Raw genomic sequence first — 72,089 nt, 5'->3', positions numbered from 1 at the left:
CTCGATTTTGGGGTAGCTCTTTATAAATTGGATCAATTTTCAGAAATGAATCACTGGACCGTGGGACATGCCTGTTTTAAGGCTTTTTTTTTTTTTTTTTGAGACAGAGTCTCACTCTGTTGCCGTGGCTAGAGTGCCGTGGCGTCAGCCTAGCTCACAGCAACCTCAAACTCCTGGGCTCAAGAGATCCTCCTGCCTCAGCCTCCCGAGTAGCTGGGACTACAGGTGCACACCACCACGCCCAGCTAATTTTTTCTATTTTGTGGAGAGATGGGGTCTCACTCTTGGTCAGGCTGGTTTCGAACTCCTGAGCTCAAAGGATCCGCCCGCCTCGGCCTCCCAGAGTGCCAGGATTACAGGCATGAGCTACCGCGCCTGGCTGTTTTAAGGCTTTTAAATTGCCAATTGCCCTCCCAAAACAGAATGCATTTTATCCTACAGAAGGAACTTCTTAACTACCAAGCTTTTCTAGAACATGTGAAATATTATTTTTTATTAACACAATTGTATTTCTAACACATGTTGATTGGGATCTAATGGCACCCAAGATCATGGGCACTGAGTTTTTATAGGAAAAAAAGTAGTTGGCCCCAAAAATATGGACCAAAGGTCCCCAGCCTCCTGGGTTGGATCAGAGGTCAGACGTTCGGTTTTTGTCCCTGGTTTTACTGCTCAGTCTATGCATGCTGATCTGTGGTTTTCAGAATGCCACTGCAGAAAGCCATTGTGTCTTCACAAACAGAGCTGACCCCTTCCAAAGCCATAGTATGAGAGAGTATGGGGACCCTGCTGCCAGAGGGTCTGTGGGGGACGCTGCTTCCATGGGTTGTGGGCTGCTGGCTCTGAGTCTGAGCTTGGTGGGTGCCCCTCCTTCCCCCTCCCCGGTCACCCCCAGCCCGTGAAACCCCGGACAGCCAGCTGCCTCCTCTGCTGCTTCTCCTTTAGCTACAGTCCTGCACACTGACCCCCTCCAAAGAAAGCCCTAACATATAAATGAGCAAAGGACATCAAAGGACAATTCAGGGGACAAAATAAAAAACAGTTATTAACCAATTCATAACAGAATGTGCATCTTCATTAGCAATCCAGGAAAAGCACATTCATGATGCAGTATCATGGCATTTTGGTTTTGGTCCTACTCATTAAAGAAACATTTATTGTAAATAGTAATGTCCAAAGCTGATAATGGTAAAGTGAGGAGGCGTCACTTATGTGTCACTGGTGGGACTATCAATGAGTATGTGATTTTGGGAAATCGTATTTATAGTATGATATCCAGAGCGTTTAAAGTAAACCATTTCCCCTCATTAATCCAGTTCAGAAAATCTATTTAAAAATCTGATAACAGATAAATGCCACATGCAACGATAATCCTTGTTAAACAAAGAGTTAACTTCAGTGCCGGACGATGGGGGATTCAGTAAACAATGAAAGATGTAATGAAATATTATGCTGGCGTGAAGACTGGTGACTTCAGAGTCCATGGGACACCGTGGGGTAGAGGCTTACGCGGTAAGTAGGGAAAACACAAGGCTGTGAGACACTGTGATGACAACTATGTGAAACAGCAGCCTCTGTGTGAAGGACGGCAAGAAAGAGACACAAGCGTCATTCTCTCAGAGTGGTGAGACGTTGGACCTCATTCAAGAGATTCTCTCCTTGCTTTCCAGTTTGTTAAAACGTTCTTATCACAGCAGAAACTCAGGCAGTCGGTTCAGTGAGGCCTCGGGCAGTCTTGCACTCCGCTGAGCAGACCCTGCGCTGTGCAGCAGGCCCTGCGGGGCAGTCAGGCCTAGTGTTTGGGGGTCTGTGGGGGTCCTGGGGTGAGGGCCCAGGCCCTGTCTTCAGGGCTGTGTCCCTCTGCTGGGCACAGCTCCCCAGCCCACCCAGCCAGCCTCACTCTGCCTTGTTCACCCCCTGTGGGTTTGCTTGGCTAATTTCTTTTGGTTTCTATCTACGAAATGCTTATATAGCACTTACTATGTGTCAAGGACTGTTTTAAGTGCTGTACAAATGTTAATTTATTTAATTCTTGTGCTAACTACATGAAGCAGGTTATCTCCATTTTACAGATGGGAAAATGGAGGCATGAAGAAGGTAAGTATCTTGCCCAAGGTAACTAGCAAGTGGCAGAGCTGAGATTCAAATCCAAGCAGTCTGGCTCTGGAGTCCCAGGAGGAGGGTGGGGTGGGGGGACAGGCCTCATCACTGCCTTCCTCCATGTACTGCTGCCACCTGGTCCTCAGCTCTCCCCCTTGGAGGCTGTCCCGGAGTTCCCAAACAGCTAGGGTTGTCAGATTGAGCAAGCAAAAATACAAGGTGCCCATGCAATATCTGGGGCATACTTACGCTAAAAATTGTTCGTTATCTGAAATTGAAATTTAACTGAATAGCTTGTATTTTAACTGGCAATACTACATCTGGTACCAGAGGGTGGTGATGTGGTTTGGGGCTACCCTCTTTCTTCAACGTAGTCAGACACAAACAGACATGGAGCCTCCTGGGGTCTGCCATGGGCAGAGGATGGGGAGAGGGAGGCTAGGCACACTGTTAACCTCTTGTAGGGCAAAGTGGGCATTCATGCTCTCGTGGGGAAAGAGGAGGGAGACTGTGAACAGGCAGGCATTGAGGAGGATGTTCCAGGTGGAGGCAAGAGCTTAACCAGCTGCTCTGGGATGGGAACGTCAGGGGTATCCCAGGATGCTAACAAAGCACTGTGCACGCAGGGCAGGGATCATGCCACAGCTGGATATGTAGATTAGCGCAAAATGTACAGGGCTTCATTACCTGGATTGTAAGGATCCTTTGGAGAGTTTCAAGCCCAAGGGTTATGTGATTAGCTTTTGCCTCCCAGGAAGATCTCTCTGGTTGTAGGGTGAAGGAGGGATGTCAGGGAGTTGGGAGGCAAGGTCAGGGGATAAATGCTTTGTCTCCTTGTTCTTGGAATTCTTTGCCTCCTGAAGAATGTAATGCAGAGATGGAAAAGAAAAATGGATCTCAGTTCTGTGTGTTATCAAGAGGGAAGTGTTTGGGATGTTGATGTTTTTATCTTTAGCAACCCTTCTGTCCGTGGGGTCTCTGGCACAGCAGAAGGGAGGAAGTGATTGGGTTTGTGGTGAGAGGGTTGCGACTAATTTGCTTCCAAATCAGTGTTTCAGGCAGCAGTGGAGAACAGGGTCACAGGCGTTGCTCAGAGGATTTACCTGCCATGCAGACGCTAGCCTTAATTAATCTTCTACGAAAAAAATCTTTTCAAGCAACTGTCTGAGATACGTTGCAATTTTCTGTCTTAGCAACTAGTCATTGCTTCTGAACATGACCAGGTTCTTAACGGTGAGCGATTTAAGGCCATAAAAGAATTGTCATAAACAGCTCCCCGGAGCCAAGAGCGAGGCCCAGATTTTAAGTACATAATGGAATCATATCAAAAGCAAGGAGGGGCAGCAGGAGCCATAAATCCTCGAAGTGCAAAATCTGTCCATTGTGAAACTTGTGCTGAAGGGAAACCAGATGTGGACGCTGGAGAGAGAGGGCAGGAGGGAGAGCTGGCGTGGCGGAGCTCAGGAGGGACCCCCGTGCAGGGTGGGTGCTCCCTCTGCATGCGGGCGGGGACCCAGATGCACAGGGCTCGGGCCAGGGGAAGCAGGTGGGTTTGCTCCCGAGTGTGTGGCTGGGAGTCCCGGGTCAGAGGAAGAAGGCAGAGGACAAAGATTCAGATCTTTTTTCCCCCGGCTGTAACAGTGTCACTGGTAGAAGCTCACGCTGAGTTACAGTTGCCTGTTGCACTTCTTTAATTGGACTGACAGAAGGATCTTACAAGTTTTTCCTGAATTTCTGTTGTTGAAAACACAACATGTGGGGTAGCTCTTTAAAAAATGTATTTGAGATATCACAAAAAGACTAAATTTGCTTATCTCATAAAGGAAGAAAAGCTACTGACACACGTGGAAATCCATTTGGATTGAGATAAAAAGTGTGTTTGTCCATGTTGCCATCCTTGGCCTGGGAGAGGGATATATTTTATTGTGATGGGCAAAATCCTCTGCAAACATCAAGCTGAGCACTCGCTGAGCACTGCTCTCTGCCAGGGCTGAGCTCGAGGTCTGCGGTGAAGGGGGCGTGAGGCAGCGGCTGGAGAAGAACACTTCGCATGAGTTCCAGACCGACGTCTGGGGCTCCGGAGGGTGGCCACAGGCCGTCCCTTCCAGCTAGGGGGTCAGGAGAGCTTTCCGGAAGCGGGTAGTTGAAACGGACCTTGAAGGATGAGGAAGACCGCAAAGGTAGAGAAGGGGTGAGTGAAGGTGACCTGCAGGGACAGAGCGGCAGAGGAAGAGCCCGAGGGCAGAACGCGTGGGGTGGTGGGGAGTGGCCCGTTGATGCGAAGGCAGAGCATGAGCAGGGAGTGTGGGCGACAAGGGCGTCGGCGAGAGCCAAGGCTGGTGTCAGAAACCTGTCATTAATATGACTGGGACGTTGAGTTTGGTGCCTAGGTCTGTTTGAGGCCATTTCAACTCCCATTTCTTAAACAACCAACCAACCAACCAACCAACCAACCAACCAACCAAAAAAGCAAATATAAGCAAAACACCAGACAAGCTGCGTCATTCTGAAAACAGTTCAGCAGTACTGAAGAGATAAAAGGGCACCATGGAACCTTCCGTCCTTCCCAGAACCGGTCCAGGCTGTGCCCATGCCCAGGGGCCTTCGCACATCACAATCGTACCGCGTAGTCCTTGTGTCCTCCTTCGGTTCACGTTATCCCGTAAAATACCGCTGCCCCCCCCCCACCCCGCCATGTAATCCTGCGTTAAATGCTTAGGGAGGTTTAAAGGACCTTGGGATGAAATACAGACTTTCTGAAGTGTGAACAGTGGCCAGCTCAGTGAGTTTAAATCTGGGGTTCCCAAAAAGTCTCTCTAGTTGGTACCTGCAGTGATGTGGGAAGCTCTTGGGGCCTTGCTCCCACGTTCGCTCAACCGCATGTCGCTACCATGCTGTGAAAAGTGAGCTGTGCCATGGTCTGCCCGGTCCCTGGCCTGGTACTGGGCCCAGCACTATAGGGGCTCCAGGTTAATTTTCCAAAAGCCAATATGCTAAAAGCACCAAACCAGATTTTATTTACTTCTTTATTTTTGGATGGATATTTCTTTTTTTTCAGAATATTACAGAGATACACGTTTTGGTTACATAATTTGCTTTTGTACAGTTTGAATCAAAGTTAGTAAGTGTGCCCTTCACCCAGGTAGTGCGCATTGTACCCGTTAGCTGTGAATTTACCCATCCTCTCCTCCCCCTTCCCCACTACCTGCTTGATTTCCGTTCAGTTTTACTTCCATATGTGCACCTAAGTGTTGATCGATTAGTTCTCATTTAGTATTGAGTACACGTGGTGTTTGTTTTTCCATTCTTGTGCCAAAACGAAATTTTGGTAAGTAAAGTACACAAAGGCTACTGGTAACGTTTGTGGGCCTTTGGATCTTGCCAAGGCTGCGCATTTTCAGCGTATTTGATGGTCAACATAGTCTCACATGCTTTGAATTTTGGATGTCCTATGTGGTGTTGCAAAATGGAAGATTTTATAGATGCATTTTTAATCCAGTTAATTGGCTTTTCTGATACTGTAAATTTCTAGATTTGCTTTTGTAAGAGACAGAGAAGGGGGCCACATGTCTGGGAGTGCCTGGAGAGTGGGGATTTAGGATGTTCTTACCCAGGGCTCCCCTGTACCTGCCCCACATCCGTGGCGAGATAAAGCACTTTTAAGGATAAGGCTGTCCTCGTGCACACAGGGGTTTCTACCGTGGAAAGCCTGTGTGAATGGACTTTGGAGTGCGGGGCCTGGCCTGTCTCTTCCCAGTCAGTATGCACAGGGCGCCTCTAAGCAGGCCCTGCCTGGGCCGCGGCTGGAGAGGTGTGAGGAGCTGGAGGGGGCCTTCCTACACCATCTCTGCCCATGGGCCCTGGGCCCCACCCAGCCTGCAGGGCCTGGGAGTGCTGCATGGCCCCTGAATGCTTTTGCTCTGTGTCTGAGCCTGTAAAACTGCCTGGAGCCCCCAAGAACGCACCACATTCCCCTTGCAAAATCACCCTTTATTTGTAGATTTTTTTTTAAATGGAGGCACCTGGTTCCCTTAAGCTCAGGGCTTCTCTGAGGGCTGGGGGCTGAGCTAGTGGAGGAGAACAGAGACCTGCTGAGGGACTGTAAAGCTTGAACGTTTCCAGGGCTGCTGCCGGCCCATCCCCACACCCACCCCGACACCTGCACCGGGGCTGCTCTGCTCCCCGTCCTGTGAAGGGGGTGGGAGGCTTTGGAGGAAAGACAATATCCTGGCTTCGCAGGACCTCAGATCCGGACTTGCCATGGCTCTCAGGCGGAGCAGCCTGCAGAGGACATTGACTGCAGGCCTATCGTGTGCCTGGTGCTTTACAGACACTAGTCTGAGTTCTCAGCCCAGCCCAATGTTAAGCACATGCCCCTTGGCAGAGGGAATAGGTGACATTTCTAAAGTCACCCAGCATGCAGGCATAGCTGGACTGTGAACCACATGTCACCTCCTGACCCCAGGCCCATGTGGCTGCAGCATTATACGCCTGCTAGTGCGGTCTGAGGCGCAGGCAGGAGCCTCGGGTGTCCGGGTGACTAGGGCTGCCTTCTCTCTAAAGCTTTCCCCACCCATAGGCCGCTTGTGACCCCCCTCCCAGACTGCACTCCTCTGGTGGAAGGTGTGCCCCAGCCCCGTGATGGTGCAAATGCAAAGCATCGGAGAGTCACACAGTGCCCCTGTAGACATTTATGCCACCCTACGGGACAGGCGTTCTGACCTCCTTTTGGGGGATGAAGAAACTGAGGCCCAGACTAGAGAAGGGACTTGCTCAGGTCACAGGAGTGGGGACAGTTTGTTTTCAGATGTTTGCCTGATGCCCAGCACAGTGTCTGGCATGTCACTTAGATGTTTGTGGGATGGTCCTTCTGTGGCACGGACAAAGTGACTAAGGTGACTGAAGTGACTAAGAACCTGGAGGCAGGAGCACAGGCCCACACCGCCTGATGCAGCTGCCTGCTGCAGCCCACCTCTGATTTCAGTGGCAGCTATTGGGCAGTTCCGATCCACCTCTCCCTGCCCCGACCCACCTTGAGTGCTCCATGCATCCTCCTGCTTTCTCAACCCAGGGCTTTCTCCAACCTTAGGAGCTCCCATCACCTTTACTCAAACACAGCCTGGAGTTGTGGAAGGGGTTGGGGGGCAGTCCCAAGCCAGTGGGGGGAGCTGGGGCTGAATGCTCAAGCCCTGCCTTTCTAGGGGATAGTTCTGGGAGGCACCGGCACACTTTCAGAGACCCTGGCAAAATGGGGTCCCCATGGCCTAAACCCATGACCTTGATGACCACCTCACAGTGGCCTTTTCTCCTTCCAGTCTCTCTCTCCCCTCTCCCTCACTTCTGCTTCCTGGGATTCCTCCCAAATAAACTACTCAGGCTCTGGGAGGGCAGGACCTGGGAGCCCCTAGGACCAGAGACTTAGAGCATAAAGGGCCCTTGAGAACTACCCAGCCCTGCCTATGTTAGAGTGGGAAACTGAGGCTGAGCTAGGGGACTGTCTGCAGGACATCAGGCCCTTTCCAAAGAGCCCCTGGAGGAGGCAGGTGAAGTCCTCCATCTTCAGGCAGTGTCATTCTGGTGACCCCTTGCTCCCTCACCCAGCTCCACCCCCATGCAGCCCCTGTCACCTGCTCCATTTGGAGACATGATTTATGGGCAGGAATGTGGTGTCGCATAAGTCCACTGGGCATCACCATTCCCATCTCATGCCCCTGGCTTGCGCAATGTGGTGACTCTGCTCAACTTCATGGGCCCCTGGAGGTTAGAGCTGCTAAGGGGCCCTTGCTGGATGGGAAGGCTACCAGTGGACAGGCACAGCTCACCGGGAACATAGAGCCACCAAGGCATGTACACTACTCACCAGGGACACAGATTTACCAATGGATGGGCACCATTGGCCAGGGACAGGGGCTCACCCATCGAGGGAGCTCCCTCTTGGCAGGTTAGATAAGCTGTCATGCCTGTCACCTTGAGCACTTTAGAGTTTTGCTGGGCAGACGTAACATTCACTGTTGTGTGGTGGCAGCAGAGGAGGGGTGGGGAGCAGGTGCTTTGGGTTGAGATGGGCCTGGGAATACATCCTGCTCTGTCTCTTCTTAGGAGTGTGACCTCTCTGAGCCTCATTGGTAAATTAGACATGATAATAATTATATCTATCTCATAGTAATATTGCTAAGATTACATGAAAAAATACTTCGAAGCCCATGACATGGTGACTGGCACACAGTACACACTCCATACATGTTACCTTTCATTATCATCATTCATTTGTTCATGGATTCATTCAACACAGGTTGCGTCTACTCACACAGGCATCAGTATAAGGCCCCTAGCAGGTATAATCAACAAACACAATTACCGAAGGGTCACTTACCTGACTGTTCCTTTTGGGCACCAGTCCCCCAAGAGTGAACATCATCAGGTGCTGGACACTGTTTTTAGGGCACCCCCACCTGCCACTCAGCCAGCCCCTTTCCCTCACCAGACCTGCCTCACTTAGGAGATCCAACGTGCTTGTTGGAGACTAGGGCTGAAACCACAAGCCTGCAAAACCCTCGAATTATTATTTATAGCCAACAATTACCCAATTTAACCTATTTTTGTGTGTGGAGACATTTCACATAGAAGTTTTAAAAAGGTTCTATGAACATTCCGTGTATTTGATTTCCATGATTGGAGCCCTGGGGTATTTTTCGAGAATATTTTATGTAAAAGAGACAAGTGATGACTGTTTATACTCAGCTGGTAACCATAGAGATGAAATTCCACCAGATCAAAGTATGAAGGTAATTAACTCCCTGCAAATTATAGTTGTTGAACTTATGCACAAAGACACATGACTTCACTCAGGGGCTAAGCAGCCAAGGAAAAGTCTCTGGGGGGAGGAAAAGGATTAGCAAAGGTTTAACAGCAAAACCATGGCCCCTAGCAAGAGGGCGGGCCTTCGGGGGGCCGTGGGCTGGGCCCAAGGGTTTAGGCTCTGCAGCCCTGAAAGTTAGATGTATCTTGCTGTCTCCACTTCCACTATCTGACCCACTGGGCCAGAGCTCATGGATGTGGGCACTGAAATACCCGGACATGCTCAGTTGTCCACGGAGTTGCCAAGGAGTGAGTGGTTGTCAGCCCCTTCTTGCCTGTAATCTCTGTCTACCACGCCCCTCCATTTTTTGGCGGCGTGAGCCATGAGCCGGGGAGTTTTCACACCCTGTGTAAGCTGCTCGGCAGAGCAGAGCTTCCTGCCCCACCTCTAACTGGATGGACTCCTGAGTGCCCCCCATCACTGCACTGTCATTTTGGAAGCCTCCAAATGCCCACAGGATGGCCTTTGAGGGCTGGTCCCCTTAGTGCAGTGTAGTGTGGAGGTTGGGGTGCACTTGGCCGTGGGCTGGAACCTGGCTCTGCCACTTTCTAGCTGTGTGACCTTGGGCGAGGTACTTAGCATCTCGCTGACCCAGTCCCCCTTTGAAAAAGGAGCTAAGAGAAGGTCTGTTGTGAGGAGAGAAAGCGTGTAAGAGCCCGGGCGCAGTGCCTAGCACAGGGGATGGGACGGTTATCAACCCCACGTGGAGGCAAGGTGACTTGCCCAAGGTCACACTTAACCTTGTAAGGTCGAGTATTGAATGAGTTGATGTATTTAAAACACACAGAATAGTGCCAGACACATATCTGTGCCTAGGTCCATATCTTAGTCTGGATTCAGTGCAGGAACAGAAGCCAAGTTACAGACGTGAGCAAGAAGGGGTTGGATATGGGGAAGGAGGTGCTGCAAGGTGGCTGGAAGGGCTGAAGGACTAGGTCCCTGATGGACCTCTGAGAGGATTCTCAGGGCAATTCAGAACTGACCCTCCAGGGTGGAGGTACCTGCTTCCGTGTTGCCTCTGACACCGGAATGGAGAGCTCAGGACGTATTCCTGTAGCTGGAATCCAGTTGGCAGGAAGCTGGAGTCCACACAGCACTGCCGTTGCAATTCCGCCCAGAGGCTGCAGAACGAACACTGGGACCAGCTGCAGAGGACCCTGCTTGCCCTAGGACAACCGAAGGAGGTGGGAGGATGGCCTCCACCGCTCCCCAGACCCGGTGTGAGTGCACCCAGCTGGTGGCACCTAGTTCACATCCTGAACCTTAGCTGCAAGAGAGTCAGAAGGTCTGGGAACTATGTTTAGCTTTTCAGCCTCCCCAGCTAGGAGAGCAGAATGGAAGGGGAGAGAACCAGCCCACAGGATCCAAAGTGCTACCCTTAGGATGACTTCAAGGGCTCAAAATACTCTACACAGTTATTATCATCGTTACTATTTTCCTGGCTGTCCTAGGCAGCCTGGCTTCAGGAGGACTCACTAATTCGACGAGCCCCTATAAGGCAATGTTAAGGATTTCTTTTCTAGTTGGGGGCCTCCCTTGCCCAGGGGTTCTCCCTGATGCACCATGTCATTTAATGGTGTCACCATTTCTCCCTCCACCATATTGCCTGTGCCAGGAACCCGGATCACTCTGACTTGTTCTCCCTCACTACCGACGTGCTCATCCAACCACCCACCAAGCTTGTATGGCTCTTGCAAGGGCACACCACCCCTCCTGCAGCCACTGCGACGGCCTCCTCAAGTCGTCATCACAGCCTCGGAGCTGGACAGGATGGCTGCCTCCTCCCTGGTCTACCAGTCTCTAAGCTTGTGCTCACCTGGATGGTCACACTTCTCATTTTGGGAACCACAGTCTGATTCAATGGCTGCGTACATCCCTCCCCAGGCTGTCTGACTGAGTTGGCACCCCTAGAACACATGGCTATGGGGGTGTCCCCCTCCTATCAGATTCTGATGGGGAGTCCTTAGGGGTTTGCTGAAATCAGAACACCCGTTGCTCCCCTTTCTCTTTTTCCCTGTCACACACAGGCAGGGGGCTAGCACGTTCTACTGGAGTCTGCAGGTGCTGCAGCCCTTTATCAATCATTAGGGCCCAGACAGCTGGAGGCAGGGGTGGGCTGCTGGGAAACTGAGGCTGGGAGTTATGGGACCCAGCCAGCACCCTCACCACTCTGGCTGCATGTTCCCCCACGCAATAAGTTGCTTATTCTTCCTCCTTCCTTCCTTCTTTCCTTCCTTGCTTTGTTCATTTCATCCAGAAGACGTTTCTTGGTGCCACCTTTGGCCTGACCCTGTGCAAGGAGCTGGCATTCAGGGGCAGCAGCCTCAATCCTAGCCCCCAGCACTCCCAGGCTTGCCCAGGGCTGGGCTGCCTTTCCAGGAATGTTGTAGAACTTCAGAAACTTGGGGGAAGTCAGTTTGTGGCAATGACCTTGGGAAGAGGAGTCTATTTCTATCTGTCCCTGCCATAACATACTTAAGGAAAAAAAAATCGATTTGTATTTCTACATACTCCTCTCTCCCTTAGCCAACCCCCTTGGGGCTCAGTATATCACTCATCACTTGTGCTGTTCTTAAGTTGTCAAGGATACCTCTGCTGGCCTCATTACAGCTTCGCATGCTGGGAACTGTGTCTTTGGGTGTGGTTTGTGATTGATTAAAAGTAGGTGAAAGTAATAAGCTAGATGAGGCTCTGATGTGAGTTGGTGACAGCCGAGAAAGCCCTAATGGGACAGCCTGGGGAAGATCCGGGTGATAGTCCTCCTGCTCCATGTGCACAGCCCCCATCCCCGCACTCTCTGCTGCTCCCCACCCAAGCCCCACGGCTGCAGGTTTGTGCACTTGAGGACCCACAGGTCAGGGACAGTGGTGCTGGAGTCCTTTGAGGGCTGTACCCTGGGACCCAGCTGGACTCTTCAAGATGGAATGGCGGGGCTGGGAGGGGCCACCTCTTCCCTTCTCCTGCACACAGTTGTGCCCCGCTGTCTCCTGAACTAACCTTTCTCAGGCTCCTACCCTTTTGTAGTGCTCCCTTCTATACTCCTTCTTTCTCCTGCCTGGGAAGCTTTTCCCTGCAGAGTCTGCATCTGTTTTTCACTATAGTATCCCCAGCACTAAGCACAGTGCCTGGCACATAGTAGGCACTCAAGTGTTTGTTGACTGACTGTCTGATTGACTGAAGAGATGAATGAACAAAGTAACCCTTCCCTGGCTTTACAGACTTGGTCTCATAGGTGGGAAGTAAAAAAATCAACCATGGAAGAAGACACCGGAGAGTAAGGGCTGACCAGGGTGGGGAGGGTGTACCTAGGGAAGTTGGGACCACTGGGGCCACCCCATCCATGGGGAAGGTGAGTCATTCAGTGGCTCTTGACACCAAAGTGCTCATTTGTGATGGTAACCTCTGCCTGCCTGCTGTCCCCGCAGGACTCCGATGGGAGCCCTGTAAGAACACTTTGCATAGCGTTTTGTGCACATGTGAGAGGCTGTCACTGCCAGGGGCTGGCTCGTCCCACAGGCACCTCCTGCGGCTATCCTGAGGAACCTGGCTTTTCCTCAACTTTCCATCTTCCTGGACATCGCTGGGAACCTTCCTGGGAAATGTTCTTACACCCTTGAGGTGCTCACGTGTGCTTAGAGAATTTGTCTTTACCTGTCTTCACTCCTAGCGGACGGTGTGGCTCTTCCCTCTCCCCGTCTTGACCGAAACCCACATTAGAAGAAACTTCCCTTCCTCCCTAAGTTTCTTCATAGCTCACTCTGTCGGGTCCCACCCTGTGGCTGCCCTGGGCTTCTCCTGCCTGACTCCTGCCCCCAGCTCTGCCCACTCCACCCTGCCCACCCCCGCAGCTGCCAAAGTGAAGGCCTGGCTGGGCCCGAGGAAATGGCAGTCTTGAGTTCCTGGGGATGCCACGGGTGCAAGCTTTGCTGTCGGAAGCCCCAAGTTTGCATCCAGAGGTGTGCTCACTTGCTTAGTGGCCCTGGGCAGTCGCTTAGTGTCTCTGGGCCTTGGTTTCTTCTTTTTATGAAGCATGATCAATGCCTACTCCACCGGTTACTGTGAGGAGTAACCTCAATGTCCGTCACTCGCACAGTGCCTGCTGCCTAGTAGGGGCTCAAAGACAACTAACGCTCCTCTCTCCAGCACAGGGCAGGCATCGATCCATACACTTCCTAACTCTTCATTTGTTTGTAAATAGTGTATACAAAGCCAGTACCGCAGCTAATCAAGTGAGCTGCTAACAGGGCAAGAATCAGCTCTAGGGGTAGGTGGACTTTTGCAGACCTGCGGATGGAACCAGCTTCCAGGTGTTTTTTTTCCCCCAGCCTAGTCACCATAAAGGGGTTTATGACCAATGGTTTGGTCCTCTCTACTCCCTAGAGTGTTTGAGTTAGGAGGTTTGGGATTCTATTTAGTTACTAAGTAGAGTAATATGTTATTAAGTATGAAATGTCCGATTTCCTTTAGTACTAAGTTTGACAGTTGCTATCTATGACATTTCACTTTGGCACTTCTTGTTTTATGTTTATCATGAAGGTATATCCTTTCAAACACATGTTTTGGCTTGTGATTATCTTTCAAATTTTAAGAGCAATTTTTGTGAATCCATGGATAAGTCAAAAATTCGTGTCATTTTCGAATACGAGTTCTGTCGTGGAACCAATGCATCACAGACAGCTCAAAATTATCAATAAAGTGTTTGGGAAGTATGTGGCTAATGAACACACAGTACGTCGATGGTTTGAGAGGTTCCATTCTGGTGATTTTAATCTTGAAAATGAGCCACGTGGGCGACCCGAGACCAAGGTGGATAATGAGCTGGAAACGAATCCATCTCAACCTATGTGTGAAGTAGCAGCAAGGTTTGACGTTACTAGTCCTTGACCATTTGAAACAAATCAGCAAGGTAAAGAAGCTGGATAGATGGTTCCACGTGAATTAAGAGCGTTGGCAGAGAAATTGTCTTGAAGTTTGCCTTTCTTTGTTGTCACGACTTAAAGGTGAGAACCATTTCTACACTGTATTGTTACGCGTGGTGAAAAATGGATTCTTTTTGACAACTGCAAGCATTTGGCACGTGGCTGGATAAAGAAGTGCTGAAACACAGTCCAAGACCGAATATTCATCAAAAAAACCTAATGGTGTCTGTTTGGTGGTCCAGCGCTGGTATTATTCACTACAGCTTCATGAAACCTGGTCAGTCAATTATAGCAGATGTCTACTGCAATCAGTTGGATGAATTGATGAGGATGCTTGTGATTAAGCAGCCACGATTGGTCAATAGAGACAGGCCAATCCTCTTGCAAAACTACACTCAACCACATGTCACACAAACAACGCTGCTCAAACCACAGAAGCTGGACTTGGAAACTCTCTGTCATCCACTGTATTCACGAGACCTTGCACCAACTAACTACTACTTCTTCCAGGCTTTGGGCCACTTCTTGCAATGAAAAATATTCAATTCTCAACAAGCTGTGGAAAACACTTTTTGCGATTTCATTGCTACTTACTCTGTAGGCTTTTTTGCTGCTAGCATAAACTAGCTATCATTGAGATGGCAAAACTGGTGTCAATAGTTTAGGTGTACACTTTCATTAATTGTACTGCTTCTTTGAGATATATATAATAAACAACACTTTTGATTCACAATGGGACATTTCATATTTAATGACCTCCCCCGCCGCACCCCATTTTTTTTTTCTTGTTGCAAAGTATTTCTCGTTCTCAGATGGGCTTTTAATCCATCAGACCCTTGCATGCAGTTTTATGAGCAAAGAGCCATTCCACCCAGATGGATATATGTCTGACTGTTTTTTGGTTATACAAGCTTAAATCCCACTGCCTACCCTGCCTTGGCCAGGAGGCTGTTGCTATAGGGGGTGAAGCAGCAGCACAGTGGACACCTATGGGAACCTGTGCACACGTGGGTTCCCTTGGTCAGGTCTCCATTCACCAAGTCAAATAGGCTCAGAGGAAAAGCAGGAAAAATCACCCCCAGTTCCCCAGCCTAGGCCCACATCCTGGCTTGGGACTAATTTTCCAGAAGTTCCCCTTTTTGTCTGTCTTGGTCATAGATTTAGCTGGTTTCCTCTGTCCCTGCCAAGACACCTGAGGCCATGCTGGAGTCCTCTTAGGAATTCCAGACACCAGCTCCCGAACCTTCCACCTGCACCCTCCAGCCCCACAGCTGCTGTGGGATTGTTTTCTGAAGATGCTTTTAGGAGGTTGAAGGTAAATGACTTGAGGCAGATGATTAGCCTAATTAAGCTTAATGCCGCCTGCAATTACCAGGCTGGCTTTGAGGAGCGTCCCATTCCTCCCTGTCAGCCCAGGGCTGAGTGGAAATCCTGATGAGGCAGGACAGGCCTCCTGGCAGGCCCAGCCCTGCCCTGGTCACATCCCCCAGATCCCCTCCTTGTGTCTCTAGGGGCACACCAGCTCAGAGCCCCAGGGAGCCTGATCACCGGAGGTGCAGGCTTGGAGGTGACAGCCGGCTTCCTGCACGCCTAACTCAGGGGGGCAGAAACAGGGTGTTGGAGCCTTGGGTGGGACACAGCTCCCTGGACTTGCTTGCTGGAAGGAGAAGGCTGTTCCTTTAGAAATAAGATGTTCATGGTTCTCAGGAGCACTGGAAGAGGCCTCATAGCCCCTACAGCACTCTGTGACCATGGCAGGCACACTTTGTCACCTTCACTGTGAAGTGGGAGAGGGGACTTGGGGCACCAGGTCTCTGATATCCGTCTGGACTCTGATTATTCTAGGGTGTGTATGTCACAGACTCAGGCCTTGGCGTTCCCCTGCTCCCTCCTAGGCTCCGCCCTGATGGAGAGCAGGGACGTGCCTGCAGGAGAAAGCAAACCAGGTGGAACTGAGCAGAGACATCAACGATCCCAGCCTGTCTGACTCCAGAATCTGTCCTTTCCCTCCCAGTGGGCGAGGCACGCATGGATATCCCACTGCACGGACAAGTCAGTTATACACAAAACCACACAAAAAGCAGCCTGTACTTTACCCAGCCCTAGGCCAGCTTGGGCCAGGTGCTTGATAAGCATCTCTATGTCTCCTTAATCCTCGCAGACATCCTGACAGGCAGGTGTAAGTGCCCCGTCTTATTAAGGAGAAATGAGGCTCAGATAAATCAAGCCTTGCCTGAGCGGGTCAGTGGAGAAGCAGCCAGTCCCAGAGCACAGGGGCAGAGGCCCGGGCTCGAGTAGCCTGCAGCGGCGCCTGGCCCTTCCGATGGGTGTTCCTTTGGCAGTTTTCCCTCCGGCTCTCTCTGAATAGCCTGCCTTGGTGGCGCACACCCCAACTTTGAAGCCAGCAGTTGAGGCAACTGATAATTTGGGCAGAAGATTTTCCTACACTTGATAAAAGAGTAACTCAGAGAGCTGAAGGGAACTTGAAGGGACCCTGAGGGTTTTCATGCAGCGCTGCCCAGTCGCACGCAGGAGACCAAACTGGAATATGATGGAGTCGTCATAAGTCAAGTGTCCAGAGTCCTCGCCGGCAGGCCAGGGTGCTAGGCCAGAGCATGGGCTTGAAGTCAGACCGCGGGTTGTGAACTCCGTCTGTGCCGGGGGCCTGCTGTGTAGTCCCTGGGGGTCCCCAACTGCGAGTGGGATAGTAACACCCCCCTCTCAGGCCTGCTGTGGGGCATTAGTGCCTGTGAAGCACTTAGAGCGGTTTCTGGTTCAGAGTAAGTGCTCTGTGGGTGTTCACGGAATAGTAATATTGAACACAATTCAAAAATGCTTTTAAGTAATTTTAGGTGAGAATGGTGAGATGCAAAATTATATATGCTATGCTTCTAATTTCATTTATATGTATTCATTTATATAAATGTTAATGATTATCTCTGTTATGGAAATTTGGAAGGTTTTTCTTTCTGTATAATGTTCTATATTTTCTTTATTTTCTACAATGAGCATGAATTTGTTTATAATTTCAAAAACATCATATTTAAAAATACAAAACAAAGACTCCTCCTCCATGCCAGGCTGCAGCCCCTATTCCCATTACCAGATCAGTTCTATACAATGAATACTGTGCTCCTCTGAAAAGTTGGGAGTTCTTGTTTGAAAACATCCAAAGGCATTTTATCTTCGGAGTGTGTGGGAGGGCTTGGGCCATGCTTGTCTGACTACCTTGTCCACGGTCAGCATGCCCAGGGAGAACCACTGGGTACAGTCTGCCTTTTCCAGGGTCTCATCTCTCCATGCTTCCGATATCCATATAAACAGTGGATACTCTGATTTAGCTTGCCTTGGGTACTTGCCTTCCAGAAAAATGAGCACTTAACATCTTCCTTACTGCCTGACTTTCCTGCTGGGGGTTTGACCATTCTAAAATACATATCTTTGGAAGTAATAGTGAACTTGGAAATAAATTGTCCTAAGTTAGGTGCCGTTGTAAAGTCTCTGACTGGGTGAGATACTTCCGCACAGTCTTGGATCCTGGGAAAAATGCTGGTTTTACCACAGCACCAAAGACGAGCAGAGAAATATCTATGTTGTCACGGAAAATGCAAGTTTTGGGGAGATAGGCTTCTGGCTTGGGAGGGTGTCGTCGAAGAGAAGTTTGCTGATTGAGGCCAGCATTTTGCATGTTACCTATATTATTTTCAGATTTAAAATTCAGTTCAAGAAATGCATATTGAGTACCCAAAATGGACAAGGTTCTCTCCTAAGCCACTGCAGAGGACTGTGAGAATAATTTTAGCCCTAGGGTAAAGAAAAAAAAAAAGAAAAAAATCTGTTAATAAGTTAGCTTAAACATAGATTTTAGAACATTATTAAGTTATTACATGATGTTTTATTAGTTCATATTTGGATTGAGTCTTAGTTTTTTGTTTTTTTTTTGAGACAGAGTCTCACTCTCTTGCCTGGGGCGAGTGCCATGGAGTCAGCCTGGCTCACAGCAACCTCAAACTCCTGGGCTCAAGCAATCCTACTGTCTCAGCCTCCCAAGTAGCTGGGACTACAGGCATGCGCCACCATGCCCGGCTAATTTTTTCTATATATTTTTAGTTGTCCAATTAATTTCTTTCTATTTTTGGTAGAGACGGGGTCTTGTTCTTGCTCAGGCTGGTCTTGAACTCCTGAGCTCAAACGATCCGCCCGCCTCGGCCTCCCAGAGTGCTAGGATTACAGGCGTGAGCCACTGCGCCCGGCCAAATCTCAGTTTTTATAATAAAACATCTCCCACTTTTAAAATTTCACACTTCGATAATCTTAGGTTCATTTGTTTGAAATTATAGTGATTAATACCCTCGTTCTGACTTCATCCTGATTCACTGAATAACATAGTTTATTAGTTTCAAGGCCCCTTTATGAATCTTCAGTTCACTTTGCCAGTGGAATTGAAGCATATTGTATATGCGTTTTCTTTCCCAAACTGCTTTTGCTATATGTATACTGTATGAGAGCAGTAGTCAACGTAAGTAATTAAGAAACGTTAGGTCATATTACAAGGGTTATAGCAATTAGAATAATTGCTCCATAGTCACAGTTCTGCCACTCACAGAGGCAATGACCCTCAGGTAATCATTTTCCATCTATACATTTTCGCTTTCTTTATTTAAAAAGATATATCAACATTATAAACTACAAAGTAAAATAATAAAAAATTATGTAATGTAAATATATATACACTAAATGAAATAAAAAATGTTTGGCAAAAGAATTTAATAGATTCTAAAAGAAATGTTTATGTTTCTTTTGCAAAAAAAAATGGTAATAGAGGAAGCCGGATGGCTGGATGTTGTTAAGAGAAAGGCTAGATGAAAGGCACAACAAAATAGAAGTATCAATAGACAGTTTCCTTTGAACGCCTTAGCTACTAAGGTGTGGCAAAGAAACCCTAAGCCTTTGAAGTAAACCCCGGTCTAATGGGAAACATAGTTGACATTTTCGGAAGATAGACCTAATTTTGGCATGTCAGAAAAGTTTGGAATGTACTGTTGAGATCTAGCATGAACTCACTGTCACGACAGCTAAGGGTATAATTCCCAGTATGTTACGAAAAATCATTACATTTCTAACTGCTTTCATAGATAGAAAAGCCACATATCTGCACTTGGGCATTTTGGTAGATTATTTTTCAAAATACTCTCCTTTCCCTTCTATGGAAAGGTTATTTTGTCAATACTGGTTGGGTGGGCCATGCATCTTTCTGTAGGCAATGGGATGTTAGTAGATGTGAGATGAGCAGAGGCTTAAAATGTGTGTGTGGAATTGGGCTTGTCTTCTGCAACTCTCCTATATCCATGAGAAAGTAACTATTCCTCAGGTAGTCACTACCCCTCCAACCTGGGTCCTCAAACACATACATTCTGAGCAGACCTGAATGAAACTTAGAGCTCTATTTGCAACTGGAAGCAATCACCCAACCAAGCCCAGCCTGTATCAGCAGATGCCCCAGCAGACACATGACTGTGTGACTTAGAATAAATTATTTTTCCTTCAAAAAAAGAAAATCTGGCCTTTCAGCAAGCGTAAACTGGCTCAAAAATCTTGAGACTGGATTTGCATTGACATGCAACTAAGTCAGGCCTGGGCCTGCGTCTGGACAGAGACCCAGCTATTTGCACTGGCTCCCACTCTAGCTGCCTCACATTTTTCTTCCACATAACATGGCTGCGTTGTCAGAGAGGTGGTCTGGGTTGTAGGTCTATCTTAACAAGGCAGGGGAATATGTTAATTGGGTTAAACTCATTGGAACCCTGGAAATGATAATAGTTTACTAGTATCTCATTTTATTTTTCAAGTTTTTATTTTAAATATTTGAGAAGCATTTATCTGCAAACAAATCATATCAGATTTTTAATCCTCTAAGCAAACAAATGACTCCACTGTGCATCTGCAGAGCACTTCAGGGTCACAAAGTGACCATCTGTGCTCCATGGCAGGCTCTTACCAGCCTCACTGCAGCCCTGCGAGGCAGCAGCGTTGCCCGTTTGTTCAACAGGTAGGAAACCAAGACTTGGAGAAGGGAAGTGTCTTGGCTGAGGGTCCCTGTTTAATGAGCGGCAGATGCTGAACTAGCATCCAGCTCTTTTGTCTCCAGAACACTCAGGCTCCACTGTCTTTCCTGGTATACAGCGCATGCTCCCTTCCCGGGCCAGTGAAATTTACTGGGGTGTGTGCTCAACAAAATACCAGCAAGGGAGTTACTTGGAAAAATAGCATCACTACTTGAGATGCCTTTGTTTTGTGGCCTCTGAACAAACCTCCCCAACCATAAAGGAGAGGTTTTCCAGGCCCAGAGAAGCTGCCTTGAACATGAATTCGGTTTGCTTTTATAGTTCAGAGGAAGAATAATACAGATAAAATTACCACCATGGCTTCTGAGAGAGTGAATTAATAGAATTCCTTGCTGGTGAAGCCCATAATTCTCTTCTGTTCCTCCTGTTCTCCCCTCTTCTTCATGTGTCCTGCCTTGACCACTCCTGGGCTCATCTGGCCTTCAGCAACAATCACCCAGAGCACTCGGCCGGGCCCCCAGAACCTCTCGGTGTCCAGAGTCGGCCAGTCTTGTCCTTCTCATGCCCCACAGCTGCCTTCGGAAGGCACTGCTGCTCACAAGCTCCGGTTCCTGAACTCACCGTTTTCACTGGATTGGGTTAGAATGTTCTCTAGTCCCTTTCCTTCTCCCATGTTCTTTCACTGTTGCCCTTGAATTACTAACGGAGAAAACAGTGGACATCCGAGGTCAAACTTAACCGTGACCTACTTATCAAGTTCTAAATACTCCTGTAAATATGGCTGATCTCCAGTCACAGGGGACGACTCATTTCCCTGCGTGCGTGCACGCGTCCGCGCGGGCACCTAGTCCTGTGTGCACTCAGCCACCCACGGACTTTGAGCACCTGCTGTGCCAGATGCCGTGTTCAGAGGTGGGGTCTAATGGTGATGAAGACAGCCCTGATTCTTACCTCTAGGAGGAGAGATGCCCAAACCATATGCTAGAACGAGACATGCTTCAAACAGAAAAGCATAGGGTACACAATTCTGTTGGCGATTGCCTTTCGAAGAGGAATGTACATGCATCTCTGAGTGTATATGTTTTCCTGCTTCTATGTGAAATAAGTTAAACCCACTGGAAATTGTATTAGGGAAAGAGAAGGAAATACCCTTAGCTCAGGATTTCTTACCAAACACTGATTTCTTAGTTCCTAGTGGAAGCTCATCTTGTGACTTCAAAAGGGACCCATTTTTACTTTGATAGTTATATATTAATAAATCAGCACTGGCCAATAGTGGAAGAAGGAGGTAGAATTGGTTTATTTCTGGACTGAAGTCAGGAGATTAGAATTCTAGTTCCACTTCTGGCACTAACTCCTGTGGGATCTTGGCAAGTCTCCTTACCTTACTGTGCCTCTGTGCCTTCATTTTTAAAGTGGAGATTATACTTGTTTTCACAGTTCACAAGAATATTGTGTGGATGTGAACATGCATGGGAATTCTTTTAAATAAATGCAAGGAAATGGAAGATTTGCGCTTGAGAGAGTCTTTTGGCAAGTGGTCCAAGCTTGGAGATGTGTTCAGGGACGTCAGGACCAGCAGACTTGCTGCCTTAGGGAGGGCGACATATGCCCGGTTTGCCCTGAAACCCTGGCATAGGTATTAAGACTGCCCCTTTTATTCTTAAGACGTCTTGGTTCGGAAGATATCTCATATGGTCTTCTGCTGACAGAGAACATGAACCAGGTGGAGCACTGACCTCCGCCTGAGTGGTGAGGAGTTCTGCCATTATGTTGTAGGTTCATCCACTGCTGATGGGCAGAGTGGGACCAGCATCCGCCATGAAGATCAGGGCTGCGTCCACACAGCTCAGGTCAGAGGTGAGCTTCACCACTGATCCATTATGTGGCCTTGGGCAAGTTATGCTTCTTCCCTAAACCTGTTTTTCCATCTGTAAATTGAAGTTAATTCTTCCCCCATGATCACATGTCACCTCATCACTCAGGAGGTTAACAGGCTTTATAAAGTCGCACCGCTACTTTTGCTCGCTGAATAGACACTGAGCACCTGTCGTGTGGCAGAAGGTGGAAGGTGCCAGGAGTACAAGAGAGACTGAGACAGTCGCAGCCTTGGCCCTCATGGAGTGGCTGTTTCATGGGAGGAGATTAATGGTGAACCAGTAAATGAACGGGCAAATAAAATAGTTGGGTACCTCGTTAAACAGTAGGAAGAAAACCTACAAAGTTCTGAGTTAGAGAAGAACACACCTGGGTCAGGGAAGGGGGTACTTTTTAGATCGGGTGATCACCGAGGGTGACCTGAGCACGAGGAGGCAGCCGTGCAAACTGCACAACAGCCAGGCTCCGGCAGGAGGACACATGCAGCGAGTCCCACTGCCATCTCTGGCCTGTGATCCACAAATCTTCCTTGTAGGGATCCTGGGAGGTAGCCTGAGCCCACTGGGTTAAGGGTTATCTCCAAGATAGGGGGTTAGGTGGAAAAACAAGGTGCGTAACTACTGTCTATATAAAAAGGGGGTGTGTCTATATAAAAAGGGGGTGTGTCTATATTCACGTGTGCTTGCACCTTTGCAAATATCTCCAGGAGAATACATCAGACATTTATCATTATACTTGAGAAGGGAATCTTAGGGCTTGGGTAAAAGGGAGACTCACTTTTAACTGCATATCTATTTTTACTGTTTGATTTTTTTTTATGACGTGCATATATTACTTTAGAATAAAAATTGAATTATTTTAAAAAAGTATCCTTATTTAGAGTAAGTATCTGTAGGCCATTTGGTAACAAAAGTAAGACAGGTATGAGAGGGGGTGGGGGTATGTGGAATCTTCCAGGTGCCAGGAAAACAAGCCAGGTCTGGAATCCAGGATGGGCCCGGGGCCAGCTCCAGCATGGAGAGCCCAGGGAAGGGCTGCAGTGAGCCAGGTGTCCACTCACACGCACACAGGCATGTTTCCCTGCCTTTCGTCTCACTGCATGTGACAGGGGTGCCCATTGTCCCTCTCTGACATTTCTGCCTAAACTGACTGAGTGTGTTTCTTTGGGCCTGAAAATCACAGCCCCAGCCTTCACACATGTGCTGCCTTTTAGTATAATTATTTATGTGCATGTCCAATTCTCTTATAGGATTACACCCCCCAGAGTTCCTAGCATAGAGCCTTATGCCTCATGCAGTATCAGGACTTAGTAAGTATGGAATAGATATACCAAATTCTCTTTCCCTGATAGACTGTTTATCACTCCCCTTCCATGCCCTTTCCAGGGTAGTAAAGACAATGATAACAATAACTTTCATCATACATTAGGATGAAAACTTCTGATAAGTTTATAGGAAGCCTATTGAATGACTGCAGAATGAGGTGTTGAAGTTTATTTACATTTCTCTTTTACTGTCTGGTTTACTCCTTTTCTCTAGTGGAAGTTCTTAAAGCACGATTATGTTTTCTTTCCTGCCTAATGCTTCAGCTACTTGGAATCCTGTCCTCTGCAGAACAGAGCTGACAACCACTGAATACAAGGAGAAATGTAATGAACAGTCCAAATGGTCCGAAGTTTATTATGTGATGACACTTTCACTCTTACTCATATAGAACTCGCTTTCTCAGAGCTTATTCTAATTTTACACATAACTGTACCAGGTAGAATTTTCTAATTTATATGTCTAGAAAAATTTAGAAGGATAGAGGAATAGGTAAAGACAGATACTTTGACACCTGCAAGAAATGACAGCCTAACAACACAGAAAAAAATACACAAGAAGCAGAGACCTGAAAGAAAAATAGTGTTGGGGGATGAATTAAGATGAGGGCAGGAAAGTTCCATGTGTCTTAAAAAGTTACAGTAATGGATGTACAATCAATGATTCTGAATCTTCAGTGTAACTTATATTCTAAATCTTCTGTTTAAAGAAGACAGAAGCCAAACAATACATTTTAGAAAGTTTTTTTTTAAATCAGAAATAGTTAAAATTTAAAAATGCTGTGGTGCAAAGAATATTTCCTTAACATGATAAAGAACATTTGTCTAAAATAACAGCCAACATTGTAGAAAATAGGGAAACAATAGAGACATTTCCATTAAAACCAGCAATATGATAAAAATCCCCTTGCAAACTCTACTACTTAATATCACTCCATGAAATACGGCACGGAGCCAGAAAGAAAAGACATAGATATTGAAAAGAAGAAACAAAATTACAAATATTTTGAAAGTGTATAATTGCCTTCTAAGAAAACTTAAGAACATGTGTAGAAACAGTATTAATAAGAGAATTCAGTAAGGTGTCCAGACAACATAAATGCTTTATATGCTATATCTTTCCTATGTATCAATAATAGCCAGTTGGAAAAGTATTTAATGCAAAAGATCTCATTTTAATTGCCTAGCATATAAACTACCTGGGAATAAACTGAATAAGAAATAGGTTGGATACTTACTATAAAAACTATGAAACATTTACTGAAAGGTGTCAAAGATGATTTGAGTCAAGGGGAAAGCACACCATGTTGATGAATTGGAGGACTGTATTTTGAAGGTATATGAGACAGTGCTGCTTGCAGGTTAAGAGGAAGAGTGCTATAGTTAAATTACCTACATCCAAGCGACAGCTGTACTACTTACTGGATATGTAATCTTGATCGAGTTAACTAAATATCTCTCAGCCTTCATTTTCCCATCTATAAAATGGAGATAATAATAGCGTCTGCCTTAAAAGGCTGTTTTGTGTTAATATGTGTGAAGTGCTTAGAGCAGTGCCTGCCACATAGGAATGGCTCATTAGACATTAGCTGTCATTTTGACACTAATTTCTCTAAATTATGTTTTCAGTTTATGAGAATATCAAGCAGAATTCTAAAAGGATTTTTGGGAGAAACTTTACAAGGTTTATCTGGTAATTAACAAGTTGGCAAGAATGGTCAAGAAAATGTTGGAAAATGAGAGTCGTGGGAATATTTCTAGATCCAGATATTTACGTACAGTCGAGGTCTTAGTAATCTTGAAATGATGGTTCTGACACAGAAATTGAAAGACAAAAGCAATGGATTAGAATAAAGCTTACAAATATACCCAAGTAGATATAGGAATATATTTAATAGTTTATTATTCAGAATTTCACAGTAATTGTTAAGGAAGGATTATTCAATAAATAAATATACTGGGAAATTCATCTAGGAATTAGGTTCTTATTCTCTGTCAGTGTTTCTCAGAGTATGTTCACAGGCACCAGAATTCCTTGGAGCAATTCTTAAACTGTTGCACCCCAGGGAGCAGGGGAGGGACCTAATTCCCACTGAAGTGTGGGAACTGCTGTCACATACCATGCATCAGAATACATTCCAGATGAATCAAACGGATAAATGTTAAAATTGCCATCTACAAGCCAGAAGACACCGTAAGGAAACTTCTATGTTACCTTCCATATTTTCAATATAAAGTTATTTTATAGTTCAATAAGAAAAGTGTGAATGCACAATAGAAAAAAGGGCAAAGGATGTGAACGACTAAACCATAAAAGAAGAAAGGAAAAGCCCCTTCAGCGTGTGGAAAAACGCCAAACTCCACTAGCATTCGAAAAATGCACATTAAAACAATATATCATTTTTTGTATTTGAAGAGAGAAAGTACTTAAAAAATTATAAGACCCAGAGGTGCTGAGGACGCAGTGCAGTGGGCACCTTGATATGCAGGTGATGGGCGGGTGTTTTGAAGCAGCTGAAATGCTTTGCATAGAGAGCCTGAAAAACACCCACACAGAGGCGCCAATCCAGTCATCGTCTATGCATTTATCCTGCGGAAGAATCAGAGATTCACGTGCAGACTTACATAGGCAGGTATTTGTTGTAGCATTATTTCAATAGAAAAAATTGGACACAGCTGAAATGTCCAACATTATGGTAACAGTTCACTAAATCATGGCCCATCCATTTGATGAGTATTCTGTGGTCATTAGAAATCATGTTTTTGAAGAATCCTGTCATTAAATGACATGAGAAAAATGCTTGCAATGCATTAAGTGGAAACACCAGGATAGAAACTATGCATAGCATGATTCCTTTTTTTTTTCCTTAAAAATAATCAGAGACACAGGAAAAAGATGGAAAGGAGGAAAGAAAATATACCAACGTGTGAATGGTACTTATGTCTGGATGGTTAGCTTGAAAAATTTTTATGTTCTTTATACTTTTTAGATTTTCTAGTTTTATGCAATGCCCATGTGTTATATTTGTAATCAGAAAAATGTTAGTTAAAAGATAAAAAAATAGATGAGACTGGCCAAGGGATTTTGAAAGGAGTTTTACTAAAAAATGGTACAAGACTGTGGTTGTGGATTTGATAGAAAGCTCGATGAAGCGGAATAGATCCAGCAGGCTGGCTGGGAGGAGGAGTGGGCGCCGTGAGGATGGACGGGCACAGTGCGTGGGCTCGCAGGGCACCAGAGCTCAGAGAGGCCAGACCCCTTCCCAGGCACTGCTCCCGCAGACTCCCTGGATCAGGCACGGATGGAACCTGCCTCCCAAGGCACCCACTGCGTGGTATCAAAGCCGCCTCTCAACATTACACTCCAGCAAAGGGCTGTGATGCGTGGACAGCTCTTCCCGGTTCTGTTGCTTTGAGAGGAAACGACTTGTATGAACGTAGAGTTTGCTCCTGGGAAGCGCTGAGGTTGTGGACGCAGTCCCCTGGCTAGGCTTCCTCTCCTCTTAACCTCCCATCTGAGCACCGTGCCTGTCCCAGGAGCCTGGCTGCTGCCGGGCTCGGAATGGCTACTGGGGATTCCGTAGACAGGTGTCTCCCTGTTGGCATGGCGCTCAAGGCCTGGGACAATGCCGTCTCTCTTGGCTGTCCCAAATGGCCAACAGTGTCCACCTGAGGCCACCACCATGTGTGGGAAGGCTGGTTTCAGACAGGTTTGGAAACGCAGCAGGAGGCCCCCGGGTGTTGGAGGTGGGTAGGCTGGGTGTCGACACCTCCCGCTGTTCAGACACAAAGGAGCCCTGTGACAGGGGGCTGTCTCTTCACTTCAGGAGTCTGAACTTTAAGCCCCTTTCTGCACACAAGTTCCCCTGGTAGTAAGTACCCTGAGGGGCCGTGTGAGGCTTAAATCAGCAAATGTATGCACGTGTGTACCCCAGCCTTCCACAGGGGGTGCCCAGTAAGTCGCAGTTGTCATGTCATGGCCTTTCTGCTCTCCCTCAGCCTTGGGGAAGGTTAGCTGTCACTCGGCTGCAGGTGCCGTACAAAGCGTGCCTGGCAGGTGTGCCGCACAGTTTCCGGGATGCAGGCTGTCATGTTACTACTGCTGTTGCTGTGGCCTCTGCGCCCAGACACCCCACGCGGAGATGACAAGTCTCCCCAGCCCCACCTTCCCAGAGCTGCAGCTCTTGCATGTCTGCGAGGAAGGGCTCCCCTCTCGTGTCTGCAGGTGTGGCGCTGAGGACGGAGAGCAAGTGGCTGGGAGCCAGGCGGGTGTGGTTATCCCCCGAAATGAGCACGGATCCTGGCTTTGCCTTTCTGTCTCCCACTCCCAGCCACCTCCTTAGCTGACCCTGAGGTGTCCCTGGGCAGGCCCTGGGCAGGGTGGCTGAGTCATCCTGCGAGCCCAGGAGGCAAGCATGCTGGTCCCTGATGGAGCGGAGCAGAGTGGTGACATTTCAGTCCCAGCATCTAGTGGCAGACAGAGCAAACCGGGCCACCCCCAAGTGGGACACACAGGACCTGAGGGGGAGACAAACAGTCTAGGTTATATACAGACTTCTAGAAATGTTAATCGTTTTGTGATTGGTTTGGTAGGTTAAGGAAAATAAAATGCACTGAATGAATAGAACCCAGTTTAGGTGAAAGAGAGGTATTTTAATGTTAATATGAAGAAAATATAAATAACCACACAGGTGGTAAATAGATGATGGCAGAAACTGCGATACTGGTATGGGAATGACCACTTGGGAGGTGCAGTTCCAGGGGAACTGAAATTCTGTGCCAGCCTCCTCTAAGTGAACATGCCTCCCTAATTCGTCCATTTCTGTGGGTTTTCCTAAATAAGCAGTGGTGAGGTAGGGAATCCTGTAAATTAGTCCAAACCCAGAGGAAGCTTTATCAAAAGTTTCCAGCTTGGGGCTTGTTTGAAGCGTGTTTGGGTATGTAGATACCTGGAAAAGACAGCGTGTGTTTTTGGCTGGTGTGGCTGGCTTGGCATTTTCTTGGCCAGATCAATGATGGAGGAGATTTCTGCCCCTTTTTGTCTGTGGTGACAAAACCTTGCTCATACGATTAAGTGAGGTGGCTTCTCTTTATGTGAACCGAGGTGTGGAGTTTAAGTGTCCTTGGCCCTGGGCTGGTGACACATCGTCATCCCTGTCCTCGTGGGGCTCTCTGTCCCCTGGGGAAGATGAGCCATGTGCTCAAAGGTCTTCACTGTCCTTTATTAAAGACAAGGTCTGCAGTAGCCGTGGGGTCAGAGGAAGGAGACATTGCCCCAATTTGGGCAAGGGCAGGGCCCTGGGAGGGGAGGGCCTCACAGAAGTGATGGTTGATCTGGTCCCTGAAGGTAAGCGCCGTCTGGGTGGGGAAGAGCCCCACAGGAGCAGGAGAGGCAAGGGCGAAGGCACAGACGCTACACACACAAGAGAGCCCCAGCCTGTGCCAGGAAGATCGAGGGCCCCTGAGAGCCCCGCAGATGAAGGCTGTGTGACGGGGACAGCAGAGATGAGGCTGGCAGGGCTGTTGGATTGGCCTGAGGGGGTCGTGATTCCCACTGAGCAGTGAGCTTGTTTCTAGGGCTCTGCCTGGTCAGGCCCTTCTCGTCCACCCCTACATGGCTGCTCTCCCACAGACTCCAAGGACATGGCGAGGCCCTCCAGGCAGAAGAGGAGGCTCTGGGAGGGCTGGGACATGGAGCGGCAGAGCCCTGACATGGGCCACCCACCTCTACAGTCTCCATTGGGAGTTTTGCTCTTGGGCTTGGGCTCCTGACAGCAGACTCGATGGGATGTGATGGTTTAGGGTGCTTTGAAGGCCTTTCGTGGGTACCCCCACGTAGAACAGAGGGAGGAAGGTTATTGATAAAGGAGGCAGGAATGTGGGAGGCAAAACCTCCTAGACTCTCTCCCCTACCAGTGCTGGCTGCGACAACTACCAGGAAGGGGACTTCAGGGTCTCACGGGGTCAGCCTTCACATCCTGGTGAGAGCAGGTGTGGACACATTCTGGAATGCATCCGGTTCAGCAGATCACTCCCCAGGTGTATCCCCAGGCCCCAGGATTGACTTTCTCTTTATGAGCTGAGCTGCCACCACTGGCTTTCGAGTTTCTAACTGCCCCATCTCCTGTGGGTTTGAACACCCCTTGGGCTCCCCAAAGCTCTATGGCAGGCCCTAAAACCAAGCTGAATCTTGGTGGAGAAATCCTCAAGCCAGTGGGGGGGTGGCGGAAAGGGCTTCCAGGGCCAGGGTATGTGCAGCCAGTCCTACCTGCCCTCGCCAGCCCTTTCCGTTTCTCTGATGAACGTCTAGACAAGGTGGGTGGTGATGAGTTTATTTAACGTGTCAAATTCCTGGGGCAGATGCTTGAGCATAAACAAAGCTTTTATGTACCCAGCCGTTTCTCTGCAGAGTGGGATTTCTTCTATGTCATCCTATAAACATTCATGGGCATGAGAGCTCTACTTAAATGTCAGGGTTCGTTCTTCCCAGCATTACTGGTCACTGGCTTCCAGATTTTGAAGTGTGTTTCTGCTGAATAGTAGCTTTTTAATGTTAGAACATTGGGCCCTCAAGCTAAAGCCTTGGCTTATCAAGGGGAAAAAAAGAATCAGTTTTAAGGAGAACTTTGGGAAAATGTCCAGAGAATAACTGCTTGTGTCTTGTGTGTGCATGTTTCTGCAGAGCAGGCTTCCTAATGCCTCCCGCTGTGGACCAAACCACTCTGGTGCTTCTCATCAGAATGAGTTAGAGGGTAGTGCCTGGATCTATGCATCCTAACAATCCCTGACACACCAGGTCGACCATATGTCCCTGAGAGAGTTGACTGAGTGGGCCCACTGGAATGTGGGGGTGGGGTGAGAGAGCCGGCAGCTCTGAGCTCCCCTGGGCCTGTTGCCTGCACTGCCCTCCATCCCGGACTGGCCGGGCCAGGCCTGCCCTGCCAGGGCTCCCCAATTGATCAGGAACTGATAGCCTGGGTCTGGCCACCTGGCCTGGCCGGCTGTCCTCTTGGAACACACTCACAGAGGTAGCCCCTGATTTGTGGCACAGGGGGTGGGAAGAGCACACAGAGAAAGGAGCCCATCTGTGAAAAAAGGAGAGCCCAAGACCACACAGAGGGAGAGAGGTGCTCACGGTGGGAGAAACGAAAGAGGAGTGTTGGTCCTGGGCCTGCTGCTCAGGTCTGTTTCATCCCTGCTCCGCCCGCCATGGGGAGGCCACCCTCCAAATGCCTTTCTCAGGTCCCCTTGCCCAGGCATCTGGCTGCGTTTGGCCAGCGGGAGGCACTAGCTGGAGACAGGAGGGTGGGAGGAAGGAGGGAGCCAGGCTGTTTCTCCTCCTCTCCATTTTGGGCAGTACCCGGGGCAGTGCCTGCCTCTCCCCCATGGTTCCGGTCTCCACACCGGCCTTGCTCTCTGTGGGCCCGGGTCCCGACTGGTGGCTTTGGCTCCTGGGCCCTGGTGGTGCTACCTCCTTCCTTTGACCTTCCAGCCCAGGAATGGCAGCAGATTCCCGGAGTGCTCATCTCTAGGTGGCCTCCTCTGCCCTGTCTGGCCTTTCTGTTCTTCCAGCCTCCCTGGAACTTGGTCCTCGTATTATAATCCTTCTGTTAAAGCACACGATGTTTTTCCGACCAGATCCTCACTGGTGCAAGGACGCTCCTCCCTCCTTCTCATACGCCTCCTTTCTTTCTCCTCCCATCTCCATTAGCTGCGGAGAGGGCGTGCGCCCACAGAGCCGGCGTGATCCGGGCAGAGTGGTGGCCCACACCACACCACTGCTGTACTTCACACCCGCAGTGTATGTGGGTGCTCACGCCACAGGGAGAGGGTGGTTAAATGCCCTCCCATTGTCACTCCTGTCATGATAGGGCCTGAACAGTTACTCCTGTACCCACCTCCCTCCTTTAACATGTGTTGAGCACTTCTTCTCAGCAAGGAGACCGTGCCGGTGTTGGGAGTGTGGGCTGGGACCTGAGATGAGGGAGACGGGCTCTGCCTCCCCAACCCCGCCGCACACTGAGACGGCTGGGGCATGCACACGAGTGGGGGTGACGTGGCACCACTGAGGAGAGAGGCTCAGAGAAGTGTGGAAAGGGAGGCCTCCTTCGGCACAGGGGATCAGGGAGGGCTTTCTAGAGGAGGTGGCATTTGGGTGGGTTTTGAGGATCTGGGGGTTTATTGTAGGGATGTTACTCATGACAGACTTTCAGAGGTTAGAGGTGGAGCCTAAGGCTTCCTATTCTCTGAATAACTGCTAATCCCCCAGATTCCCATTGTGCCTTAGTATAGACTCCCAAACCCTTTCCATGGAGGCACTACAGCTACAGAAGGGGCCGCCATCCACACCCCGAGGAGCCTGGGGACAATCCCTGTGAGGGTTTAGGCAAGTGCAGAATGAAGGTCCCTTTTTGGGGCTGGATTGTCCTCTGACGAACCCCAGTTGGGATTTAGGTTGCTTTCCATATCTCTGCTTGGGAAGAGGGACAAAGGAAAGTTGTTGGAGTGGAGGAGAATGGAAGAGCAATAAGACCAGGTCGGGCCCCAGGGGCCTTCTGGGGAGATCATCCCAGTGGGTCTGGACTAGTCCAAGGCACCCTGAGGATATGGGACCAAAGGGAGGGCAAGTTGGGCAGATTGACATCAGTCAGGGGACTACGGCAGTCCCCTCCTTGGCGCTGGGAGGTTGCCTGAGGACACCTATCTCAGAGGGTGGACACCCCTGCATGTACCCAGGAACACAAGAGAAAGGAAGCCGGCGAATGTGGGACAAACAAAAGGGACTCACTCTCCCTCCCTCGTTCCCACCCGCCTGCCTCCCTCCTATTCTGGAGGGATGTCAGAGGCGTCATTACCAAGATGGAGGGCGGGATTTGAAATATATCATGGATTTAATAATGGAGATTTGTAGGATTTCATCTTGCATGCCTCGGCCCCCTGAGGCCACGCCACGACCAGATGAGCATATGTGTGAAGACAAGGATATATGTCCGCGGCGCTGGGGCCAGGAAGCTGCAGCTGGTGCTAGGTTAATTTTCCAAAATTAGGCTGTGGTCTCTTCTCATAAAGTCCCCAACAACTAGAACAGCCATTAAACTGTGACTTTTTAAGGGGGAGAAATTGCATTCTATCTCCAGTTCTGCCTCGGGCTGCTGTGGACCATTTCACAGAAATTGGGGGCTGGAACAGGCCTGGAGGGGCATCTGTGCCAGAGGCTTCACCATTAGAGCTTTTTTCTTTTCTTTTTTTCAGCCCAGCTTAAAGAAACAAAGAAGGAAAGAAACCTCCTGGACTTTGGATGTACAGCCAAACACCTGGGCTGGAATCTGCAGAAAACAGGCATGGAATGCCAAGAATGTCCCACCTGTGGACAAGCCGCTGACTCAAAGGTCAGTGTGGGCTCTGAGGACAGGACTCCACAGTGCCCGCTTCACCCGCTGCTTCTGAGGGGGACCGGGGACACGGGCTGGGAGCGCTTGTCAGCCTGGTGTTGGGGGAAGATTTTGGGCTTTGGAGCCCCACAGGCCTGGTTTCTAATATAGAGAGATACTGGGGGGTGAGAATATAAGAGAGGGAAGGAAGGAGCCAATGAAAGTGTGTTATCTGGCGGGCTCACTCCGTGGGCATCTGAGGATGCCCCAGACCTGGGAACTCTGGGGGACAGTGTAGAATGTGCTAAGATCCGTCGTGGGTGGAGGGCTGCTCCCAGTGGCAGGGTGTTAACTCCTAGTGCTTCTGGCCTGTGCATGGGCTGAGCAGGCCCCGGTGGCTGGAGAAAACCGTAGGGCGAAGACTTTCAGGAGCTTGCTGAAAGCAGCTGGAAGCCATGGGCTGGACACGAGAATGGTGGGTTGAGGGGGAATGGGCAAGGCGCCAGTGGTGACTGCCACAGGTGCCATGACCCCAGAGAGCCATGATCTGCTCAAACCACCCACACGAACCTGCTGGGAACCCACTGGTGATCCTCTCCACCTCCACCAGGAGGGTTCTTCTTACCTGTGACTTGGGAAGGGGACCCCGCTTATGCCAAGGAATGAATGACTCAGGTAGAATGTGGCAGGTGGCTGAGCGTTCTGGGGAGTCAGGCCATTGCCATCTTTCTGCAGAGCGATGTTTCCCTGATGGGAGCCTGTCTGGACTGGAGGGTGCTCCGGTGCCCAGCCAACTCCCTCGGACAGACGCAGGCATGGCCGGGAGGTCTCCGTGAAGGCTTTCTCCTGCTGCCCTGTCTAATAACAAAACTCCTCCTCAGCTCAGAGTTGAGCATCCAGCCCCCTGAAGGAGGCTTGGAGAAAACCACCGTAGCTATGCTCATCCTCATGGGGATGAAGAAACCAAGACTCCAGCAAAAACTGGCCACAGCCTTGACTTGAGCAGGGGTGAGGGCCTTAGGATGGAGCCAACATGTGGAATTTTAGAAATTAATTTCTCTCCCTTCTGGGGCTGGGTTGGAAGGTAAGAGGGGAGGGGAGGGGAGGATGGCCAGGATGAGCGCCACTCCAATGCCTGTGTCCCGATACCTAGCGCCAAGTCCCTGTGAGCTGGGCCTGGCCTGGAGCAGCAGCACCACCTCTGCACTGTTGCACCATTTGGCCACGAAAGACAGGCCAGGACAGAAGACATGGGATGTGCCAGGGCTCTGAGCCCTTCCCTTCCCACCTAGTCCCTGAACTTCCAGCAGGAAGCCTCTGGTTAGAGGCCTGTGCATTTTGCATTTGGAGAGAGAGTTTGTGGCTCGCTTTGTGATGGTCACAGCCTGCTATGCTGAGTGTGGTGGTCTCCGGGTAGCATTTTGGGCATAGTTTGGTTAGGAGAATAGAGAATGGAAGATGAGGGAGGGAAACAGACTGCAAGTGGGGCTTCCTCATGAAAGTACCGATGGGCTCTGCCTTCCTCGTGGCGGGCTTCCGTGGACTGACGAGCTTCCTGAGAAGTGGGTGCAGAGGGCCCAGTTTATTTTCTGACTTTCTTGTCCGAGATACGGAGGTGGAGCTGTGGCTTGTGCTTTTGGGAGGTTTGTAGCCTTTGATCTCCACACAGTTCCCATCTGTCTGACAGCTCAAGAATCGCTCTGTGCAGCTGGCACTGTAATGGTTCTCATTTTAGAAAGATTTCAGGCCTCCTTAATGCTCCAGGAGGCCAAATTCAAAGCTAAAAGCTCCAGGGTGACCCAGCAAATGCCTAATTTTCCAGAACTAATCTGTCTTGCTCAACTTGTCCCCTTTCCTCTTCCCAGATCAGCATAACTGTCAAAGTCATTCTTGTGTTATGTGAAATGACAACTGTAATCGCAGATGAATGGAATAGGGCTACTCCGGAGAGGATACTCTGTTTTGGGGATGATTCACTTAAAACGTTCAAAGAGGTTGCTTTGCAGTTTATCCCCATGTGGAAGACAGCCATGTGATTTAAAATTTCTCAATCCCATCATTAGTGTGAATTTCAGTGGGCGTAACCTGCTGTGGGGTATTTTTGCTCTTTATCTACAACACCCTTTGGTGGAGGAACTCCTTTCAAGTCAAGCCCAGGGGAGGGAGGTCTTTGAGACGATGTCAGCCCTCCCTCTGCTATGAGTTAGATGCCTAGAGACAAGCACCTATCGTTGTGACTCTACACATCCCTTCTACCTGTGTGACTCTTGGCCTCTCAAGAGTTTGATTAAAGAAGTGTGCAAGGCTAACCTCAGGGTGACAACTCAGGCACCTTGCGCATCTTTTTCTGCATCCTCTGGAGGCCTGATCCACGTGACATCATAAGTTAGCAGGGTGGCCGGCTGCAGAAGGCCTTGTCTGCCATGCTGCAATGTGTAGGCTTTGTCCTGAGGGCCATATGGAGCCACCGAAGGTTTCATGGGGGAGTGGCAAGGAAGCGTGGGGTCTTAGAAGGCTGACTCAGGCTTCCGTGTGGAGGATGGATTCCAGAAGGGAGCCTGGAGCAGGTGTGTTTACCCAGGTGGGAGGAGAAGTGGTAGTCTGGACTGGAGAAGGGGTAGACAGAACCCAGACGAGAGGCACATTCAAGAAATATCTAGGAGGCAAACTTTAGAGAGCTCAGGGATTGATTAGGAAATGCAGGAGAAGGAAAAGCCTTGCTTCCGGCTGGAAAACAGAATGGGTGGACAAAGTCAAGATGGACCCGGCCTCTCATTCTTGGAAACACGCCACTGAACACAAGGGTCCCCAAACCGCCGGGAGGAAACCCTTGTGCAAAACAGAGCAGCAGAACAGTGGGAAGAAAATTCAAACCAACGTTTTGAACTCCTTTTTATCATCATTTCCCAGATAATGTCATTATACTAATTTGAAAGAGAGCGATCCAATTCATTTTCTCTTTGTGGGTGCCAGCCCCATGAATACTTGATGGTTTCAGATTACAAAGCCTCAGCAGTGGCTCTCACCAGTCAGTGGGGGGCGGGGGGGAGGCGGAGGTGACGTATTGATAGACTGCGCACCTCCCGCACCTCCGGCCTCAATAGTGTTTATTTTGAGTTCTTTCTGAAGCTCTGGCAGGGTGAGGAAAATGAGCGTTCTTCCTGCTTCCAGGGCTGGGTGTCAGAGTTCAAGAAATGATCCGTTGTGACAAATGGCAGTGGCTTCAGGTTACATGGGAGGATGCAGCCCTCAGACAGGCAATTATCTCTGTGGTTTAATGGTGATTGCGGGTGGGGGGGGGTTGCTGATCTGAGCAACAGAAGAAGACAGACTGTGGATGGAGATTATTTTTACCGGTTTCTTGTAAGAAGGTGGGCTGCACGGTTTAATCACAGACACACCTCCCACGAGAAAGATGCCCGGGCTGGAAGGACGTTGTACTTGAGGCATAGGAAATTCATCACAGAATTGCTGTGGACCGGGTGGTGTTCCTCCCTCTCCCCCGATTCATGTGTTGAAGCCCTAAGCCCAGTGTGGCTCTATTTGGAGGTAGGGCTTTCAGGAGGTAAGGAAGGTAAATGAGATCGAAAAGGTGAGGTCCTAACTGAATAGGATTGGTGGCCTTGTAACAAGAGAAACTCCCTCCCTGCCTTGTGTGCACACACCAGGAAAGGCCATGTGGCAGGAAGGCAGCCACCAGCAAACCGGGAAGAGAGCCCTCCCCAGAACCGTGCTGTCTTCCTCATCTTGGACTTCCAGCCTCCATGATTGTGAAAAAATGAACTTCTATTGTTTAAGCGACACAGTGGCTTAAATATTTTGTCTACAATATTTTGTCATGGCAGCCCAAGAAGACTAAGATAGACATGTAGATGTGAGGATGATCTAAAAACAACATTTCATTTGGTACCGAGTTTGGAATTGGAATAAAAACTAATTCTTCTGAATTTAGATTTTTAATCTAGTGGAAAAAGAGAGAGAGAGAGAGAGAGATTTTCCTCTTTTTGCTACAATGAAGAGGCAAATATCTTGTTTGCTCAGTTTTAGAATCTGCATAAATATTATGTGAGTGCTAAAAAAAATTTAAAACTTAATTTAAATCCTAAATTGGCAAATGGCTAACATATTCCCCGCGTGACTTCTGAATTCTCTGGGTAGCAGGGAGAGTACACACGTTCCTCCCAGAGATGGATCTGTTTTCTGTGGCTGTTAGAACTGGGGAAGGCCAAGGCCAAGTAATTCCTGCTCCTTCTGCTGTTCTGTGGAGGTATCTTGCCCATGGCTCTATCTTTCACAGGCCAACTTGCTCTCCGAGAACAAGGTGAGAAGGCAGGGCCAGCTCCAGCCTCACCTGGGTGCCGTGTGCGCCTGGCCTGTGGGCTGGCCTCAGAGGCACCTGCTGTCTGCAAGAGAACTCCAGTTACTGACCCAGCCCTCCGGCCTCTGCAGGTGCACAAGCACGTGGAATCCAGGTTTGCCCCGCAGCTGCAGCAGGCTTGGGCAAAGCTCTCATGCCACAGATCAGCAAACCATCCCAAGAAGTCTGCCTGCTCAGGGCTCTGAGTGGGATTGCCTGCCAGGTGCTGGAGCTGCGTGTGTTGAGCCGGGGTCTGGTCGTAATGGTGGCACTGGTGCTGGGGACCCAGACCTCAAGCTAATAAGTCCATAAATGAATTTAAATGGGCGGGGTAACAACCCTGGGACCATGGTGGTGATGCCAACAATGACCATGATCCCAGGCATGGGCCTTTCTTTCCAGGTGGGACAAGAGATACTTTAATGTCTTGGCCCAAGAGGGGCCTTAAAGGTTGTCTTACCAAGCAAAGTTTTAGTGAAGGATCTCGTGTACCAATTTCCTTCCTACTGGCCATTTAACCTTTAATGAGTGCTGTGCTGGTAAATGTTGAACAAGTGGCTCTCTGCAGAAAGTAAAAAAGTCTTGATTTGTAGTTTGTCAGTTTCCATGCTATAAATAGTCCCACCATGTCTGGCTTCAAGTTATCAACATGACATCCATGAACACAGAGCTGGGAAGAGACAGTCACAGCTGCTCTCAGAGAACATGTGAGCCAGATCCTCATACCACTGCCTTTATGGGACACCTCTATGGACATACTCACTACCGCTTGGTGTGGCCCGTTCTCCTCACCTTTCCTTCTGTCTTGGGCCTGTCAGATTCAGCCCCTTTGAGGACCAAACCAAGCCAATTCCTAAGCCAACGTTGGAAAATTATATCAAACCGGAATCTGTCATGCTTTTCCTATTAACAAGTACTTCTCTCCCCGCCCCCCAATTCCCATTTCTGGTTCCTATTTCTACAGATATTTAAGGAATAGGTAGAACTTTAGGATTAGAGGTGAGTGATTCTAGTAAAAACAATTTCCTTATTTAATGGTCTTGGATAATAGTCTTCTACTGACCTCCAGACTGCCTATATCTGGGTGACTTCATACCTGGCTCGCTATGTTTCTAATTAACCTCTTCAGCAATCACAGTGAAGCATCTACTTTGTGCACGCGCTGTGGGGAAACAGTGAGTGAGACACAGTCTTAGCTGAAGGGGCTTGCTGTCCAGTAAAGGGGGGAGACGAGTCATCCAAGACTCTCAAGGGCTTCGTTCTATGAGAGAGGGCAGAGGATATGCTCTGGGGTCTTTAGTTGTGGAAAGGTCACTTTTGACTTGACAGCCAAGGAAGATGACATGAAATTTTAAGTCTTAGTGGCAGATCTGTAAGTTGCTGCAATGCTTTTGGTTTGCTGTGTCTGGGTCTGTGCTATGGAAAGGGACCAGTTAGCATCCCTGACTTCTTAGAGCAGAGAGCGCCCTCCCCATGAAGCTCTGGGCAGCTTCTGTTACACTCATGTCTGCAGGAATCTGCCCATGTTTCGGCGACAGGCAGCAGATTGAACAGCACCCTTGTTAATCTTGATCAATAGCTCAGCACGTGGAATGGAACAAGCCCATAGTTCTTGTATGAGAAACATGCTCTGGAGCAACTGCACGCACAGTAGCCAAAGTCTTCAGATGTTGGACTCTGGTGCCAATTTTCAACTTCCATTTCCCCTGAGGTTGAGCAATACCATATTCACACGCCAGGAAACATGTGGGCTGCTGCTGGCCACGCCAGGCCGTGTTCTGCATCTCTGCTCAAGTGTGGTCTGCTTCCCACGGGACTCAGGCAGAATTTTCCAACTTAGTACTGCCTAAGTACCGAGGGATAGGGAGGAAGTCTGAGCATCTATCAGGAATAGAATGGAAATATAAAAGATGACCTTTAAAAGCCAGCTCCTGTTAACTAATGCAATGATTGGCATTTGTTTAATAGCCATTTGGATTTGGAGTTGGTACAGGGTGAATTAAACTCACCCTATCTCTGACCTTCAGAGTTTTACAATGTATCATCAATGTGGTCAATACAAATAACCAACGAGTAAAAATTCTATCATGTGCTGGTTCTGAAATTTCACACAATTAGACCATATCCTCCTGCTGGAGTTGAACCAGGAGGGGACGCCGTGTCGCGCGGTAGACGCCGCGGGATGCCCAGATTAGATTAACTAATTCATTCTCTCCCCCCCCCATTCCGTCCTCCCTCCGCCTCTTCTCCTGGCACTTCTTGGAAAGGAATGTTCGACCAACACTTACCAAGCACACAGGGACACAAAGAAGAGCAAGATGTCACCAACTTCTAGGAAGCTGAAGCCGGTCTGGGAAAATTGGATGAAAAATTGTTGAGGGGCTTCATTTATTCACAGCCCCTACCTTGCTAGTTTTTTATGCTAAAGATCAAGGTGAGCAGTATAGCAATGTTATGTAACACAGGAAAAGTCTTCTTTGGCAAATGTGATTTTCATCAGGAGAGACGTGCGAGAGTGCTAAAACTATTCTAGCAGGCAACAAAGCAAAGCAAAGCAAGTCCCTTTCATGAGCAGCACAGACCTTGCCTGGTTGCAAAGTGGGTTAGAGGGCTTGACCCCCGTTCTTCATTTGGGGGCATCCTCAGCCTCCTGCTTCTGTTCAGGAAGCCAGCTGGAGGCTGTCCACTGACCAGGCAGGCCGCATAGACAGGAGAGCCCTGGCTGTTTGAACTGTATTTGTTGTAACTAAATGCCTTGATTCTTGGTGCCAGAAAAGCCCAAATCTAGATCAAGAATGAGTATGTTTTTCATCACTTACTCTCCTTCACCAATTTTCAGATGTATTTTCCCCCTTATTTTCCACATTTTAAAATCTATGAAATTAATGGCATTTCGCAGTTTCCATCAGCCAGGGAGCAGCGGTGACACAGTTGTCATTATCTATGCATGTGACTTGGTCTTAGCTTTCATGTGTTCACTGCAATCGAGTTACAAAGTTGTTTGTATTTTGGTGCTACACAGGTTAAGTCTAATTGACATTTATAATGTTTTTAAAAAAGATTACACTATGCTTTGGTATTGAAACAACAGCAAAAAGGAGCAGAGGTTTGCAAAACTGGTACTAGTGAAACAAGTATTTGCCACTGGAGAAATGACCAAAACTCCATCTTTTCTTGCAAAACTATAACCAAGTACTTTATGAAAATGCTGCTTAAACTTTAATGTGCAAAGAAATCACCTGGGAATCTTATTAAAAATATTTGGTGGGAGGAAGGGGCATCTGAGTTTTTTCATCTGTAACCAGCACCCAGGTGATGTCAGTCCTGCAGGTCCAGCCCACACGATGAGGAACAAGGCTTTACAAGACCTGAGAAAGGACGTTAGCTCCAAGTAGATAAAGCTGTGCTCATTTTGTCACTGAGTTGTGTGCAACAAATTGTGTATCAGTTGCTAAGTCATGCTACTAAAGGCAAGAGAAATACCAAATCCCCAGGGACAGGATGAAAGAAATTTTAGAGCAGTGATGATGTGACTGAGTTTATGTGTCTCACATGGTTATTGATAAGGTATCATGTCACAGTTTAATTGAGGTTCCAAAAATAATAATGTCTTACAATCAAATGGCCATGGAGTTAACAAAATGCCATGATCTGCACACATCATTATGTTTATATAAATCATGTAACACCTTGTTTCAACTCTATATAAGCACCCTGTGGACCTTTCGTCTGCATCTTGTCAAGAAAGCCAAAGACGAGGTATCATGTTCTCAAAAAAACAAAACACAACCTTAAACTTAAATGACTCCAATTTCATTCAAATTTCTGCTCTCATCCTCTTCTCAATCTACACACTTCTTTTAACAAAAAGGATTAGATAACATAAATGTTAAACTGGATTGGCAGAGAGTCCAAGATCTTAAGTAGCATCAGTTTCATAGCCAAGCTGTCTGGTCAAACAACTAGAATAGGGAAAATGTGGGGCCCCAAAAATGGTGTCCAGATACCAACAGGTATGAAAAGCCCATTCAATATGTTCCTTCAGGCAAAAGTTACTTGTCAATGCCAGGGCTGTTAACTACCAACTTTGTTTTTATAATGGTCCTAAGGTCCAGAAGAAAGTTACTTTTGGGCATTAAGGGCTACAACACAGCCAGGGAGTTGCCAGACAATAAAAACTTCCAGTCTCACAGCTCTTATGTGTTGTTCAGAAAGCTTTATGATCCACAAGCCCCACCACCAGCCTTTTTAAAAAAAATAAAACATAGCAAATAAAAATGGAGAAATGAGGCAGAAACCAGAGTTTGGAGATGCTGTGGGGTAAAGTATTAGAGAAGAGAAAACTCTTCAGAAATTTAAATGGGGTCCTAGTAGATCCTTGGCTGAGGGCTGGGGTGTTTATGTGTAGGTCGAGACTCTACAAAGCCTGGCAGAGAGTGGCTGCTCAGGGTATGAGAGCTGAATGAAAATATAAGAGGTCTGGAAGAGCTGAAAGACGGATTATAGTCAAGCCAGAATGGAGAGAACTCAAACATTCAGTTAATATCCTGGAAAGATCATGTCTTAGGAATAAGGACCATGCTCTAGAGTAAGTTCCATACCCTGAGACTAAGGAAAAAACAAAACTGGAGTAGCTCTAACAAAGAATAAAATCAAACTCAACAGGATCCAGAGGACCCACCAATGATTTAACTATCTTCTAGAAGAAACAGCAATACCCTTTAGAGGATGACAATATATTCAAACTCCCATAAGGTGGGAACAGTGTCAGGAACACAAAATTACTAGACATACTAAGAAGCAGGAAAATGTGACTGCTAGTCACAATACATACATACATACATAGATACATACAAACCACCAGACAACTCAGATATTGTAATTAATAGACAGGGATTTAAAAACTTCTATTGCAAATATGTCCAATAACTTAAAGGAAAAGATGGGCTTAATGACTAAGCAGATAAAAACTATAAAAATAAATAAAATGAAAATTTAAAATGGAAAAGCAAAATATTTAAAATGAAAAATTCCTTGGATGGGATTAACAAAAGATTGGAAACTACAGAAGAAAGGGTCAATGAATTAGAAGAGAGATCAATGGGAATGTTTCAGTCTGAAGAACAGAGAAAAGAAAGAGTGTGAAAATTGAACAGAGACTAATCTACCCATGGGACAAAAGCAAGCAGTCTAACGTGAGTAATTGGAGGGCTTGAAGGATAAGAGACAGAGAGAGAGAGAAGGGGGCAGAAAAATACTTTAAGAAATAGTGGTTTAAAAGTTCCCAAATTTTTTGGAAAATATCAACCCCAGACCCAAGAAGATCAGCAAATACCAAGCGGGCTTCATTTTAAAATCTCCGTACCAAGGCACATCATAATCAAGCTGCTCGAAACAAATGAGAAAGAAGACAAAACCCCAAAACTTCAGCTTGATACTAAAACATGACAAAAATATTATAAAAGAGGAAAAGACCACTATCCCTCTGAACATAGATAAACAGAAAAAGAATCCTTAACAAAATGCAAGGAAATTGAATTTAGAAATATATAAAAAGTATTAAACATTATGGCCCATTGGGATTTATCTCAGGAATATAAGCTTGGTTTGCCATTTAAGAATTAATCATAGTAACTTACTATATTAGAACAACAAAAAAGAAACCATATGATCATTTCAACAAATGCAGGAAAATCATTTGACAAAAATTCAACACCCATTCATGATCAAAATTCTCAGGAAACTAGGAATAGAAGAGAACTTTCTCCACCTAATAAAGGGCATCTATGAAAAACCTACAGCTAACATTATACGTAATCATTAAAGACTGAATATTTTCCACTAACCTCAGGAACAAGAAAAGGATGTCCATTCTCACCATTTCTATTTAACAATGCATTGGAGGTCATAGCCAGTGAGATAAAGCAAGAAAAAGAAATTAATGACTTATAAATCATAGAAAAATAGAACTATCTTTATTCACAGGCAACATGATTTTGTATGTAGAAAACCCTGAAGAATCTATAGAAAAAAATACTAGAATTAATAGATGAATCTAGCAACATCACAGGTCAACACACAAAATTAATCAGAAACTTGGTTTGGGACATGTTAAGTTTCAGATGTGAAGTTGGCAGTTGGATTTAAAATCTAGGGTTTGTGGAAGAGACCTTTCATGGAGATATAAATGTAGAAATAAATTTTAGAAGATATTTAAAACCTTTGGATCAATGAAATCCCTGAAGGAATAATGAGAGAGAGAGAGAGAAAGAAAGAAAAGAGGTCCAATGTCTGAGGGTACTTTGCTACAAAAACTCTTCTAAGTTTGCTCTTCCTCTGAGTCCTGAGTGTGAGAGAAGGGACTTGAGGGCCTTATGGTGTGGTGGCAATTCAGTAGAAATCAATATTTCCTCCAGGGGACTCTCATTTGAACAACGACAATAGGCTCCCAGGGGGTGTTGGAACTCCTTTGCCTACACAGTAGGTTCTCATTCTAGTCAGCGGCAGTGATGACCTCCTTGGGTAGCCAAAGGGTGCTCAGAGGCTCGTGCCCAGAGAGAATTGGTCCGTACTGGTTTGGGAGACGGGTCAGTATGAATCTTCTTTCCATTGCTTGCCCAACAGGAAACATTTTTGTAATAAACTCCAGAGCTATTTCTTTCTTTGGCTTTTTTTGCTTTGGTGTCTCATCTAGTCCATGTGCAGTATTTGGCTCTGGGACTCTATAGAGACAGGAATGCGCCAATACATCACTATCATCACTGTGCTGCTAGCCCCAGCGCTCTTGTGCGGATGTCTTGTTCCACCCCCCAGACCTGGGAAGATGAAAACTCTGGGCATTTTGTATGGCCTCAGGCTATTGACGACTACTAGAAAATATGGAGCCAGATGGGTTTACATTTTTTTCTGAAGAGAAAACATAGCTTGTCTCTGCTAAGATCTTATCTATTTAATGAGCAGAGGCAGTATAATTAAGGCCTTTCTGCAATGCTGTGGACGTGCCAAACCTACTGGAAAGTTTGCTTAGTTTTCATAAATCAAATTGCTTTGGACCTTCACACGCTGGAGGGCCAGTTCTGACATCTATTAATGGAGGCTGTCACGGTGGTGTTTGGTTTTCTCTTCTCATGGAGAACTGCCTTTGTTTAGAGGGAAGCTTCTTGGATGGCACTGTTGACCATGGCCAGGTGGCCACTCTCAAGGCAAAGGCAGAACGTAGGGTGAAGGAGTGTTGCTCTCGAGCGGGTGGTGTGAGAGGTAGCAGAGCTCCGAGAGTGAGCCCTTTGGCATGGAGCAAGTTCTGACCTAGGAGAACCCAGGACAGCTGTGCTGGGCAGGCCCTGCTGGTGGGCAGGGTCTGAACCACTTAGGTGACTTTCCTAGCTCTGTTGGCTGTAGGAAGTCTTCCCAAAGAGCCTGGTAGAATTATATATATTTGCAATTTGCATTCTAAATAAGCTGTTTGGAATAAATATGTTGGCTACATTGTTTTCTTGGCTCTTATTCATTGGTTAATAACGTGTTATTTTTTGGAAATAGCTCTTTCTCTGTTGGCTTGGAAGAGGAATCCAAGGGAAACGTTGTGTTGGATTCTGTGCTAATCTTTCAAAACAACACATGTACAAGAATAGTTTGGTCAGACCTGGCTACGCTCGCGTTGAAACCCGCAGTGAGCGGATCCAGACAACAGGGAGCCGGAGGATGGATGAAAACTCTGTTGGCAGGTCCTGATTCAAGTGTGGCTTCTGATGGGCACTTGCTCAAGAGCAGAGAGGAAAAGCAGGGCGTGGGGGGCAGATGGTATCCACGGAGCTGAGCACCTCACTCAGGGCCTCTGCAAAGGAATCGAGAGACCACCTCACACTCAGGCTCTGAGGGAGGGGACCCAGGCCAGCAGAAGCCAGAGCAGAGGGTACAGCTGTCCTGAACCTGGCACGCAGGCAGGGACGCAGACAGAGAGCAGTCCGAATAGCCTGGAGTGCACTGAGCAAACTGCCCCCGCTCCCTGTCACGTGTGCTAGCTCTCCCATCACCTGCACTGCGGCACATCCTTGCTGGATGCGACATATTGTTCTGAAACAGGTTCTTTTTACAGCCACAGCTGCTCAATTATGTTTCTGAGTTGTTTCCTGACTGGCGGTGGGGGAAAAGCCGAGAACAGCTGCAACCTCAGTGAGAATGAGACCCAGCTAGCTCCTTGTGCATTCACAGCCCTGCCCGGTGTGGGGCTAAACACGGAGGCCCTGGGAAGAGGTGACTGCGCTGAGCTTCTAGGCCCTTCCTTGGCGGCCAGCTCAGAATATCACTCAGCTGCTCTTGCAGGAAGAGCCTTGGGCTGGGGGGAACACTGGGCCAAGAATCGGTTCTTGGTGTCACAGTGGTCACTGCACAGAAGGGCACCTCCCATCATAGCCCGTCTCCCGTGGGCCTCCCTTTTCTGCAGTGCGGATGGGGTGACTTACTCTCTGCTCCACCCAGCGCTGTCAGAGAGGTCAGGGCAGACACCATCCAGCCTTCACGGGGTTAACTCTCCCCAGGAAGGTCTAGTCACATTCAGCCAACATTTATGGAGCATCTGGTCATGCCAGGAACCGTGTTCTTTCTATGGGGACGATCTAGTTCTTGGCCTTGGGAGCTTCCAGGCTAGCGGGCCAGAAATCCCATTAACTCACACGGGCTCTCAGAGAAGCAACCAACGTTTACCAGACTAAATGTGGGAGACATTTTCACCTGCATCATCGCGTTTAACCTTCCCCACAGCTTTATGTGTTTGGAACTATGATTACCATTCCATTTTACAGACGAGGGAACTAAGGCTTGGAGAGTTAGGTGACCTGACCAAGGCCGCTGCTAGTAAATGGAAGAGCCAGGATTTAAACTCCAGATCCCAGAGCCCACATTCTTTCCTAGAGCCAGAGGACTAATCTTAGAGAAAGGAGATATTTTAATCCAGCTCTTATGGTAAGCAGTTGATATTACACACAAAACTATGCTACAGAGGGCCACGGTGGTTATTCTGATAAAGAGATCAGGGAATGCTCTTCAGAAAGATGGTTCATGAGGCAGACTTTGGAAGACAATTGGGATTTCAACAAGTTCCAGATGGGGAGGAAAAAATCCCCAACAGGAGGACCAGCCTCAGCAAAGGTGCTGCACGTCAGAAGTGAGCAGGGCATGTTCAGGCTGGGGAGCCTGGTATGGCAGAACCTGGGATTGTGAGAGCAGGTGGTTGAAGATGACATGGGACAGCTAAGACTCTGGAGCCTGACTTTGCAAAGCAGATGGTGAGAGCCGTGAGGATTTGGGGCAGTGCCGTATCTGATTGAGTGCAGATCTGCCACTGATGGTGACATCTGATGAACCCCAGATGCACAGGTCCCTGGCCTTCTTGGGGCAGTGCTGCCTACTAACATTCACGCAAATAACCCTTGTTCTAAGTGTCTGTATCACTGCCACTATTCCAGAGGCTTTATATCCATCATTGCTAGTCTTTACCACCACCTTGCAAAGCACATAAGAAAACGAAAGCTCCGAGAGGTTAAGTCACCACCCTGAGGCCACACAGCTCGTGAATGTCAGTGTCAGGAGTCAGACTCGGGTCTGTGTGATTACAAAGCCATGCTCTTTGTACAACACATGGGGTGTTTCCTAGGAGATTAGAGGTTAAATAAAGGCTATTTCTTTGCTCATTCTCACTCCTGGGAGGCCACTTTCCCAGGTGTAAGTTGACAATGAGGCTGTTGCCTAGCCCCAGTTTCACCTGCAGGGAGGGGCCTCTCAACAGGGCTGTCCTTCACCATCACTGTTGATTTCAGGAGGGGTTGCGTACAGGGGAAGGCACTGGCCGGAGTGCAGTCTCTACAGGGAGAGCTTTAGGAGAATCACTTGTATTTGTAAGCAAAAGGGATCTGCTTTCCTGTCTCCTGCTCCTTCTGTCCCCATCTAAAACAGCCAACGGCTCTGCGAAGTGTCCTCTGCAATGCTCAGGTGCACACCAGTTTGGAACGAAACCAACTCTCAGCCAATTAGCAATAAACGGCGTACGGGAGCATTCATGTAATTCCGAGAGTAAGGACTTGTGGACAGTTTTTCTTTTGGTGGTTCGCTTCTTTCACATTGCGTTTGGAGTTTACAGATGTGAAGCCACAGCTGGTTTCCTCCTTTCCATGAGGGCCCTTTGATAACCAGTCAACTGAGTTTTCCATTGTTATTTTTCACAGGTCTAATAGCTGTTGGCAACCACTTTGTGTTATTTCATTCACATAATTATTCACTGAGCATGAAATACCCCCGAGCAACCATCAGCCTCTCAGCTGTGGCCTTGCTAGCTGGCGTCACCACTAGGAAGTGGTTAAAACCTTGAGGACGAAATGGGGATTTTTTTCTAATAAGGTCGATTCAGCCACTAAGAGCGAAGCTGACACATGCGTTGAGTTCCAGTTCACCCCGAGTTGCCACGAGGCTTTTGCCCCAGGCACCCTGAGTTCTGCCAAGCCTGCCATCATAACTCTTCTCAGGGAAGTGTTTTCGGGGAAGACGGGCTAGCCTGGTTTCCCTTGGTCATGATTAAAATTGAGGTCAGAGACCTTTGAACCCCACACCGAAACCTCCTCCTTCTTGCCCTGGGTTTGTCTGTTCTTTAGCAGCTCGTGTTTAGCAGGCAGCTGCTAAGAATTCGTAGCTTCAGCACCTGGTAAAGCGTAGATGCCAAAAGGAGAATAGTCAGACTACACCCCGCTCTCTGCCCGTGTAGGCTAACAGGTTGGCCGGGGAGAGAGAGCACAGATCCTCTCCCTTCATCTCGTAACTGGAACCACAACTGCCAGGAGTGAAGTTCAGGGCCGAGGAAGGGGGAGGAGAGGAAGGGCGAGGGATCACCCTGATGGCACGACCAGGCGGTGTGATAGACACAGGGCCTCGCGCTTATCGAGGGACGGGGGAATAGCTGCAAGTTTTCCGTCTGTGTGAAAAAGAGCCCTAGGAAGTGTTTTGAGTTTTGAAAAAAAAAATCTTATAAAGAGAAGGAAGAAAGAATTTTCCCTTGGTAAGCTTCTGAGGACCGTGTTCCAAGGCCCTTGAGGAGGGAGTAGGAAGGAATTTAATTTCCCGCTGGAAGGATTTGCACGCTTCAGGGAGGGGTGGCGGCGGCGTTCTCGCCTAGGACGCTGCACATGGGGGAAGAGCCCACTCAGGTGGGCCTCGGCTCTGTAGGGAGCTCAGAGGACCCGGCACGTGTTTTGGGGGCCTTATGGCAAATCACTCATTTTTACCTGGACTTGGATTTCCATTTTGCAAGTTGATCCAATAGTCCCTCCTTACTCGGGGGACTGTCTGGGTGGCTGCCGGGTCTCTGCTTCTCCGAGTGCTGAAGACCTCTGAGCCCACGGACTGGCTGCCTAGACTCGAGAAGCCTGTCTGCAGCTCTGGCCTCAGTTTCCTTGGCTGTAAAATGGAGACTATAACTACAGTCCCTGTAAAGGTTTTGGGATGATTAAATGACATGATGCACATAAATACTCAGTTCAGTGACTGACATATAGTGACTATACAATCAGTAGTTACTCTTTGAAAGAAATGACTTATTGCGGAATAATTTTAGATTTATGGAGAAGTTGCAAAGATGGTACTGAGGGTTCCTGTACACCCTTCACCCAGTTTCCCCCAGTGTTAATGTCTCACACGCCTATGGTGCATTTATCAAGACTAGGAAACCTCAGTATCTTGAAGAGATACCTACACTCCCATGTTCACTGTAGCATTATTCACAATAGCCAAGCTATGGACACAGCCCAAGTGTCTGTTGATGGATGAATAAGAAAATGTGGTTATATATATGCAATGGGAAGTTATTCAGCCTTAAAAAAGAAGGAAATCCTGATATTTGCGACGACATGGAAGAACCTGAGGACATTACGCTAAGTGAAATAAGCAGGCACAGAAGGATGAATGCTGCATGATCTCACTTATGTGTGGAATCTCAAAAGTCAGACTTGTAGAAACAGAGAGGAGAATGCTGGTTGCCAGGGCCTGGGGTTGGGGGAAGTGGGGAGAAGTTGGTCAAAGGCTACAAGGTTTCAGCTGCACAGGATGAATAAGTTCTGGAGGTCATGGTAACTATAACTGATAATACTGTACTATATACTTGAAACTTGCTGAGAGTAGATCTTAAATGTACTTACCACAAAATAATAGGTAACTATGGGAGGTGATGATATGTTAACTAGCTTGATTGTGGTAATCATGTCACAATGTATATGTATAACAAGACATTATATTGTATACTTTAAATATACGGTTTTTATTTGACAATTACACTTTGCCTCAATAAAGCTAGAAATAAATAAATGAATGAATGAATTCAAGGGGCACACTTCACAACTTAAAAAAAACACAAGGCTAGGAAACCAACATTGGTACTGTATGTTCACTAAACTCAAGATTTTATTTGGATTTTACTAGTTTTTCTTCTAGTGTCCTTTTTTGATCCCATAACCCAATCCAGGGCACCACATTACATGTGGACTTATTTTTAGTATACTTCTCCTTTTGTTCTGTAAGACCCCTGAGGACAGGAGCAGCGTCTTCTTTTATCTCAGACATAGCACGGTCATGCACAGGGCCAGTGCACACAGAGCTTGGGGAGACCATCAATGACTCTGCTCTAAAAACGCCTTGTCCCAAAGCCCTGTGATTTGGGGACAGCATTGAGGCCCAGGGTGGCAGTCCTCAGTGCTCCACTAACCGGCGTCGTGGAGGACAGAGCACGGGGCATGTGCAGAGGGGGCCTCCTGGCTTTGGGCCACAGGGATGGGGGAGGGGTCGTTAAGCTCTGCATTATGCCTATGGCAGGGAAGGGTCACCTTCTAACTTCCTGAAGCTCTTGAGCCAGCCTTCGGCCCTGCCTCCCACCCCAAGCCAGTGCAGGGTCCAACACACTCTGAAGAAGGGGCCCTGTGGTGGAACCCGAGGGCCCGTAGCTTTCTTTATAACATGATCCCTTGGAGCCCAGGCCTCTCTGGGAGCTCTGCTTGGAAATCCCACCATTGAGATTTAGAAAGCTCTTGCCCAGTTTCCTTCGCGGGACCTGTGGTGGTGGAGAGAGGAAAGTAGTGGCCCAGAGGGCTTAGGGCCTCCACGGTGTCTTCTGGCTTTACACGAGATCCTTCCTCCTGGGCTCAGGCTTGTGGGGCCCGAGGTGAGGCACCTCAGCAGGCATCTCCACTTCTGGACCCACTGGGGCTCTTATGAAGGGTAAGCAGTCCCTAAGCACCCCCATGAGTGCAGACCCTGGTAGAAAGTTCGACGCGAAGATGCTCAGACTTTGCCCTGGCTGGAGAGGACAGGTCTTTGTCATTCTCTTTCAGGACCTGCTCTCGGGGCTGCCTCTTGGGCCTGGCACTTTTGCATGAGCCATGGCGTGGTCCAGTGATGCTGGGCCCGGGCCTTGGGGTTGTGCAGCAGACCCTTCCACACACCACGTCCCGGGGCTCTCCCATCAGGCAGCAGCCTGCCTGGCGCTGGGGGCTGGCCGACGACCAAGAATGCGTACTTAACACACATTCCTCCTCCAACCTTAAGTACATTAATATTTTGAAACCTCAAATCAGTTTGTTCTCTTAAAAACTAGAACCACATGTCTGCAGAGGCAGTGTGCTGATGGGCTCCGGCTTTCTGCACATGAAGTGGGAATCACAGGCCGCAGAGGCGGAAGACCCACGCTCCAGCCGAGCACTGAGTGCCGTGGAGCCCAGGCAGCTCCCTGCCCCTCCCAGGCCTCCGTTTCTCTAGCCATAAAACAAGAATGTTGGACCAGCGTGTCTGTAAAGGCCTACCCGCTCTGAGGGTGTGCGATCCTTGGGGGGATGGAGACTCTGAAGTTGACTGGTTTATAGGAAAGTTTATTTGAAATCCATGAGGGCCTATGATTGCTTGTAAATGTTTAAGATGAGTTTTTTAGTAAATCTAAACACAGGCAAAATGATAAGAATGTAAACAGTGCTTAGAAAGGCCCTTTCTGCTGGTGTCTGTGGACGAGAACGACAGTAAAGCATCAAGGAGGCAGGAAAAGGCGAAGGCACGAGCTTGTGTTCCAGGGACCATTTCGCCAGGGGCCTGGAGGGCTTCTCTGTGGCTGCCCAGAGCTGGGGCAACCGCCAGCCTGGACACACTTACAGTAACTGTTCTTTTGTTCTGTCCCGGGAAGGAGGGCTTGAAGCTGCAGCCCTGACTTCCCGGCTTCTCCGGGGAGGGCCCTGCAGAGTCCCCATTGCCAGATCTGAATTCTCGCTAGACCCACATAGCACAGTACCGAGGTCCCAGCTAACCAATCTGGGGGAGCATGGAGCGGAGGCAAGAGGGGCGACCCCCGGCCTGTGACTGGCCCTCCGCTGGGTGCCTGGTGAGCAGAACCTCCACAGGAGCCACCAGGGGTCTTCGTATTTCTGGGATGAGATTGCTTTAGGGTGGGAATGAGTTCTGTGGCTAGAAACACACATTGGAAAAAGACAGATGTAAGTGATCACCCTGGGCTCAACTGGCTGGGAACCCCTCATGAGGGGCACACGAGTCTTCATTCTTCCCTTCATTTGTGTGCTGAGTGTCTAATCCATGCCAGGTACTGTGCTGGTACCTGAGTCGGTGGTGGCTGGAGCCCAGCTGGGGGGAAAGAGCGGGAACAGTGAACCACAGGTGAGGAAGTGGTAATGAATGGCAGACAGGTGCCCTGATGACAGTGGCGAGTGACTCAGGCAGGGTGGTCAGGGGAGACCTCTCTGAGGAGCCGACCTTACTCTGAGACCAGAGGATCAGGAGCAGCCATGTGCCAAGGCTGGAGGGAAAGGAGTCCCGAGGCCATACATCTGGAAAGGGCTGGAGAGCGATTGAGCGGGCGGGCACGGAGGATGCACACGGAGGGTTTGCCTGGGTATGTGTTCTGGGAGTAGCGGGTGGCTTTGGGGTTAGGATGATCGTGTGGGTACAGCATGCATAGAGGACTACACATGTACCTGTCACAGACCTCAAAAGGCAAGTCTCACACCCTGGATTAAGTATGGCATCCATTTGGCTAAATGCCAGACTTAGCTGAGAAGCTGAAAATCATGGCTCCCCAGGGACTCATGGAAAGAGAGTGAATTAGTGGAGTCTTTCCCACCTCTGCCCACTTCCCCTGCCACTCATTGTCAGAGGCCAGCCACATCTTTTGGCCTTTTCTTGCAATTGTTCCTATTTTCCCCGAACATGCATGCTCACATTTCCTGTCGTCTTGTTGCTTCGCTTGGCCCATATTTGCTTGAGGACAGAGTGGGCATGACTGTCCCTGCTGAAGTGTCCTTCTCCAGTGACAAACTGACCCCTGCCCTCAGGGGTCAAAGAAGGAACCAGAGAGGGGAGAAGAACTTGACTGCAGATGCACAGCATGTGTCCACCTTTTGGAAGCAGGGCCTGCTGAGCAGGAGGAGGGTGTGGACAGGTCAGAGGCAGGGGCTGTGGTTGAGGCAGGAGGAAGTGAGCGCTGCTCTCCGCGTGTGGACTGTTGGGTGCACCCTGCACAAATCCCTCCCCGTCCAACACCTCCTGGTCTTTGAGCCCACCTCCAGTGCCAGCAATTCTGTGAAGTTTTGTCCATCCTCATAGACCCGCTGAGGTCTGTGTCCTCTGGGCTTGTGCGTTCCTGTGTCAACTTGGTTCTCATCTCCTAACGTTTTTCTCATCCAGTAAGCCAAGGCTTTTCCCTTTCCAAGGTCTGAAATCCCAGCCTGAGAGGGAGGGAGGGGCTCTTCCTTGGGTACTTTATCTCTGCCCTAAGGGTAGCAGCTACTACTATATCTGCTATTCTTGTATTCTTTAGTTTTCTTTAACTCTTACTAGCCATTATTCCACTCCTCTATTAATAATTCTTCATTTTAAACTTTTTCAGTTTGAAGTACTGTGTGGTTCCTTTGATGCTTTGGGTAGAACTTTGAGCAGTACATTGGGTTGTCCACTAGTGTGAAACGAGAGATGGCTAGAAGTGTGGATCTACATAGATTGATGGGCAGTTGCTAATGGTTCGGCTGATGGTCGGGGACTTGGCAGGAACAGGATTGGAAGACTAGTGACAAGAAAGTCTGGGGAAGAGGTATCGGGATGGATGAAAGGTGGGCACAAACTGTGAAGAGACTTGTGTCCCATGAGATGCCCAAAGGTCGTCATCTGCTGTAGCACAGGTTAATAATCAGGTGGACAAAATGATGTGCTCAGAGCTGTCAGTCAGCCCTGTTTCCCAGCAACCCAGTGCTTGTTCAGTGGGCCCATGAACAAAAGACCAAGCTGGCAGGGAAGGGGGCCATGTAGGGGTTTAATGGGACAGACTTCCCCTTACATGGCTGTCCTGGCTAATACTACGGCTGGGTGCCTAACTCGCTACAGCAGAGACTAGCACTGAGTCCCTGATGCGACACCCGTTCCTGGAGTAACTAACTGGTCACGTGGTGGCAGGTTAATTACACTGGACTTCCTCTGTCATGAAGGAGGCAGATGCTTGTCGCCATGAGAATAGACACGTATTCTAGATACAGATTTGCCTTCTTTGCACGTAGCGCTTCTGCCAGCACCACCGCCTGTGGATTCACAAAACGCCTTATCTGCCATCATGGCATTCTCCGTGGCATCGCTCTGATCCCCATTTCTCAGCAAAGGAGGTGCAGCAATGGGCTGATGCCCGTGGGTTGACTGGTCTCACCATGTTACCCACTGACTGGAAGTGGCTGGGCTAAATCAAGGGTCCAGTGACTTGTAGAAGATCCAGTTGCAGCACCAGTTGGGAAGCAGCGCCCCGAAAGGCTGGGTTCTGTTTTACAGGACACAGGGTATGCTCTGGATCAGAGACCATGGGGGGCTCCCCACAGCCAGAATGCACAGGTCTAGGAGCCGAGGGATATAAATAGAGTCACGTCTCTTACTGTTATGTCGAATAATCCAGGCACAGAATTTTCCCTTCCAACAGTGGTTACAACTGTGATTCCAGTAAATTGAAAGATGAAAGATGAAACCTGGCCCTTAAGGACTACTATGGTCTGAATGTGTCCTCCAAAATTCATGTGTTGGAAACTTGCAGCCATGTTTGGAGGTGGGCTCAGTAGGAGGGATTTAGGTCATAAGGGCTTCACCCTCATGAGTGGATTGAAGCCCTTATTAAAGGGCCGATGGGAGTGGGTCCCTCTCTCTTGCTCTTCTGCCATGCAGTGACACGGCGTTTGTCCTCTCTTGCCCTTCTGCCCTCGGCCATGTGAGTATGCAGTGAGAAGGCCCTCAACAGATGCTGGCGCCTTCATCGCCGACTTCCCAGCCTCCAGAACTATGAGAAATAAATATCTGTCCTTTGTTAATTACCCCATCTGTGGCATTCTGTTACAGCAGCACGAAACAGACCAAGACTAGGCTACTGAATCCACAGGCAGAGAGAGGAGTCACTCTACCAGCTGGAGGGATGGATCCTGATCACCCAGGGGTAATTGGGTTACAGCCATGCAATGGGGACTTGGGGGATTCTCTGGGGTACCTCTTAGTACTTCCATACCAGGTAGTAAAGGTTTATAAATAACATACAGAAAGCAAAAGACAGGCAGGATGATTGAGGACCAAGACCCTTCAGAAATGAAGGTTTTGATCCCTCCACCAGGTAGAGGTCCCAGCCTCTGAGGGCCTGAGTATGGGGAAGCACAGGATGGCTGGTGAAAGAAGGAAGCCATAGATGCCGATTATGACCCCCAGACCAGTTGCAGAGAAGAGGACTGTACCAGTTTTGCATATTTTCTCTCGAGGTGGAAGGGACTGCATGTTGGGAGAGGTTTGAAGAGGCAGAGGGAGGAGGAGAGTTGCCCATAGACTGACAAATCTCCACTCCCTGAAGGTTTTCTTGGAAGATAAAGGCACCAAAAGCTCATCCACAGTGGTGGCTGAAGAAGAAATGGCGCATTGATGAGGGGTATTTCCGTAGAGGACCCCAGGCTCCAGCACTGGGGTTGTCCCAGGAGTTCTGTAGCCATATACAGCTGGTGGGGGCAGGCGCATACTCAGGGTTCTCAGAGGGAACTTGGCTCTCTCTGGCGCAGGGAGGCTTGGTGCCCCCTGGGTGTTTTGGATGGTGGTGATGAGGTTGGGGGCAGTGCTAATCTGGGACCTGCCGTGTGGAGCCTTTGTTTCTTAGTGGCAATGGCAGCCAGAGAACCACAGCCTGCTTACAGAGCAGCCATGGGTGGGACCCAGTTGTGGCATTTTCAGCTGGAGAACAAGCAGGGACAATCCTTCAGGGACAAGGAGGGCCCACGGTTGTGAGGATGGGTTATCAGGAGTAGTAATGCACGGAGGCACTCACTATAACAACACACAGAGCCTTGACTTCTCAGCCTATATGTTATGGCTATGGGAGAAACAGCATCAAATATTGGTTACTGGTTTAAAACTCAAACTACATCCTGTTGGAGAGCTCCCAACCGTGCAAGGTGTGGTCTCACAACCAGCCGTAACTAAGGGTTCAGTAGGCTATTCCAGTACTCCACAAAGCCAGCTAAGTCTTGTAAGTCTATAAGGCCTACACAGGGTTTGTGTCAGCTGGGATTAAATCAGAGACGGGAACCATCAAGAGTGAAATGAAATGAAAGATTTATTTATGGGGATTTGAGCTGATGCAAGTGGGGAGCTGGTAAAGAAGTCGATGGAAAGCCATTTTCTCCGCATCCATGGTGGGCCTGAAGTTACTGTAGGTCACAGACCTGGCAGTCAGGAAGGCAAACTGGCCAGGAAGTGCGTATAGCAAGGACGGATGAACCTGTGCATGACGGTTGATTTTATATGTCTGTACCCAGTTATTTAATCAAACGCAAATCTAGATGTGGTTAACATCTGCAGTCAGTTGACTTTAAGCAAAGGAGATTACCCTCAGCGATGTAGGTGGGCCTTAGCCAATCAGTTGAAGGCCTTAAAAGCCAAAAAACGGGTTTCCCAGAGAAGGAGAAATTCTGCCTGAGGACGGCAGCATCGGCTCCTGCCTGAGCATCCAACTCTCCCCCCGATCGCGGGAACTCAGCCTGCCCCGCTCCTGTGTGTATTCCTAGCGGCGCCGTGCACAGGGCTTGGCCCGGGGTGGACGCTCAGTAAATATTTCCTGGACTGAAATGACATCCATCTGTCGGAGTCGGTGTGAACAGAGCTCTGCCTTGGGGCAGGGGCGGAAGCCGAGGGACCTAAGAGGACCTTTCCTGTCCTTAGATCCTATGACAGTGAGTGGGAAGTGCTCCAGATTGTGAATTAGGTTGTTGGGAGACAAAGTGGGAAGGGAATCGAGGTCTATAAACTAAAGATGAAAACTCAGGGAGAAGATTCTGCAAGTTCGGCTTTGCAGAGTGCTCCCTGCAGGTGAGAACTTAGCTGGCTGCTGTGAGGGGCCAGGCGCTTTCTAAGTGTTTCCTGCGTATTCACTCGTCTCCCCTCACAAGGACCCCAGATCCCTGTCTCACGGATGAGAAAAGGGAGGAACAAAGAGGTCAAGTAGCTAGAAAAGGATTCATTTCTCCCCCTGGGTGCTCCTCCTCCAGGAGGTCCCCTCCAGCAGGGGGAAGTGGCCCTTTGTCTATCGCGTCTGATTCCCGCCCGGAGCGGGATTGTGTTTTCCTGAGTTTGCCAAGAAAGTCCCACGGGGCTGAGTGAGTTTCCCATCCTCTCAGGACCCCTGGTAAGCTCTGCATCAGCCCTGGTGGTCTTCAGTGTGGGGACAGATTTCTGCGCAAATCTTTTCACTCAGAGCTGCAGAGCTGGCTTTGTGGCCACATGTGTGATTCGTGAAGTTTGCATTTTCCACAGCACTTGGTTTCCAGAGCATTTTGGCTTGAGCACTACAAGTTTGCAAGAATTTCAGCTGAGAAATGCTGTCCACAGACTGCTCAGCTACACACATCCTCCCTACGGCTGTGAAGTTTGGCCTGGGTGCTCTATTATTGCTCCAGGATCAGACTTTGGAGTTTTATTTTATTAATATTCTTTTCTGCGAGGACTGGGGGGATGGGTCTGGACCAACACTGGTTTTTCCAGGTTCATCATTATTCCCTGCTGACATCCACATTTGGCCTCTTTTTGTCATTTTTGACCCCATTTGCCACGTTGCCTCATGTCTTCCATATCCCTCTTGCAGTGCATGGAAACAAGTGTGTGACTGTCCATGAAGGAACATGTTTATAATCGCTATAAATTTGCAGTCACCACATTAGTTGGGTTTAAGAGCTCTCTGTTTACCTTACTTTACCTTACAGCTCTGCTGTCGAGCGTCTAGTTTATCTAAATTCTTGTCTTTACAGGCTGTAATGAACGTTCTCTCGGATAGATGCCTGAAGGTGACACTGCTAGAGAAAGGATAAGTGCAGGTACATTTTGAACAGGTGGTGCCCTCCGAAAAGATGGGACCCTCCACTGTTCACCTTGCATCAACCATGCTCACTCGACCCACCTGCCCCTGCTCGGGCAAGCTATTTTTCATTTTTGGCCGTCCGCTAGGGGGAAGGTAGCATCCTGTGCTTGTTGTGAGTTGCATTTCTGTGATCGTTAGGAAGGCAGAGCCTCTCTTCTGATGTTTATTTGCCATCTGCATCTCATGAAATCAGGTTTCCAGGAGCCCCGGGCCAGGGCGCACCACCTGCCCAGCTCAGCTCACCACCGAGAGCTTCGCAGGAGGAGGTGAATGGTATTTATTTGTTTAACATAAAGACTCTGCTGCAGAAGGAGTCATTGCAGCCCCCAGAGGGCCTGCAGCTCATGTTGAAAGAAAGGAGAAAGCTTCCGTGTGACACTAGACTCTTTCTATTCTGGTAACTGTTAGTCGTCACCTGTGTCTGTGACGGTGCAGCTCCAGCCGGCCCCTTGTGTCCGAACAAGAGACCTAGCCAGAGATCTGCATGGTCCTGAGATAGCGCAATGCAGCCAGGGGGAAGAGCCTGGCCTGGGCTAGCAGACCCACATTCAAGTCCTGGCTCTCCCTGTGGAGGGCAGGGGTGAGCTCCCCCAGTTCCCTTACTCTTCATTCTCTTTGCCATCTTGCAGCTTTTGACCTGCCTCACCCCCACCAGGTCCCGCTGCACCCTTGGCTTTTGTGATACTGTTTCCAGCTTCTCTGCCAGCCCTGTGACCACTCTTCCCCTCCTGCCTGTGAAGGGTCCTCATCTGGTTTCCCCCAATTCCCTCTATATGTTCCAGATACCTCCTGATAGCACCCACAGGAGCGGCTTCAGTGTTGTCTCCACCCAGCTGGCTCCCCTGCTCCCCTGCCCCCCTGCCCCCCTGCCTATGGAGCAATCCTACCTGGTGCTCCGTGCCCAGGAGCGCTTGTGATGTTCACAACTGAGTGTGTTTGTTCCTAAAGCTTCTCCTCCTGTGTGTGGTGTCTTGGTAAATGGTCTTGACTAGTCACGTAAGCCAAAGACCTCAAGAGGCAGCCCTTGGGTCCTACCTCTGTTGCTAGGAACTTTTCCATGACTCCTCCTTGCCCACTGAATAAAATTCAGGCTCTTCAAATTTTGCCCTACCTTGCTGGTTTTTCTCCCCTGAGATCCCTACATGTATTCTACATGCAAGTCAAATTGGGCTACTTACTGTCACTCAAATCATCATGTACTTTCTGATCCCTGCACCTAGAACAGAGTTTCTCAACCTTGGCATCATCGACATTTTGAATAGGTATCCCCCTGTTGTGACGGCTGTTCTGGTATTGGAAGGTGATTAGCAGCATCCCTAACCTCTGCCCAGTAGCATCGCCCCCTTCCCCAAGTCATGACAATTAAAAATGTCTGTAGACATTGCCAAATGTCCCCCAGGGGACAAAATTGCTCCCTGGTGAGAACCACTGCTCTATAGTCATGTCGTTTCATTTGCATGGAAATCCCCTCCCATCTCTCCCTGTCCCTAATTTGTAAAACAGTGATAATTTTGAAAAAGCAAATTCTAGACAAGTATGCACTATGATTGTTATGTGTGCAAGTGAATGAGGACTGGAACAGGTATGCAAAACTGAATAGTTATGTAAGCTGTGTTTCCTTGGGCTACTCTTGTGAGGGGTTAAAAATGTGGCCAATTTACAGAACCATACTGCGTTTGGCTATCTCTCACCTCTAGCTGTGATTGCAGGGTTCTGGCCCCAGAAATGCCCAGAAACCCTTCCTATCCCATGGTCTCACAAAAGAATCCCATGACAGACAAGTGCCTCTTCCAGGGAATCTGCCCATCTCGCTCGTTTGGAAGGACTGAGGATGCAGAGGTGGTGACCACGGAGAAGGGAGGAAGACCGGGTGGGAAGCGTGGTTGAACAGTGCCTCACTCGTCAAGAATTACTAGAATAAGTTTTGCCGTGAGTGGATTTCCCAGAATACAGGAGACCAGGTCTGTGAGCAGATTTTGAAAAAGCAGAATCATCGGAGAAGGAATCTTTCTAATGGGTGTTGTACCCTTTTTGGCTCCTTAAAATGAGTACATAGAATGGCACTTTGTTTCTTCCGTATTTCAGTTTTATCAGCCATCGTGTACCCTGAGCTCTGGCAGTCTCCTGTCTACATTCTGGAATATGCCCCACACCTTTCCATCTCTGAGCCTGTGCTGTCCTTGTCCCTGTGTGTCTGCATCCTGTGCGTCTCCTGGGTGCAAAGACACAGCCCTGACACAATCTCTGTGGGTTGTAGCAGCCAGTGCAAGAATCCAGTGGTGGAGCTATGCAGGGTCAAGAAATGGCCCCAGTCATACTCCAAGATGTCTTAATACCTCACAAGCAGTCAGGAAGCGTGGTTGAGTTAATTCCTAATCTGATGTTTAAAATCTCAGCTAATAAATATTGTTGCTAACAACGGGCAAGAGATTTCATCATAATGGCCAGATGATCAGAACGCAGGATCCTATAAGCTGAGAAGCTTTAATTAGGACTTATGGTTTGAAAACTGTATGTGAGCTATTTATACACGCAGCAAAGTTAAATGTAACCTGACATCCGTAAAAGATATCTAGCAGTCGAAGTTTAAAAAGTAATGACAACCTGCCACCTTATAATTTCTAAAATGTCTTGTCTCAAAAATCAGCGTAGTCAAGCTCTGGTTAGATGCAATGTCAGTGACTTGAGATCATATAGCAGTTGCCTGGCGGTATTTGACATCCTCATATCAGATTATTTCAGTCAATTGGGAAACATGTATTGAGCACCTACTGTGAACCTGGCATAAAGGAACACGGACATGGATAAACACAGACATTGTCCTTGAGGCATTCGCTGTCTGATGTGAGACAAACATAAACATATGGAAAGTGACATCATAGCCCAGAACATCAATCACAGCTGCCTCCTCCAGAGCTCGGGCTTGCACGGAGCAGCAAACACAGGCTGGAGAAATAGCAGAGGCAGGAAGTACTTCAGGGACTCTGTTCCCTAAGCCTGCAACACAGGGTAATTAGCATGTCTCGCTTGCTTTCACCCAGGAGTAGATAATGCAGAGATTAAACAAAACAAAACAGGTATCTCATGAGTATCAGCTTTGGGAGGGACCCTCTGGGGAAGGCAGAGATGAGACATCCTTGGAGTGTGACTTCAAAGATGTCACAGCTCAGCGAGGGAGGGAAGACAAGTGCTTGGTTTATTCTAATACAAAAGAATGTCAATGAAAATAGTAATAATCATACTAATGACCACTGCCCTTTCACGTGCAGCCAGCGTATGTGCAAGGCACAGAGCTAAGCTCCTGTCAGACACACAGCCACGCCTGTTCTGTGATGTCCATGCACCTGTTGTTTTACCTTTGAAGACACTGAGGCTGTGAGAGGCCAGCTAGTGTGCTGAAGGTAACACAACCTGAGAGGAACCTATCTGAGATCTAATCCGGGCCTGTCTTCACCACAGCCTGAGCACCCAGCCTCTGCCATGCATGCGGCAAGAGAGGTATAAGGAGATTCTCTGGGGGCTGGAGGTGGGAGAGGACACTTATGCACAGGAGCTGCATTGGGCTCTCGCACAGCAGGCTCTGAGACAAGGATTTGGGTGCAAGGAGTTCTTTGGGAGCTGGTCCCAGGAAGCAACGGTCAGAAGTGGAGACGGGAAACAGAAGGGGAGGGAAGGAAACCAAGTAAGGACACATATAGGCAAGCTACCTCTGTGGGCACCTGGATGTCAGTCCCTTTAGGGCAGGGGTCCCCAGCCCATGGTGAGTTGTGTAATTATTTCATTACATATTACAATGTAATAATAATAGAACTAAAGTGCACAATAAATGTAATGCACTGGAATCATCCCCAAACCATCCTTCCCCACCCGCAGCGAGTGGAAAAATTGTCTTCCATGAAAACAGTCTCTGGTGCCAAAAAGTTGGGGACCGCTGCTCTAGGGAACTCAGTGCGATAACATAGACCATGGCTCAGAGCTATCCTAACTGAGTGGTGAAGAAGCTGGGGACATTTGTCACCATACCCACTGCCTGTCATCAGCTAAGGGCTGCTTCTAGGGGCATTTACTCAGGAACTCTGGCCTGCCTGTGTGCTGGCCAAGCATGTGCCCCACAGCTAGCAAAATGCCACCCAGCAGGGAGTCTCTGAGTTCTCCATCAACAGCCTCCTGCACAGAGGTGAGTGCACGGCTTTAGGTGTGTCTCAGAGTCTGTGCCTCTGGACAGTGGTGCCCTGAGACCAAGCGATAAAGAGATGGCAATGCAGGTCCGTCCCCCTGCCCTAGGGAGACAGCGTACTGTGCTTGACCTTGGAGACCCACACCATTAACTTCTTTCCAGAGCGAGAGTTCTCTGGGCTCCACAGTGGTGAGCTCAAGCCTAGCAGAGAGGAGCCTCTGACGCATAAACAGGCGTGGGCACTTTGCAAACCCTCCTTTGATGACTGGAATGATGTCCCAGCAATTTAGAGATCAGTGAACTGGGAGTTTGTTAGTAAACCATTGTAGAAGCCTTTGCAGATGAGTGTTTTAAGCCTTAATGGATTTCAGGGCAGTAGACTGGGATTTGAGTCTCCGCTGTGCCACTTTGCAGCTCTGTGGCTTTGGAGAGTCCCTTAACTTCCCTGAGCATGGGCTTTGCAACCAGTGGGCTGGGGTGGCGTCCTGGATCTCCTGCTCGCTGGCTGTATCACTCTAGACAAAACATTGCAACATTTTGAGCCTCAGTGCCCTCATTTGTAGTATGGAGATAAAAAGACTCACTTCTTAGTATTGTGAGAATTAGAGCGTGCCAGCACTTGCAGGGTGTGCAGGGCAGTGCAAGGGCTCGGTCGCTGTTAGCCGCCGGTTACCATCACTCTGCCCTGATAGGAGTCCCGGGGAGAGACGGGGGAGCATCAGAGCTTTGTGAGCCTCTGGAAACAAGCCCTGACGTCAGGGAAGCAGATGCCCTTTGCCTGTCTCTGAAATTGCCTGGCTTTGTTCTTTTCCACAATTAGATGTATCAGATTCAAAAGAGACATTGTCTCAAGTCAATGAATAGATTAATAGCCTCCCTCGCCAGATGTAAGAGACTTTATGAGCCTCTTGAAATGTTGATGACGTCTAGGAAAGGGAGTTCTATGGAGCGGTGCCTAGATAAGTAATCCATCCCTGGGACACCTGAGCCCCACCCTTGGCTGAGAGAGGGGGACCTGCAGCCCTGGCACAGTGGAATGGCTTGGGGTCAGTCAGGGAGCACATGCAGTGGGTGCCCACAGTCTGGCCCCTAACCAGGTGTGTGAGGAAAGATGAAAAACCTGACTCTATTATCAGAGGGTGGAATAAGGGCGGAAGGAGCTAGAGAAAGGAAAAGGAATGCCTTTCATGTTGGGCTCAAGCTTGCAATTCACAGGTGTGTCCAGGCAGGCCCTAGGCAGGCCAGGGGATGCCAGGCGAGCCCAGCCCTGGAGTTGGGAGGCTGGTTGTCACCGACGAGCTGGTGGACACTGTGCCCTAGCCTTTTCTCTCTGTGCAGGGGCCTCTCTAGAATGCCAACTTCATTGCCTTTGGCTGAATCTTGCCAGGCATGCTATCAGCCTCTAGGCTTGAACATCATCAGTTCCCTTTCCTGCTCTGGTTTGGGGTGCAGACCGCTGAGATCAATGTGCTGTATGTGAGGGGTTCCTCTTTTGTCTTCCCGAAGACACCCCATCAAGGGTCTGTTTCCTTTATCCCTGAATGCATATCCCAGCTGGCTCATGTTGGGGCAGGCCACTAGCCAGCAGAGGGTCCCTGTCCCATCTGGTGGGGAGCCCCACCCCATTAGCATTGGATGAACCTGACACTTTCTCCCTTTTCCTGCAGGAGGTTAGCAGCCTAATGAGGAAGCAGAACTTATTTATGAGAAAGATGTTTCCGAAAAATTGAGAAGAATATCAGAGCCTTTTGACAAACACAACCAGATTTCCTATTTCTTCTTCTTTCATAATAAAATTTGACCTTCTATGAAAGGAACTATTTTCAAAATTATCTACCAACTCATACAACAGAAGGCATTAAGTCTCCCCTCTCCCTTGCCCTAGAATTAATGTTTTAATTTTAGAGACGAAGTTAAAAAAAAAACACTGAGACTGAAGTCTCCAGCATTTTAAGAGAAGCCCCCCATCCCTGGCTTGGCCAATTTGTAGGAACTGGCCTTCCCAGAGGAATTGGAGGTCTGAGCAAAGCCAACCATTAGCTTCCAAATTGATTTTCAGACCAAAATTGGAACAGTTCTCAAATGCTCCCAGGATTTGGGGCTATTAATACCGAAGAACAATGAGAAGGAAAAAGTGAGTGTGTAAGAGGTGATTTATGACTGAAAGGAAGTTGCAAGCTCGGAAACTTGCATGTAACCCAATCACAGACCCCTCTGGAGATGTTCCAGGGAAGAGATGGAGAATGTAAAGGGAGAGGGTTTCTGAGGGATATTAAAGCTTATAAAGGAAGGTAACATGTGGGCTTCGGGCCTGAAATGAGCAAGAGAGGAGCTGATCATGTTGACCGTCTCATAACCACAGCAGGTTTTTGCACAGCTGTCATCGGTGCCTGAGACACCCCATGAGCCTTGCCTTTTATTTATTTCTTACCATTAGTCCATCACGGAGCAGGTTAGATGGCAGGAAAAGAGTGTCCCCACCAGAGTGTGAGACTATGAGCACTGCTCAAACCCGTGGTCTCATCTCAGGTGTCAGGTCCTCCACGGTCAAGGTCACGGCTCTAGCTGCTAATCGGCGGGACCAGCCATGGCCAAGCTGGAGTGGAGGTTCACAGGAAAGCGAGGCTGGGCAGTCAGATCCTGGCCAGGTGTTCTGGGAATGAACACCTAACTGCACCTGTTTTTATCATAGTTTTTGCAAACGTTATTTATTATTATTTACAGCTTTACTGGGGTAGAATTGATATACAAGAAATTGCACGTAATTTAAAATGCACAATTTGATGAGTTTTGGTATATCCATCACCCCCCAAAGTTTTCTCAGGCCCTTGTAAATCCGTTCCTTCCTCCTCCTCTCTCTTTACCCTCCACCCCCAGGCAAACAATGATCTGGTTTCTGTCAGTATATATTAATTTGCATTTTCTAGAACTTTTAATACATAGGATCATACAGTATGTTATCTTTGTTTTTGTGGCTTCTTTCAACAACTGATTTGACATTCATCCATGTTGTTGCATATATCAATAGTTATTCCTTTTTGAGTAGTATTCCATTTTCTGAATATGCCACAATGTGTTTATCCATTCATCTGTGGACAGACATTTGGGATATTTCCAATTGGAGATATTACAAATAAAGCTGCAATGAACATTCATGTATAAGTCTTGGTGTGGAAATGTATTTTTGTATCTCTTTGGGTGAATAGAAGTAGAATGGCTAAGTTGTATGGTAAGTGTACGTTTAACTTTCTAAGAAACTGCCACACAATTGTCTAAAGTGACTGTACGTTATTGTATTCCCATCAGAAATGTATGGGAGTTTCCCTCACTCTGCATTCTCACTAACACTTGATGTGGGCACTCTAATTTTAGCCATTCTGGTGGAAGTATGGTGGTATCTCATGATTTTAATTTGTATTTCTCTAATGAGTAATATTTTAAAATATCTTTTCATGTGCTTGACATTTGTATATGTTCTTTGATGAAATGTCTGCTCAAATACTATCTCAATTTTTAAACTGATCAATTGTCTTCTTATTGAGTTGAGAGAGGTCTTTATATGTTTTAGATACAAGTCCTTTGTCAGATAGATGTTTTCAATTATTTTCTGACCCTGTGGCTTGCCTTTTTATTTCCATAAGAGAGTCTTTTAATGAGCAAATATTTTAAATTTTGATGAAGTACAATTTAATGTTTTTAAAAAATGGTTTGTATATCATATTTTTTTGTATCATATTTAAGAAATCCCTGCCAAATCAAAAAAGTCACTTAGATTTTTCTCGGAGGTTTTCTTCTACAAGTTTCATAGCTTTAGCTCTTATGTTTGGGTCTATTATCTGTTTCCAGTTAATTTTTATATATGGTGTGAGATAAGAGTAGAGATTCATTTTTTAAAAAAATACGCTATTTGATCTTACACAATTCGTTTCAAGGCTATCCTTTCCCCACTGAGTTGCCTTAGCACCTCTTCCCATTGACCACACGTGCGTAGGTCTATATCTAGACTTTCTTTTTTGTTTATTTATCTATATTATCTGTCTTCGTGTGAATACCACACTCTCTTGATTACTGTGGCCTTATTTTTAGAAATTTTTTGATACATAATATTTGTACATATTTATGAAGTACATGTGATATTTTCTTACATGCATAGAATGTGTAATGATCAAGCCAGGGTATTTTGGGTGTCCATCACCTTGAGCATTTATCTTTTCTATGTATTGGGATCATCTCAAGTCCCCTCTTCTAGGTATTTTGAAATATACAACACATTGTTGTTAATTATAGTCACCCTACTCTGCTATTGAACATTAGAACTTATTCTTTCTATCTAACTGTACGTTTGTACTGTTAACCAACCTCTCTATATCCCCACCCCCACCCACACCCACTTCCCAGCCTCTAGTATCCATCATTGTGTTCCCTACCTCTGTGAGATCAGGTCTTTTAGCTCCCACATGTAAGTGAGAACATGTGATTTTTGTCTTTCGGTGCCTGGCTTATTTCACTTAATATAGTGAAATAAGTTCTGTCCATGTTGCTGCAAATGCCATGGTTTCATTTTTTATGGCTGAGTAGTATTCTACTGTATATATATTCCACATTTTCTTTGTTCATTCGTCCACTGGTGGACGCTTAGATTGATTCCATATCTTTGCTGTTGTGAATAGTGCTGCAACGAACATGCGAGTGCAGGTACCCCTTTGATATGCTGATTTCCTTTTCTTTGGATAAATACCCAGTGGTATTATTGCTGGATCATATGGTAGTTCTATTTTTAACTTTTTGAGAAACCTTCATACTATTTCCTATAGCGGCTGTACTAATTTACATTTCCACCAACAATGTGTAAGAGTTCCCTTTTCCCCACATCCTTGCCAGCCTGTTTTTTTTTTCTTTTTAATAATAGCCATTCTAACTAGGGTGAGATGATACCTCGTTGTGATTTTGATTTGCATTTCCCTGATAATTAGAAATGTTGTGCATTTTTAAATTATCTATTGACCATTTGTATGTATTCATTTGAGAAATGTCTATTCATGTCCTTTGCTGATGTTTTAATGGGATTGTTATTATTATTTTTTAACTATTATATTGTTTGAGTTCCTTGTATATTCTGGATATTAGTCCCTTGTCAAATAAATAGTTTGCAAATATTTTGTCCCATTCATCAACAGGTTGCCTTTTCACTCTGTTAATTGTTTACCTTTGCTGTGGAGAAACTTTTTAGTTTAATATAGTCTATAGTCCATTTGTCTATTTTTGTTGCCTGTGTTTTTGAGGTCTTAGCCATAAAATCCTTGCTTAGACCAATATCCTGAAGTGTTTCCCCTTTGTTTTCTTCTAGTAGTTTTATGGTTTCAGGTCTTCCGTTTAGGGCTTTAATCCATCATGAGTTGATTTGTGTATATGGTGAGGAATAGAGGTCCATTTTCATTTTTCTGCATATGGATATCCAATTTTCCCAGCACCATCTATTGAAAAAGATGTCCTTTCCCCAATATATTTTCATGGTGCCTTTGTTGAAAGTCAGTTGGCTGTAAATACATGGATTTATTTCTGGGTTTCCCATGGCTAGTATGCAGGAGTCCATGGTGGAAATGTGGACTGCTGGGGGTCACTCACTTACCCTTTCCCCACATTGGGGAACCCCTCCATGATCAGATGTCAGACTATCCTGGCTAAACAGGCTGCTTCACTTTCCTTTCCTACTTGCCATTTTGGTTCTTCTTTGTGGAGGAGGTGAGTACCAGATGCCTCTAGCCAACCATCTTGAAGCCCCTCTCTGATTACTATAACCTTATAATAATACATCTTGAAATCGGGTTGTATAAGTTCTTCAGTATTGTTCTTTTTCAAAATTGTTTTGGCTAGCATAGGTCCTTTGTATTTCCCTACACATTTTATTTGCCAATTTCTACCCCAAAAAATCCTATTGAGATTTTGATTAGGATTATAATGAATTTATAGATGAATTTGCCATAAAATGTGGATAATTTTCAGCCATTATTTCTTCAAGTATTTTTTTCTGTCCACCCTCTCTTCTTTTCTTCTGAATTTCCAATTATATGTATACTAGGCCATTTGAAGTTGTTTCACAGCCCACTAATGTTTCCTTCACTTTCTTCTATCTGTGTTTTATTTTTAATAATTTCTATGTCTTCAAGTTCATTATTTTTTTCTGCATGTCTAATTTTGTGTTAACCTCATCCAATGTATTTTTCACTTCAGACATTGTATTTTTTATATCTACAAATTCAGTTCGGGTCTTTTTGATATCTTACATGTCTCTCCTTAGCATCTTACGCTTTCCTCTACCTTCTGAAACACAGAGAATATAGTTATAATAACCTGTTAAATGTTCTTATTTACTATACCATTTCTGGGTCTGTTTCTTTTGACTCATTTTTCTCCTGGTTATGTATAGTACTATCCTGCTTCTTTGAAAATCTGGTAGTTGTTTATTGCATGTCGATAGTTTAGGCGCATACTTTGATTAATTGTACTGCTTCTTGTTTGAGACACAATAGACTACACTTTTGATTCAAAATGGGACATTTCATATTTAGTGACCTAATAAAAATGAATGCCAGGCAATAATCCAATCTTGGGTGCGTATGTAAAAACAACACCTTACACTGGCACAGTCTTTTATAGCTTTTTAAAAAATGTAACTCTATCTGCAGTCTCATTGGGAGGCACAATGTATCTGTATTGTTATTATAATTATTACTGATTATCATTTACCAAATCTGCTGGGAGAACTCCTTTTATGGCCGAATGAGAGCAGGTAGGAGGGATCCATGTCAGTGGATGGCCATGGCTATTTCTAAGATCTCAAGTCCCTTTGAGGAAGCCTCTGAAGGGCGGACCAGAATGACTCCGCACTGTTAACACTGATTCTCAGCGTTCCACTGACCTGACCGTGCCTCCTGATCATACACATGAGAGAACAAAAATGAAGAAAATACTGTGTGTTTAATCAGCATTGGAATGGGGTGGGAGCAGGGCAAGGGGCAGAAAGGTCTGGGGATTACGAGAGCTCTCACGTATGGAAAAGAGTCCAGCCTCGTAAAGGCATTTTATGGTGTGGCGAGGACCAGGATTGTTGGCATCACTTGTTTACTGGGCCCCCAGGATCTGCAAGAGCTGGGAGCTGCCTCCACTCCCAGTCTCATCTTTTGTCAACTGGCTTTCTTGCTGACTTAGCAATTCCTGAGCAATTCACCTCTGATCCCTCTTGGAATGTTTCAGTTCTACATTTACAAATAGGATGAGGAAGAAATTTCTAAAAGCAAGGGCTTGGCTAGTTGGAGGGAAAAGTTCTGGTTTAGAGGGAGCATCCGGAAAGGCACGCCCCCAAGTATGTGCTGAATAGCTGGGTGGTCACAGCACCAAGGCTAGCGAGGCCAGGTTTCCAGACAGCTTCCCCAAAATGAGCCTGATGGGAAGGGCAGCCTATCACCAAACTGCTCACGACAGAGTGCTTTCCAGTCCCCTAAATGGGAATGCAGGTTAGCACTGAAGCCCAAGGTTCTTCCTTGATCCCTGGGCTTCGGGAAAAGCCCCATGGAGCACCCAGGCAGGGACACCCTGCAGGAATCATTTCTCATTCACAGCCCAGCTTGGACCCAGAATGTCCCCGTGGGTTTTGAAATGGACAAGAAGTGACATTCTCCTTACGCTGTCAGCAGGTCCCATTGTGACCATGAACTCTGGTTTCAGTGCTGCAACCTAGGATGTCAGCCTGGCAGAGACTTCATCTGAGCGCTGGTGATAGCCCAGGGCTGGAAGAGATCAGTTAGGTTTTCTTGAACATCCTCCACTGTCACCTTTTAAACGCTTTGTTACTTTTTTATTTATTATTTTGAATAGGTAATATATACTCATGATATAAATGTCAAAACCATAAAAAAGGAAAACCATGAGCATCTTCCTTCTTCTCCTGACCCCCAACCACCACCCAGTTCTTCTCCCCAGAGTTAACCAACAGTCCAGATTCTTGCATGTCTTTCTAGGGGGATTTTTTGCACGATCGAGCAAATATGTAAATACGTAATCCTTTTATTTTTACTCCCTCCCCTTTTTTTTTCCTCCATACATGATAGAAGTAGCAGGTTGGTTATGGGGATGCAAACTTTGAGATGGAGGTTTGCAGGAAGGAGTTTTGCCAGGGAGGGCCTTCAGGATGGACATCTGTAAGGGAGATTAGGAAGCAGGATTGAGCAATGGGAGGAAGTGACTTGTGTTGCAATCTCAACAGAGGCCTCCACCGGCCTCGATCTGGGATGGCCCCTCAGAGTTGCCCTAGTCTGGAGTGCGGGGAGCTGGCCTTTGGTCAGCTATTGGACACGAGCATAATATTTGGAAGGCCACTCTCTTCAGCCATGCACAACACCTGGAGAGGGACTCAGCTGTCAGCCACCAATAGTCACGGCAACTGGGGGGTCTGGGTGGGTCCAGGACAGCATCCTCTCCAGCAGCATATGTGTGTTGCTTTTTTCACTTTACAGTAGATTTTGAAGATTGTTTCACATCAGTGCACACGTTCCTTGTTCCATTTTCAATGGCTGTGGAGTGTTCCCTTCTGTGGGCATAGCTCCCCATGGATGGATTCACTTTGTTCCCAGTCTTTTGCAATTACACCTGATTCTGCAGTGTAGATTTATCTCTTCACACACATGCAAATAGTCAGATTGCAGGCTCAAAGACCATGCGCATTTTTAATTTTGGAAGATATTATCCAATCCATCCATTGAGGCTGTATCCGTTTACACTCCCACTAGCATTGTATGAACTTGTCTGTTTCCCAGACTCCTGCCAGCATTGAAGTATCACACTTTTTAATTTTTCCCAATCTGAAAGGTTAAAAGTGGCATGTTATGGTAATTTCAGTTTGCATTTCTCTTTGTTATGAATGAGATTAAGTATCTTTTTGTTAGGTTTAAGGCATTTTGCATTTCCTTTTCTGCAAAATTTTTGATTATAGCCTTTGTCCACTTTTCCTTTAGGCTGTTGACTATTCTCTTGTTGATTTGCAGAAACTCTTTAAATACTATAAAAATTAGACTTTTGTAATATAAATCGACAAGTTCCCTCTTTAACTAACTTAGGCAGGAAGAAGAAACTGCCCATGGTTAAAGACCTTTGAAGAAGCAGGTTCTGTGGCATTTCCGATTCCTGCACGTGGCCTGTGTTCTCCCTCCACCACCAGATGCGCACGCTGGGGTTGAAGCCGGTCGTAGCTCTGTCACCTTCAGGTGTGTGCCCCACCTGAACAACACAGTAAGTCCTGCAGTTCCCCTGGGATTTTCCACCTGGACTCAGATTAGTGTGATCCTCAGCCTCTCTGCGGGCTCCCAAGGCCCTGCTCAGTGGACCTGGCGCTCCAGGACAAAGGCCCCTCCCATCTCCCGTGTTCAGCCTCTTGGTGGCTGCTGTGGGAGCTGGAGTACGTGCTGTGATGTGGTCCGTATGGGGACAGGGCAAGCTGGCCTTGGCTGCAGCTGCTCAGGGAGTGCACCCTTTATTGTCGCGGGCACTGGAGCTGGACAGGCCTGGGTTCAGATCTTCCCACTGCCACTTACCTGTGTAATCCTGGACACATCAGTCAACCTCTCTGCGGTGCAATTCCTCGTCTGTATAATGGGGAAAATAATAGGTATTTCTCTGGGTTGCTGAGAGGATTAAACGAAATAATGTCCAAACTACTCGGTCTGGCTCACAGGCCCCTCACAAGCGGGCCCCTCTGTCCTCAGTCCCGGTCAGGACCTTGCCACTTGTGCTCTAGCCAAGCTGAGCCTCTTTCAGTTCTTTGATAGCCTGGCTTGGGCAAACGTCCTTTCATCTTGTAACTCGCAGAGTAGCCCCCTCAGGGAAGCCCTCTCTGACTCCCCTGCAGTCCACACGGTTTATGCCCCTTCCGCGTTCCACCCTGGCACGCTGGGGTGCAGCACTTCTTGTGCTTCTCACGTCCTGTTAACCCATCCCCCTCAGAGGGAGAGCAGGGTCCTGGGGCTGTGCCCTGGGCTCAGCCTGGTGCCTTGCCTAGCCCCAGCGGGCCCACAGTAAAGGTTCACAGCAGGACAGATGGATGGAAGAATGGATGGATGGGTGATGGGCGAATGGAAAAATGAAATGAAAGAAGGAAGAAAGGAAGAATAGGAGGGGTAGAATGATTGAAGGGTGGATAGAAAGAATGATAGGATGGATGGATAGACGGATGGATGGAAGGATGGATGGATGGATAGACGGATGGATGGAAGGATGAATGGATAGACAGATGGATAGATGGATGGATAGAAGGATGGATGGATGCAAGGATGGATGGATTAGGTACCTAGGGTATCATCTGATGCTCTGGGAATGACTTCACTTGTTTCTTATGGTTCTGACTTGCTAATTTCAAAGAAGGAAAAAGGGTTTCCACAGAGCAGGAATCACCTGATGTGAAGTCTCCTCTCAGCAGAACCTAGGCCATGACACTTTTTAAAAGATTCTCCCAAGAAAGCATGGCTTGTGGCCCGGGCTCCCCACGCCCCCAGTGTGTGAGGCTGTGTGTGCTTTTGAGTCTCAGCATCCTCACTGTCAGCAGAGAGCCCT

Source organism: Propithecus coquereli, unplaced genomic scaffold, assembly GCF_000956105.1.
Source record: "Propithecus coquereli isolate 6110/MARCELLA unplaced genomic scaffold, Pcoq_1.0 Scaffold353, whole genome shotgun sequence".
NCBI lineage: Eukaryota > Metazoa > Chordata > Mammalia > Primates > Indriidae > Propithecus > Propithecus coquereli.
Note: the sequence above shows the minus strand (reverse complement) of the source record.